This window comes from Lytechinus variegatus, chromosome 13, assembly GCF_018143015.1.
Source record: "Lytechinus variegatus isolate NC3 chromosome 13, Lvar_3.0, whole genome shotgun sequence".
Classification (NCBI taxonomy): domain Eukaryota; kingdom Metazoa; phylum Echinodermata; class Echinoidea; order Temnopleuroida; family Toxopneustidae; genus Lytechinus; species Lytechinus variegatus.
This window is the reverse complement of record NC_054752.1, coordinates 20,240,017-20,303,169: the sequence shown is the minus strand read 5'-3', so window position 1 is coordinate 20,303,169 and position 63,153 is coordinate 20,240,017. Positions and strand designations below refer to the sequence as shown.

General features: G+C 36.3%; 1 protein-coding gene across 1 annotated transcript; it reads right to left on the bottom strand.

Moving 5' to 3' along the window:
- Nucleotides 1-2,994: 2,994 nt before the first annotated feature.
- Nucleotides 2,995-44,599, bottom strand: LOC121425852 (rho GTPase-activating protein 21-like). Its single transcript, XM_041621932.1, is given in 19 exon segments — nucleotides 2,995-5,480; nucleotides 5,955-6,296; nucleotides 6,788-7,001; nucleotides 7,504-7,659; nucleotides 8,353-8,525; nucleotides 9,602-9,764; nucleotides 18,343-18,411; nucleotides 19,170-19,298; nucleotides 23,510-23,605; nucleotides 24,674-24,833; nucleotides 25,321-25,453; nucleotides 31,219-31,404; nucleotides 32,745-32,822; nucleotides 32,825-32,888; nucleotides 33,840-35,484; nucleotides 38,229-38,237; nucleotides 39,447-39,633; nucleotides 40,122-40,275; nucleotides 44,396-44,599. Coding segments are annotated over 19 exon segments (5,871 nt in total). The 5' UTR covers nucleotides 44,531-44,599; the 3' UTR covers nucleotides 2,995-3,702.
- Nucleotides 44,600-63,153: the final 18,554 nt, after the last annotated feature.

The following is a 63,153-nucleotide window of genomic DNA, read 5'->3' as shown; positions in this document are numbered from 1 at the left end:
TGACAGTGAAATAAACATTATTCTGTAACTGATTAAATAAAGAGGGTTAATCAACTGCCTTGAATATACTGATATGTGCACAAGATCATGTAGAATTTCAAAAGATTTAATTGTTCACTCCAGTTTGCATCAAATGTGATTATCATCCATCTAAAGAGAGCATAAACATCAAAACATCTTAAGTTTTGATCATAATCTAAAACAAGAATCAAACAACAAATGATTTTGCAGTCTTAACCAAAACAATGACTTAGCTTTAAGATATCATTCACCTTGTATATTCAAAGATTGTTTTATAAATTTTCTTGGTGAACAGATAAAAGAATGTTTACTAAACATCCATCAATTACTTCAAACCTAATTCGTAAAAACTATTGTCAACACCCCCATTGAATGATAATGCGTGCAAGAGAACAAAAATGTGACAATAAGATGTGTGAATTATTTCTCAATACATGGTCATTACCAAACACGAAACACCATTTAAAAATGTCAGAATCATGATAGAAAAAAGGTGATTTTATTTTGTCAAAATTTCATTTCTACTGACAGAAAAAGTGAATTGCAATTAGTCTCATATTGTCAGGGACCCGTTTCATGAAAGGACTTGCAACTGTTGTAACTTTGCCATAATGGCAACTACCATGGTAACGGGGCTCAGCAGCCAATCATAATCATGGTTACCATGGTAGTTGCCATAATGGCAAAGTTACAACAGTTGCAATTCCTTTATGAAACAGGCCCCAGATTTCCATGAAAAGATCCATGTGAGAAATATCCTGGTAATCCACTCTTTTTCTCGATAAATTTTATCAAAATAATCCAAATTACCACATGTCAATCATCACTTCTACTTTAAGCTACACGCATTCATGACATCGGAACCCTGTGTGCTGCGCAGTTCTTATACTAAATGTTGCATTAACAGAAATCACACGTTTGGTTCTACACATGAGTGGTTGTCTTATTTTACCCAAATTGATGTGCTTAATATTCTAGCTATCTCTGAACAAATTTCGTGAAAATAAAAGTCACATGTGATTGAAATTTTTAGTTTTAAATCAGCAAATGGAGTATTTCCATTCCAGCAGTATATGTAGTTTAATATCCAAAGTGTCAACCCTTTCCATTTCATGAACCCAATATTCAAATAACCTTTCTTTGCAGCATTATATGTATTTCTATATTTTTTATATGCACAATATATAATTCCATCAAAATATGTTTCTGGATTGTAAGTGTTGTCATATTAAAAGCCCTTTACCCCCTCCATACTGACTTGTTTGTTTTATGGAAAAATCAATGGGTCTGTTTGCTCCAGATAACTTTGTTTTCGTGAAAATATTTATCTCCATTTCCCTATTACAATGCTTTCATAAATTACAATCAACAAAATCATTCTGATAAGAAATCAACAAAATTTTAATGATTTAAGTTTAAGAGCTACATGAAACCTATAAAAAAACTGTAGAAATGTTTTTACATCAACAAATGGCAAGTTCCTAAAAAATTGTTGACAAGGTTCTTTTAAAATATTATTTCTCTTCTTTTTCTTTTAAATATAATGATCAAGAATGTATATTTTACTGCCAGGTTTCTTAAAAGTGACACATACAGATCAGGCAATGGACACTTTCGTATCAATGATGGTAAAGAATAACATTGATTCATATCCAGAATTCATGCCTTGGAATGTGTCAAATCTGGGCCCCGTCTTACAAAGAGTTATGATTGATTCAATCAATCGTAACTCTATGGAAATCCATCAGTATCGTAATATTTTCTACAGGAAATTTGCAAAATGTCCTTTGTAAACAAAGGAAAACATACCAAATTGTCAAGAAATCAATGACTTAAAGGGGAAGTTCACCCTGACAAAAAGTTTATTGTAAAAATAGCAGAAAAAATAAAACAAAAAATATTGCCGAAGGTTTGAGAAAAATTCATCAAATAATTGAAAAGTTATTAGAATTTCAAATATTTGATTTGTGACGTCATATGCGAGCGGCATTCCTACATAGCAAATGGTAAAAAATCAATGAAATGTCATTTTCTCAGAAATTTGAGAATACTTTTCAATGTACCTTTGGTATATCAATAGACAAATAATTTCACACCCAATCATGAATAGAAAACAAAATTAAGTCATAAGAAAACCATACAAAATTTGAAATTCTTGCATTTTATATTACATAACACATGGGGCAGCTGCTCTTTTATGACGTCACAAATCCAAAACTTTGAACTCTAATAACTTTCTTACTCTTTTCATCAGATTTTCCTCAAACCTTCACCAATATTTTTTACTATTTTTTCTGCTATTTTTACAGCAAAATTTTCTTCAGGGTGAACTTCCCCTTTAATTTAATGGATATACATTCATATCTAGAATTTTTTTAAAACAAACATGCATTTCATATGTTGACTTGGCTGGCTTTCCATAGTTGCGATTGATCAGATCAATCGCAACTCTTTGAAAAACGGGCCCCAAGTATTTTATGTCACCTGGATCATCAATGTACTTTGTCTCCACATCACTGCACTGTTTCTATCTTCATAAAGTCAAATAAAAGATTGAATCCTGTGAGACTAATTTCCTCATTATCATCACCCTTTTTGAACAAAAAGCAAAAAAAAAAATAACAAAAGTGCAATTTTCTGTAAAAGATCAAGATGTGTAATTTACATAAATGCCAATGCATTAGCATGAGGGTAGACCAGCCACGTTTCATATCCAGGATCAGTGTTTTTTCTATGCTATCTGGCCTTGAATAGGAAATCAGTTGTCAGGAGTGAACACAACAAATAATAAATTTTGGTTTATTTTTCACTTGCTTCCTTTTGTCAAAAGTAGGGCAGAACAGTCCAACACAGATTCCATCGTGACTGAAAGATAATAAAATTTCTCAACAAAAGTCATGAATTTGAAGTTTTACCAAGCATATAATACTAGTATATGTCTAGTAAAACTGCAAAATCATGATTTTCGTTAAGAAATTCTACATATTAGGTGATTAGGTGACATATTAGGTGACAATTTTACAATTAAATGTAACAGTAAGTGGATGGTAAACCCTGTAGAAAAATTAAAATCATACATATTAATTGTATTCTTTTGATGTTACACTGTTCGGGCCCTGTAACGTGGAAAATACAATAAATTGTAAAATATTGATCATATCTCCTTGTGTAACATTCCTTGATGTGATGAGCTGCATCCATTGAATGACACAGTCCTTACAATCATCAAATTGAAGCTAGAGTTTCAAGTATTTGCAACTTTCATTGTCTAATCCAGCTTCTTTTAAAAAAAAACCCTAGTCATTAAAACCGTACAGAAGTCTGTAAGAAAAAATACTGATATCCTGTACACTAACAGACAGATGAATTTACTGTTTATTGTGTAAAATTATGAAGCTTTAGTCAATAACTTAGACCCGTATAGCTACTTCGTAGCAATCTACATAAAAACATTCTGGACAAAAATGGACAAAACACACTAACATATAAATAGCTATGACTGGAAAATCTCTTGTGGTTAACAAGCAAGAATAACTTACCAAGGGAATATATTTTCATATATATCTATAAAACTTTTCTCTCACATTCTCTCCCTCAGCTAATAAACATATATGTATAAATTATGTCATGGTTACTGTAAAAAATTTCAGTAGCTGAATTTACAAAGACCCTTCGATCAGTCTATAAGTATGATTCAATTTCAAAGTATCTTGGCATCCTGGAGAGTTTGTGAGGTTCGTTGTTGAAATCGGTTGTACCTAGAACAGGAGTGCTTTTCCTGCGGAGCTCCTTTTCTTTCCTCTGTTTGTCTGTTTCTGGAGCATGCAACCTTGCGATGGATGCTTGAACCGTGCTTACGAGATTAGGGCTGCTGTTGGTGCTGCGATGTCGTTCTGACTCTAACCATGATTTGATGTCTTGAGGTTTGGAGGTGGATTTCAAGTTCTCTTTACCAAATGGTTTTAGTCTATCCACCGCACTGATCTTCTTAGATTCCTCATTAGCAAGGTGCTCGCTGACGGCTTTCTGCATGTCTTTACCACCACCGACAGTGTGTCTCCGATGCCTCTTCTCCCTGTTCTTCTCCTTGATGGACGCAGTGTCTTTGGCAGATCCTCTACGAGTCTTTGAGAACTCCTGGGCATTGTTGGTGATGTTGTCGCGGAGGGACGTTGGAGTCGCTTCTCTCTTCTCCATGGTGAGGATGACTTCAATTCGACTGCACTTCTTGGGAGAACGAGAAGGAGACTTGGTCACATTGGATTTGGCAGATTTGCTACTGTCCTTTGACCTTACAGGAGAATTGGTGTTCGAGCTTGATCCTGAGGACGCAGGAGATTCTAACCTACGTCGCAGGACTTCAGACCTATCTACAGAGTTACTCCTATAATGAATTCCTCTGGGTTCATCAGGGTGGTGATGAGTGTCTTTCTCACTGACGAGACTGGTAGGTCGCGAGGAATCGTCCTCACTCTCATGGTGTAAAACTCTCTGCAATCGTTCTTCAAATGTGGCTTTCATAGACTGAACAAAGTCACTTTCATCAATGTGCAAGGATGAAGTAAACGATTCATTTGGCTGTTTCTTGGTTGATTCCTCTTTAGGTGCAGTGTTGGCTACAAATGCGTTGTTATTATTGGAGGATTTAGACTGACCCCTACCTGAAGACTTCTCAAGCGAGTGCTTCCGACTTGAAGATGGACTTTCAACACCTTTACTTGTATAGTCCATGATCTTATTTGAAACAGCTGCTAATTCACTAAGATAGTCCCTAGACTTAAATAACTCTTCAATATTTGTATTATCTTCTTTTTCTAAGTCCTTTAACGCTTCAGCGTGCTGACGCTCTATCCGCTCACGCTCTTTGGAATAGTCTGACTGCACCCAGCTGTCTCGCTTTGTCTCTGTCTTTGTTGCATTAGTCAGGGATTTTAACTCCTGCTCTAGGTTCAACGACTGACTAGTTTCTGACGAGTCCGACAGTTTTCTACCTCGCGTAGAACCAAACTGGAAATTCTGATAGTAGGACCTTTGATAAGATCTATTGCTGGAACCAAAGAGAGAACCTTGAAACATAGCTTCCATCTCCTTTGGGTTTTCATCGTTTCCACTGCTTGACTTGGAATCTGTGGATCCATGCGAGTTCTGCCGTAGAATAACCTTGCTGCTGTTATCGTCCTTCCTAATTCCAGCTGCAAGTAAAGTCCTCTCATCCCCGACATCTATTGTAATTGGTTGTTGACCGACGGCAAGGCGCAATGACTCTTGTGCATGAAGTTTGATGGTATGCAGCTGAGGGGGCTCCGGGCTAGGTCTTCTGTACTTGACTTCACTTGTGTCCATCTTGTCTGGAGAGTAAGGCTTGTTGGGTGACTTCATTTTTCGCTGAGCAGCAGTATTCACAGAGAGAATGAGGTCTTTTGAAGTAAACAGGCTCCTAACGCCAAGATGGACATCTTCTGTAAAGAGGTAATGAGAATGGCATATACTAGTGAGCTACACTGTAAATATCACATCTGAAGAACACATATAACAGAAAATCATTTCCCACAAGAAGTTGCTGGGCAGTATAACAGACAAACCGAAAACACATATTTTGGTTTCAAAAGTCAAACTTTAGAATAATAACTTGAGGATTACCCTTCCTCTAGGCAGGAGCAGATATGCCAGATTGAACAAGATGGCCCACCATTCTGCAATTAAATGATGGCATGCAAAATTTTATTGTACATCTATCTAACCTGGGCTGATCCATCATTACCTCTACCTACTGTGACATTATGAAGAAGTGAATTTCTTAAAAAAAAATTAGAACATTTATTTCTCTTCTGACTATTGTTATATGAGTTTGTTTTGAAGCTTTAGGGTATGCTTTTCCAAACTATAGAAGTGGGCAAGATGACAACTATCTTCAGAGTTCAGTGGTGTCTTACCCATTGAAGATGTTTTCAGTGGACCGGTCTTATCCATCTCATTCTCTTCCTCCCTGTGACCCCCTCCATCCTCTTCATCCTCTCCCCTCCGTCTCGATCCCTTCTTCTTCTCCCAGCTGTTCAGCCTCATGGCGTCGCTGGGGACATCCTGCTGGCTCTCCACGTCATCGCTGAAGAACCAATCACAGTGGAGGATCAAGCTCTCCACTATCTTGCACTGGTCGGACATGTCGGTCACCATGGTTACCATGCTATCGTCTCCGGAGCGGACCAGGGTGGGGCCGAAGACGATGGCGAGGTTGCGGACTTCCATGCGATTCACGTCCGCATTGGCAGCAACACCTATGACAGACAGGGAAGAATTGCCTATTATTACACGTACATTTGAATAGGTCAAACTGAAGTATAATTTCAATTCATAAAAAATGTTCCTCCGACTGTCTAGGAATCTCATTCAACATTAGAGTCATACTCATATAGACACTTTTGAAAAGGTGAGGAAAATGCCATACAAATAAAAAGTAGTCTTTTAAGTTATATTAGTAAACCCTGTAAGATTTTATTGCCAAATTTTATTTTTATGCTAACTTTGTCAATTAAGAGGTGTTGGATCAACACCCTGAAACATTTTTATATGTCCATGACTTCATCTGCCATTTTGAATTTTTGTTTAAAACAGCAACTATAAAACATTGCATTCTAACCCATATCTCAGTCTCAGATTTGAGCATTTGGAAGGCTTGAATTTAGAGAAAAGGGTTTGATGACAATGTCTGACATTGTAAAACAACTTCAGTTGAATAGTGGATCATTTTGATATACCTCCAACTTACTTTTGAGGTGGTTAGCAAGGTATTTGAAGCTTTCGTAATGATGATCTGGAAGGTTATGGATCTGTCTGCGTAGAGCCCACATCCTCTCTGATGGCTCCTCTAGACGATTGGCTGCGATGAATTCCTTGTATTGGTTGTTGGGCACCAGGGGGTTGGGGAGCTTACGGAAGAACAGCTTCAGCAAGCTGCTGATTACGTTCACATCTTGCCACCGCTGTGATTGAGCAGAAAAATATTAGAAACAGATGTTAGAAGCTTAAACTTTTATTAATAAGTGGAGATGCTTCAAACAGAGAATTGCAATGCAAATTCATCATTATTATTCATTATCCATCATCTATAAAGAGAAAATGATTCAAATATAATGAATGAGGATTTTACAATGTACATTTAAGAAGAATGATTGGGAAATGTTTATCATATGAATTCAGGCATGTGGGCCTAATAAGATTCAATATTCCTTTTTTGTGTGTAAAATACATTTCATAAATTATGCATCTTCTATGTCCAAGAGGGCAAAGGTTAAAAGCAGTTGACATGATGAATTGTTTGATGAATTATATGTACACTTCAATAAAAGCAACAGGGATTAACATAATATATTGGCAATGTAATCGCCTGCCCATGCAAAAACCCGTCACTTCAAAGAAACTAGGCCCATGCTATTTATTTATCAAAGCAACCCATACTAATAAGAAAAGCTGAATCAATGGTACCTCGTCAGTAAGATCGATTTCATCCACTCCTTTCTTGAGCTCTTCTTTGAGATACGAGATACCGCCGCTGTTGCCTGGAACTCTGTAGATACCGACAATGTCCATACCCTTAGCCTCGACGATGGAACAACAGATCTCGATAACCATCGGTACAAGCTGAGGAAAAACACCAATACCAATGTATACAGTGCACATGATAATACATTTTCATGACAATAACCATGCTTCTTTTATCTACATGTTGCATATACATATGTGGATTTGCAATAAGGTCCTCCTACTCCCCCCATACTTCTCACCGGGTTTGTTGAGGTTATATGATAAATAATGAACTCTTGATAGAAGTTTGATAAGTTAGCCTATTTAAGACCTCAATATTTTCAGTTTTAATGTTTTTTTAATAGAATCTTAATATTGAGTCACAGTATGTATTCCAGTTTCAAACATGTTAAAGATAAATGAAAGTAGTTGCAGTAAACACCGATTTCATGAGAAAGTGTGTAAAACCAGGCTTAATTGTCACTATATCATCGAGGATCTAGATCTGGTACAGTTGAACTGAACTTTGTGAAATCTACGCTGAATAACGTTCACACTGAAGATCACCAACACAGATAAGCGCACGTGGGACAGTGGATTATTATTGCTTTGAATGTCAGCCCGGCACTTGACCCACTTATTTGCTAATTTCTCAGCAATTACACAATTTCTTCCAGAATCTTTTGGCACATATTTTTTATTCATACAAACAGACACTTTGGGGTCATTTCATTGGATTCTGTACGAACTCATTTTGAAATCGTTACCACAACTGGCATTTATCTTTAATCAATGAAAGGTCATTGTTACCTCATTGGACTGTGAGGGAGTGCATTCCTCCAGAGGAACTCCGAAGGTAGCATTGCCGATCATGGGATCATCCAAGGGGTACGGATAGCCACCTGTCCGACCACGCCCACGGATGTGCCTTTTCATCCGGTCTGCAAAGCTCTGGCTGGCTTTGGCCTTGGCGAGCATTTCCTCTGTACAAAATGAAACAATATCAAAGTATTCATACAAACATACAAAAAGCTGAAATATGATCTGCTTTCAATAGCTCTCTATACATTATATATCCAAAACTTTGTTTAACTAGATTACAAAATGATATAGGATATCAGGTTAATGTAATGCTGAAGCAAACACTCCAATTTGAAAATTGAATGCTTTAATATCTGAATAATTCAACGAATAACTTTACCAAGTGCATATCCCCTACAGAGTGAAACAAATAGAGCAATTTAGGGGTAATCTGCCTGCTCCTTCCCTGAAAAAAAAACAAAAAACTTCTGATCTTCTCTATTTTGCTCACCTTAGCGTAATATTGAAAGAGTGATAGTGAGCTTCAATAGACTTTGTAAAATTAAATCCTTCTTTTTCTCAAATTGAACAATTTATAGACTTGAATATTCTTCTTTTTGGTTAAGTAGGTTAGAATCATCCATTTGGTACTGAGCTGCAGGTCATTAGCTTTAAAGAGAAATGCCAGTAGTTGCAGTAAACACTGATTTCATGAGAAAGTCTGTAAAACCAGGCTTAATTGTCAGAATATCATCGAGGATCTAGATCTGGTACAGTTACATAAACTGAACTTTGTGAAATCTTGAAATCTACGCTGAAAAACGTTCACACTGAAGATCACCAACACAGATAGGCACGCGTGGGACAGTGTATTATTATTGCTGGAATAAAGACCCGGCGGAAGTGACCGAATCCGCGCTTATTGTGCTTATTTCTCAGCAATTACACAATTTCTTCCAGAATCCTTTGGCACATATTTTTTTTTCATGCAAACAGACACTTCGGTGGTCATTATATTGGATTGTGTAAAAAGTCATTTTGAGATCGTTACCAAAACTGGAATTTATCTTTAAAGGATCTGCTCTTTCAGAATGGATAACCAAAATTTCATAACTGAAGACCTTTTTTGTGGGGTTGGTAGTGGTAAGACATCCACTTACATGTAAATGAGTATACAGCAATTTAAATAGCTTACAACCTCATCTTTCAGAAGGGAGACTTTTTGTGGGTTCTGTGGTGGTTGGTCACATGTACTAACCTTTAGCTGTTGGTCTTGGCTTGGGCTGTGTGCCTGGTGAGGTTACAGACTTGAAGAATTTCTTCCTGTAAGAACTCGGTGAAGGCACCTTGCCTTGGTGAGTAGGTTGCGTCTCACCCTTGTTAGGTTTGTCTAATAGCTGCAGTAAGTTGTTCTCTTTCTCCTGTTCATGAAAAACGAAAGAAAAAGGAGCTCAAGAGATTAGACATGATCATGGTATTTTGAGAGAGAATCTCAGGAACTTACAACTTTTATATTGTTTCCTCTTGACACCCCAGGGGACAGTTTCATAAAACTTGTTATGATTACAAATTTGCAATAAAAGTTTAAAGCTACTTAAATTATTAAATGACTGGCTGACAGTAAACTTGTTATAGAAATTATGCATTTGTTATGAAACAAGGCTCAGATTGAAAACAAATTTAAATCATTGAAGTAATTCACCGTGACTATGGTATCTGTAAGGAAAATTTCAAGATTTTGTTATGCCCTGTTGTTTACAAAGAAAGTTATGTGCAGGAAAATGGGGACAATGTGTGGTAATTTTTCATGTTTCTAACACACACTGATTAACCACACAATTTAACATTCTATGAGTCAATAATACACATTGCTTCACTGCTGTAATTTTTTTCACTTCATTTTTTCATTCAAATCATCTCCAAAGGTGCAAGTACTGAAGGTGTAGAAAATGGAAAAAAGCATCAACAGATTAATACTTTAGACTTCAGAGACAACCATAATGCAATTTTTTTTAAATACAAACAACCAGATATACTTTGTCCATTCTTTTTATAGACTTTTCCTGTCACAGCAACAACAGTAGCAAAGACTCAAGAAACAAGGACCCTATACACAAAGTTTATACTCCTTCGTTCTTCTCATTTTGTCCCGATGGGAGAATCCCCATGATGATAGAAGATCTTTGCTTCTGAAGAGTCAGAGTGATGAACAAGCAGTTCAACTTGAAGTAACCGACTTCCTACGTAATAAAATCTCAAGGAACAGGGATTGAATAAACACTGTGTGAACTACCGCTTCCTTGTTCTGTTTTTCAACGTAATTTTGAGAAGTATATAAACTATGATGACGATGTTCCTTTGTAATGAATATTAACAATCAATCAAGCTATGTGGATTTAAATCAACCACTATCTCCAGTAGCTGAAGATTCAAGACCACAAGGACCAATCAATGAAGCAACAGAGTGCTCTCCTTAATTGTTATAGATCTCCAAATAAAACATTAATAGAGAGAAGACTCAAGCAACAGCGTGCACTCCAGGATCTTCTTCTAAACCCCCAAAGGATGCTGCTCAGTCGTGTACCCTGAAGGAGATGTTATGATGTAATGAGCACAAGTGAACAACAAGGCAAGGGGATGTATTATGTACTTAGCCTGGCCTACGGCCATGTCATGGATTGAATTGTTGACATAGTAATGGGATCAGGTCACACCGACTGGCCCCATCAGAGTCATTAGTAGCATGGTATGTGACATTCAGTGTGACATTCAACTCATAATGGGCTTACACCTACATGTACATGACACAAGGGACATATTATGTAAATGTCATGGCACTCGAGTTGCCATATCAAGGTTATAGCAAATAAAGCTAGAGGCCTACATGTTCTCACCTGTGAAACTCAGTCAAACTCAAATCTTAAAATGTAGGCCCACCAAAGTTTAATGTTGGTATAAATGTCCTATTGTCTATTAATTACATTCTACTACATGTAATACACATTTTAAGATACACCCCAGCCCTGATACACCCAAAAGCAAAAACAAGCATCTGTGACCTGAGGAGCATTTCATGAAAGGACTTGTCAGACGTTCCATCTGACAAGTCCTGTTTTATCCGACAGTTACCATAGGAACAGTGCTTCTCAGCCAATCAAAATCAAGGGAAGTTGTCAGATCTAACAACTTGTCGGACAAAAATGTTGATGAAATTCTCCCCAGGATACATGTAAATAAGGTTTCTCTCAAATTCAAAAAGAGGGGAGAAATAACTTCACTGAGCAGCCTGAATGAGAAAATTACTTTGTCAGCATAAAAAAAATCATGATTGGATGTGAAAATGGATTGTTGGCATTTTTATCTTTGCTCCATTTCACCATAGACCCTACTACCATAATGATTTCACAAAGCAATTGCTTGATACTCTGTGTGATACACAACAGCCAAATGATTCATACTTACTGACACAATTATTAACAAAATATACTTACATGTACATGCACAATTAAGATTAAAATAGACTTTTGTGCTTCTATTCCACGTACATGTAACATCCAAAATCTTTAAGGTCAACAGATATCGAACAGTCATTTCAAATTCAGAAGTGTTTACAATCACCGGGTACACTGCAGCAGTACTACACTGGACGATGTGGGTATGACTATTAAAAACAAACGTGTATGATGTTCCGACGAGTCTAAAGTGTAAGTGGTCACCCACGTACGTCACTATATATGACGTTCCACATAGAAATTCATTACTTCCTTCCCTCCTACACTGTACTATATCGTACCAACCAACAACCAAGAAACTTTTAGAGAGGGGGAAAACCTTGAAATGATTCTTGCAACATACAAGTCATTTTAATACACAAACATGGAAAGGGCTGTTAACATTTATTTAAGTTTCAGTGAAAACAGGTCACCAACATTAAACAGAGTTTACCAAGCACAAATGTTTCAAGTGCCAGATACACAGCTTGAAATTATCGGAACATACTATATGGGGGCTTTTATAGTAGGAAACTATATTTTTTGCCAGTCATCTGTGTACATTTCATATAATTCATAAGGTGTTTTTTTTGGGGGGGGCACTTTCTTTGACAAAAGATGCATACATGTAAAACAAACTCATGGCATTAATATTGATGCTGACTCCTCTCTCAATATTAAAGAAAAATCATGACAAGTGAATGAATATGCACAACATTTGGCAATGTTTTGATAACTGATACATGTCATGCACATTTGGTAACAAAACGGAGACCATGTTTTTCATTGAGTCTGAAAAAAAAAATGTTGCTTGCATGTAACTTTGTCAGATCATATCTTAACACATTGTTAATGATTTTTCATGTGTGGCAGGAACACAATTCAATTTTTTATCAACAAAACCTTCAACAATGTACTTTAACATTCAAATCTGAAAAAAAAGACTTCAATAAAACACCAAGGAGTAAATTCCACATGTATATTCCATATTTAAAGAACTCTTCAATGTATAGAAGCCACTGAAATTTACACATCATTGCCAAAGCTAATTGTAATTGAAACTATCAGTTTCAATATGGGAGGAAGTGCAATTAATTCAACAAGCTTTACTCATATCACGCACATCACAAAGAAAAGATTACGACTGTCTCCATATCAGAAAAAAAATGAGAAATAACACTTAAAAGGAAGTTTCTATAATGAGGTCAAATAGAGATAGAGATTCTATAGGGTTATCTGTATTAAGTGCTCAAACTACCTACTGTAAAAGTGTATCTACATAATTAACATACATTATTCCTTTGATAAAATGAATATCACTGATATCTCCCTGATGGGCTGGGAACGCCGAAGAAAGTTTTCTGATAAAACAAATACTCATGAAAGTCTACTGATATTAGAGTAGAATTTCGTGAATATTTGTTAATGCAGTGCTCATATACAGTACTTCTAAAAATGCATTTTATCTGACAATTTCTTTTTTGACATTATCAACACAAAATACTTGTAAGGTTGGGATTTTGTCTTGGTGTACTAGGAGAATTGCTAAGCTTTTGATTTATTGTAGGTACATGCATTTCCATTGGTACATGTATGTCTACATTTAATCATTAATTTTTACAAAATTCATGTTTCATAACAGGATGTCCTTACTTGATAAAATCAATATTTTTGTCTTCCTCTTCCTCTTTGACTGTGAAACAGATTTTATTTCAATAATCAACAAATATTAACCAACGGAGTTGACCACAATTAATAGCCTACATGTAATACCATTTCGAGCAGAGCATTAAAAACCACACCAAAGTAGAATACATGAATGATAAGAAAAAAAGTGCTATACTGTTCCCACTTTTTGCTGTAAAAAGTGAAGCAAAATGATCAGTTGATCACTGGAGTTTATAAATTGGCAACAAGTTGGAAAGATAACATTGCTATTTTTACCAAGCAAATTGCCAAGTTCGCAGTACTTCTGAAGATGATAAATCCATCTCTGTTTACATTCGATACATTTACTTGAATTTTAAAAAGCAACGTGCCAACATTTATTGAAAGAAAAGCAAGCATATTGTGAAATGAAAAAATAAAAGCCAATCATTCTACACCGTAAGGCTTCAAAAGAACATTGTCATAAATTGTCATAAATAAATCATCATACAAACAAATGAAGGTTACTCCCCCCAAAATGGGCAACAAAAATCAGATTGATCCGGCTATATAGGGCCGACAATACAGAAAGAAAATTTTTAAAGGAACATGTACTTGTTTTGGAAAAATTGAAGTATAAAGAAGGAAGTAAACAGTAATATCATATTAAATGGCTGTATGCCAAACAACTGTACACATCACTCAGTCCATGGAAGAAATGATGAATGTACATGTACATGTATACCAGAACCTGAAAATTGTTTAAAACCCCATACTTTCCTAAACCAATCTACATGTCTGCTACAACAATATGTAGTCCAAGGTTGAACTGTTAACTGTTATATGCTTTTCACACTGCATTTCCTTATTAAACCTCATACTATCCTTCCTTAACCCCATACTTTCCTTCCTTAACCCCATACTTTCTTATTTGTTAGTTTCACACTGTCTTTCTTAACCCCTTACTATTTGCTTACCCGGAGTTAATGCCTAACCCCGGACTATCCCACAGCTCATGAGTATTGATGATTTTGCCACCAAAGCATGATTAACGTGCAATTTTGACTTCTGTGATAAATGCTTAGCCCCACTTTTCCTTAGCCCGGTTTTGTTTCACACTGCATCTCTAATAGCACTACAATTGTGGCGCTAGCACCGTGATAAGCCGGCTAAACCTGCTTTTTGAGGACCAGATAGTACCATACTATTTACCATGCCAGCCCACTTTTCTAAAATTTAAGTAAAACATAGTGTAAATTTCTGTAAAAATGAATTGGGCTAAGCTTAACCATGGGAATTGGTGGGGATAAGGATCTAAAGGAAAATATGTGCAGTATAAAAAGCATATTAGTGGCCCAAAGCTTCATACCTTTTTATGTTCAGGGTTTAACTGTGATGATAAACCAGGCCATAAAGGAACAATCAACCAGACATACTTTTTTTTTAACCACAGGATGTATGGAACAGTACCTTTAACATGAACCTTTTTTAATGTTGTACAAACAATTAAACACACCGCCCAGCACTGAGAATATTCCCATGGCAGCATTGTTGTCGCTAATAACGAGTCTATGAAGAAAAACTAGAGTGAATCAGTGGAACTTTCCAAGAAACTGACCATGGTGAGGTTCCGAACTTTAGCAAAACATGTCTCGAGAAGTGCTACATTATTTGTACAGGAAAGACAATAACTACACCCCAGGAAGGGCAATACCACAACCACCTGAAGCGATGAGGACAAGATGTAGTAATCAACCGGTGGGCGTTTCTATGTTCAACACAGCAGTACTAGGAAGCACAAAATCATGGCAGATCTGACCTCGTTAGCCAAATGTAAGGAAACAACCGTTTTTCTGCCAAGTGACCAAACCCTCTGACATAGTCACCTGTTTGATGATTTGTAACCAATATCCATTTGCTATGAAACCACCATATGGGGAAATGAGGGACTGAGAAATACCATACTACATCATGTATCAACAGTCATCTAGTTACATTCAGCACGTTCAGGTAATACTGAAGAGAATATTGGTATTGGGAAGCTATCAGGTTTTTGCAAACTGTCCAACTACCCATGGCTTCCACGAGCTATGAACCACAGCACTGGGAAATAGGTTTTCAGATCACAGTATGACAAATTGTATGGTAAACATTTCCAAGTGAAATTTGAAAAGGAACAGAATATTGTGATTGGGAGTTTATTGTATATTGTCGCAATTTCATGAACTGTTTCAAGGGGATTTCAGCAAAAAGAAACAAGCTTTGTGGTAAATTCATTCACAGGGTAGATAAATTATGTGGTTGAATTTATTTTCTATGCCCTAATAGTACAATCTCTATGGAATTGAGTGAGACCATTAAAGGATCTGAAAGTTTGTCAGATCACTATAGACATCTGGGTTCTGTCTTACACAGAGTTGCGATTGATCCAATCAACCACAACTACGGAAAGCCAGCAATGTCAACATCTAAAAATGCATATTTGTTCAAAACATTTTCTAATACAGATAAATATTCATGCATCCATCATTATGACAATGCAGTGTGCTCCTCTTTATTTCCTAAGGGACATTTTGCAAACTTTCTTTCTGAAAAATTATGAAAACGATGATTTTCACATAGATCTGGTTGATCGGATCAATCACAACTCTTTGCAACATAGGACCCTGATGTGCTCATAAATATACACAAAGATCTACAGGTAATAAGTGTCCCAACCAGGGCCCCATCTTACAAAGAGTTCTGATTGATCCAATCAATCGTAACTCTATGGAAATCCATCAGTGTCGTAATTTTTTCTACATGAACCTTGCAAAATGTCCTTTGTAAACAAAGGCTAACACACAAAATTGTCAAGAAAACAATGATATATGTCAAAACATCATATCCAGAAAGTATTTTGAACAAACATGCATATTTCAGATGTTGATGTTGCTGGCTTTCCATAGTTACGATAGATTGGATCAATCGCAGCTCTTTGTAAGATGGGCCCCAGGTCAAAATAACAGATTATTATGAGCCCCTTCCCTGATTAGGAGCCCGTTGCAGAAAGAGTTGCAATCAAACGCAACTCTAAAAATTTTGGCGCAACTTGATTTTCAACCAATCAACAGCACGCATTTTGGACTTGTGATTGATTTTTTGGCTTGCGTTTTAATAAGTGCAACTCTTTCTGCAACGGGCCCCTGAACCTCAAATCAATCTTCCCTTCCCTTCCCTTCACTCTTCGCTCATTAAGCATTGACCCATTTCTATGCCCCCTTCCTCTCTTGATTCCCTTCTGCTTCAGTCACACCGATGAAACAGACTACAGAGTGACTATTGGTATGTCATTGGAAATAACTGAATAGATTTGGTCAGACTGGAGTTGGGATCGCTAGTGTGACTGGGGCCTTCCTCTCTTCTTGGCATGTAATATTCATTGTGGTTTCCCTTGAATTTCTCTATCACTTCCATCTTCCTGTCTGTCCTTTCTTACTCTCTCTTCCTCTCTCTCTCTTACACCTAAAACTCTATGGCCGGTATTCTGAACTCTGGTCTAAAGTTGTGGTTTAACTATGGAAAGCCAACTGTGACATAAATCTCCAACAGAACAGGTTTGGTTTATCAGGTCATCTGTATGATGCAGACCATTTCTAACTGTCTGCTAACAATAAGTAAATTAGTTTTCATCACAATAATTTTTTTTTATTTCCCTCATGACCAAGGATTTATTGATGAAACACAATAAAATTTAGCAACACAAAATATACAAATCAAGGCAGTATCCTCTATGGATCATAATGGCATATACAATATTATATCAGATTCTTCAAAACATACCATGTTAACAAAGGTTATACATTCGGCTTCCCATAATTTTAGCACAGAGTTAGACCATGCCATATTAAACCAGACTTCAATTCGTCTCCTTCTCAATATACCCTGTCCCTTGTGTCCCTCTTCACTATGGTTTATTCAATTGATCTACAACCAGTTGGTCTACTTAAATCAGTGGACATGGTATACATAAACCCCTCCCTCTCTTGTCATACTCTTACATACATCATGTATCTCCTCTCTTTTACTGCAAATATGTTAAAGCTAAATGAAAGTAGTTGCAGTAAAACACTGATTTCGTGAGAAAGTCTGTAAAACCAAGGTTAAGTATTACTATATCGTAGGATCTAGATCTGGTAAATTTACTTAAACTGAACTTTGTGAAATTATAAATTCTAAGCTGAAAAGCGAACACACTGAAGATCGCCAACAGATAGGCATACGTGGGACAGTGTATATTATTATTGCTGGTATAAAGACCCGACGGAAGTGATCGAATCCACGCTTATTTTGCTGATTTCTCAGCAATTACAGAATTTCTTCCAGAATTCTTTGGCACACATTTTTTATTTATACAAACAGACACTTGGGTGGTCATTATATTGGATTCTGTAAAAAGTCATTTTGAGATCCTTACCACAACTAGCATTTATCTTTAAAGTAATCTACTTTTCTTGAATGTTAGAAACGATATCAACAAAAAATATGAGAACATATAAAAACTCAAATATGCTCCAAATCACCATCAACATAATACAAATTATACAGAAGGTTTTTACACCTGACTGTGTAACAGGCAAAAAATATATGTTTGCTTTATTTACGGGGCCTACTTTCACAAAAAACTGCCCAAATCAGCGACATTGGATATGCTTCAACACTGCAGTGAAAGGGGATTTTCAAGAGCTCTTTTTTGTTGTTTTTAAGGGCTCTTTTTTAGCATTTTGGGGGAGAAATTGCCCCGAGCCCCCATGTAATTTTTTCCCCTGCTGTATGAGCCAACATTATATTCTATTAGGGACAGAATGATGAGATTACTTACCCCTTCCTGAGGATCATTGTTTTCCTGAATCACTTTAATCCAAGCAAGCATCGTCTCTGTGTCACTAACCTGTGTACAAAGGAAAAGGATATGAATTACATCATGAAAATTTAGATTTTATTCTGCATGGCTTTCTGTTCAAGTTATATTTAGCAAGTCTACTTTTGTTCAATCATTTCATAAGCATCTTTGAAAATATATTTGATTATTGAATAAATTTTGGACTGCAACAGATGTGTTAATACTTCATATTTTCACATCACAATCAGCCATTGTTACCATTTGTTTAGTTGCATTCTATCTCATTTTCATTTCAGCACTGACCATTAACACAAGATCGTAAACTCGCAAAAAAGATGGGTTTACAATCTCCATTTCTCCAAAAATATAGTTTTGATGGAGCCACAAATGCAACAAAAATTCCTAAGTCATAATATACATGTACATGTTTCCGGTTTAATCAAGGGTGCAAAATAACAAGGTAATAATCATTTCGAAAAAGTTCTTGCCCCAACTGGACATCTCCTCCCAGGTCGATATAGCACGCAACTTGAAAACAGAAGCAAGTAAAAGTGTGATTATGATCAGTGATAATGATTACAATCACACTTATTCTGCCTTTGCACAGGTAGCATAAACGCACCCTATAGCAATTAAATTTGATATTGAAGTTGGGCAACGGTCTGACTAAACTTTGATGACCAATAGTTCGTGATAAGAAGTCATGTGAATATTCAAGCATCAGACTCTACCCCAACTTATAAAAAAATTAGAATAATAACAATTAATACTTATCATTTTGAATTCAAAGACATAATCTTACTAACCTGGAGCAAGTAGGTGGTTCCGGAAACGCTTGTAAGACGGATGACATTCTTCTTCTTCTTGGTGTAATCATAGGCGATGTCAACATTGGATCCATTCAAACTGATGGGCTGATCAAGGAGGCCAAGGTGCTATACAAAGAACAAAGGTCAAACGTTAGAGGTCAAAGTTCAAAGTTATAGTATCTATAAAAGAGAAGTTACACTACACCATGGGTTTCTTTCACAAAAAGTTCCTCCTCTTTATCTTCAAAGTCCTTGATTCCTTACATAATTCATTGCCGCTGATGTGTTAAAACCGTGTATCTCAAAAAGTTAGAGAACAGCACCAAATAAGCTCCAATGTAGAGTTATGACACAAGAGGCAACTTTCTTTTGCGTTGAAAGACTTTTCTACACAAGTAAGTGACTGTTTTCAGACAATATGAGGTTGGCAGCATTGCCATAATTCTGATACAACAGATTTAAAAATGCATCAAGAGTACATGTATGGACAAAAGGATTATGCTATTAACTGATGACGTATGGAACTGTCAGCTGTCTTCACCTAAAAAATACTCTGTCCTCAGAACCTTGTTCAAGACAGAATCACTACTTCTGCCCGGTGATATTCAGGGTCTTCATGCATTCATATCTGAATGGCACGCATCTCTTAAACCATCATTAATCAATTAATGTTCATCTCGAAAACCATAATGAAGTTGCTGTCCATCTTGGAAACCAAATTAAAAACTACCGTTTCTCCAGAATTCATGGACAGCCTTCTTTGTCCGATCCCCATTAGCTGCATAGGCACTCGCACTGCATACCTATGACAGACCAATTAAAACTAGATCATGAGCACATCCACCCACAACGCAACGGTAGATCAATTGAGATCATGAGCAAATACATCGCAAGAAACATAAAACGTGACGATCTAATGTGAAGCAGCAGGAAATGGTTATAAAAGAAAAGGTTCTGCACAAGTTATTGGGTTCTATGATATAAAAATATGGTTTCATATCCTATCTCATCCGCACTGTTTTCCTGTCATCATTTCCTCTTTCCTTTCCACATGCTGTGAACTCTTGTTTCATGATGATTGCTTCTTCTTTTAAAAGAGAAGTTTGGTTCTTAAAGAGCTTTACAAGGATTTTAAGTCGGACAAAAAAAACCCCACATAATTAGGGCTGGTTAGTTTGTATTTTTCATTGATTTTGCTTTTGGTCTTTTTTAAAATACATATCTGTACGGTGTGACCTATGAAATCTTTTTTTTTCATTGTGCATGTAGTGGAGACTCCTCGTATAAGACATAGAGTCGTAGGCATGCATGACACAAGTTAACTGAAGATTGAGGGTTGTCCAGACCTCACTATTCAGCTTTTTTTTCTTTATTTTTGAAAAAAAAATTATATAAATATACATGTATCAATAGGCCCATAAATCTGAAATCAAAATTAGCATCTGTTCGCCATATTTTCTTCAAAATGGAATGAAAATATAAAAGTAGGTGAGATTCACAACTATCACAAGGGTTGACTGGATTTAATACAGTGATTAATGTTTTTTCTCTCAGCCTAATATCATGAAAAGAATTTGAAAATTAAAAAGAATTTCGGTCTTTTTCTTGTATGGACTTGTACACACTGTAGCATTGCAATATGAAGGTAAATTAAGCATGTATTTCATTGTCTCTATTACTTTCCCACCCTTCCCTCCCTTCCACGCTCCTATCCTCTCCACTCCACTCCACCCCCCCCCCCCCCACTTCCCCCAACACTTTCTTTATTAAAGGGGAAGTTCACCCTGACAAAAAGTTTATTGTAAAAATAGCAGAAAAAATGATAAAAAATATTGCCGAAGGTTTGAGAAAAATTCATCAAATAATTGAAAAGTTATTAGAATTTCAATTATTTGATTTGTGACGTCATATGCGAGCAGCATTCCTACACAGCCAATAGTAAAAAATCAATGAAATGTCATTTTCTCTAAAAATTGAAAATGGTTTTCACTGCAACTTTTGTATATCAATAGACAAATCATTTCACACCCGATCATGAAAAGAAAACAAAATTAAGTCATCAGGAACCATACAAAATTTGAAATTCATGCATTTTATATTACATAACACATGGGGCAGCTGCTCGTTTATGACGTCACAAATCCAAAATTTTGAACTCTAATAACTTTCTTACTATTTAACGGATTTTCCTCAAACCTTCACCAATATTTTTTACTATTTTTTCTGCTATTTTTACAACAAAGTTTTCTTCAGGGTGAACTTCCCCTTTAAAAAGCCTTGGGGAAGGGGCTGCTTCATGATGACATTCCATTCACAAACTATTCAAAGAAAAGAGGAAGAAGCTTCCCTCTGCATTATTAAATGTGTGTCATCCAATACAGGTTGCACGTGTGGAATTTCAGTGAATGTATGATGTGTAACAGATAAGGGTTGTTAAGTATCAAGTAATCTGGAAAAACCTCAAATACAGGAAATTGTTACTTTACAGGATCACGCATGCTGAATTCAAGCGAAACCTGGAGTTTACTGCAGTTTAAAAATAGCATAAACAGGGTTTAGAATTATTCCAATTTACTAATCACTTAAATTTTTTTTTTTTTTTTTTTTTTTCTCTCTAATATTTACCCCAACGTAGTCTGTTATTATTTCACATTTCATTTTTATTTAATATGCTGTATGTCTATGTTATGTACCTGTTTTATTGAAATTGTACATTGTTTTACACTATATTGCCCTGCATCGACAGTTATGTGTCATGACCTGGGCCTATCTTAATTTTATTATGTTTTGTATTGACTTTGTAAATTTCTTTCCTTTATTGTGATTTCAATAAAGTGATATCAAATCAAAATCTTTTACACGCAGTCAAAGATGGTGGATATCAATAGCATTTAAAGCGAATTTAGAATCATTCCAATTGAGCAATTAGTGATATTCATAAATTCCATTTTAATTCCAAATGCCAAATATTCATTTAAATTGTATAGCGATTTTCTCTTTTTTTCAATTGTTTTTAATTGTCTCAAATTCAATTATTCAAGTAATTAAATTAAATTAAATCCCTATCGTCAATCTATTCAATTCATATTGGTATCAAGAAAATCACTGATGTGCATGTATTCAGATTTAAGTGCAATCGTTTACTAACAACACATCTATTAGATTAATTATTCATACTCAACAAAATCATCTTACAAAGAAAGAAATTATCCACAATTTTTGAAATGTTACCTGAAGACATTTTAATCAAAAGATTCCTATTTCTAATTGTCATTTACTTTTGTCACTTATTTCTGTCCATGAGATTTAACGGTGCATAGGACTGGGTCCATTTTGTGACAGAACTAAAAAAAAACAACTCAAACTTGGCAAATATCTTCCAATGATTACTACAGCAAAAAAAAAAAAAAAAACGGTGTCCCATAAAGGTTTACTAATTAACATTATGATGTGTTGCAACTTCTGACCTGAAAAACTATTGCCAATTATTTATGAATGTGATTGTAGCATTGGTAATAACATTGATTTCTCCTACAACAGATCCAGAAAAGATATCAAGATTAAAGATGACGAAGGAGACCCTCATAAAATTTACACATCAAATCTGAGCCCCCATCTAAATTGATCTTTAGTGTGAAGCAAACTTAATTGATACCTACGTTACGTGGACTTCTTGTAATTTCTTTGACCCATCCCGATGGACTTACCCTTAGTTTCTTCCTCTTTCTCACATTACACCTTTAAGCACTCTACAGGTTCGATATGGTGAATTATCATCACCATCACCATCATCATCATCATCATCTTCATCACCATCACCATCATTATCATCATCATCACAATCATCATCATCTTCATCACCATCACCATCATCATCATTATCACTATAATTTTGACTCTCGCCTTTCAATCAGACCCACAAAACAATCGTGAATATTTATTTGTATATTATACATCCCTCTAATCTAAACCTAATGCACACTACAGAGTGGATTTGCTGAATCAATATCACCATCATCATCACCATCATCATCATCACCGTCATCAACATCATCATCAACATCATCAACATCATCAACATCATCTCATCAACATCATCTCATCAACATCATCATCACCATCACCATTACCATCACCATCAATATCACCATCACCATCATCACCATCACCATCATCACCATCATCACCATCATTATCATCATCACCATCATCAACATCGCTACCATCATCATCATCATCACCATCATCACCATCAACATTACCATCACTATAATTCCGACTCTCGCCTTTCAATCAGGCCCACAAAACAATTGTGAATATCTGTATACAATACACACCTGCGATGGGTCCCTCTGTTCCTTCATCAAGAAAAGTTTGTTGACCTGTCCCTTGAGGACAGCCCATACAGGTTTCCATGATCGGTTGGGAGCCAGCTGTAATCATCAACAACAATCGAAACTCATAACGATAAAGTATTCAGTCTCGAAACGATGCAATGTTAAAGGCTGAGGAAGTTTCATCATTAATGTCAAGGCATTTCTGACATGCATCATGTTATCAATATCATAATTTTCATTTTTTTAAATACATAAATAAAATAAAGATGTATGTTTGATCAGAAAAGAAACCCTACTCAAAATCAGAAAGACTTGAACCAAAGCAGTAACTTTACCACAATGCCAATACTGGTCAATTGCACATCCATAATTAACTAGAAAGAAATACCCTGGGCCCTCTTGATCTCATTCTGATTTGTTAACTTTCATCACTCTGTCATGGAAAACAGAATGGAATGTTCAAGGTCTAGACTTGGGAAATTTTTATTTATGTGAAGTCATTGCTGGCTTGCATCCAGTATTAAAGGAACAGATCAGTATTTTGTAACATCAAGCCTGCTGACGGTCCATGTACTCTCATATTACTCTGCCTGCATGAGATATGTGTGTAAAATTGTGTGACAGACCTTTTCCAATTTCAGGCAAATTACAGTGTATATGTTCTCGAAAAATGAAGCATATACAGTAATGGCCGAATTCAGCAAGAAGGAGGATATGAGCCAAAAAGGAAAATTAAGACATATCGATGCCATTGATCATCTGGATTTGTATCTTTTTAATAGTTCATATCAACTTGTTGGCAAGGTAGATTCTGCCTTTATCAGTAAATTTGTAAATGTTAGTGGCGACCTGTCTACAACAGTCATCTGCCTATAGTGACCACTAAAACTGATCCCCATAGAGGCAGATTGTGTGTATAAGAACCTGTCTATAGCAGCCACCTGCCTTTAGTGACTACTAAAACTGATCCCCATGGAGGCAGATTGTGTGGATAAGAACCTGTCTATAGCAGCCACCTGCATATAGTTACCAATAAAACCTGATTTCCAAGGAGGCAGATTATTGTGTGGAAGAACCCGTCTATAGCAGCCACCTGTCTATAAAGGCCATATTTCGATCTTCCCTTGGGTGGCCACTATAGAAAGGTTTCACTGTAGTACATACCTTGATGTTAAGAGGCCCTTCTTTAGCAACGGGTCCACTGCCAAGTAAATCAACCATAGACGGCCTTCGTGTCTGTTGCGCTTCCACTATCTTGGGTGTTCCTTCTCCAAAGAAGGACTTCAGCTTCCGAATGCTAGCATTTCGCTTCGGAGTTATCTTCCTGGTGGTGCAAAAAGAAAAACGAGATAAAAATTTAGGTCTTATAACTTTAATACTGCCTTAATAGTCTATCCCCTCCTTGGAATGACCTGACAGTCCTTCTTTCTTCCTCTTCTCTAACCAACTGACAGCACCCAACAAACATCTATAAATCGCTCAGTATCAATTTCTCTTCGATAATGGTCTTTCTTCTTCTTGAGAAGAAGTGCCACTCCCTGAGCCTATAGTGTTCTTCCTCTTCCCTTCCCCAACCAATTACATCTAAAACTAGCACCCAATAAACACCTAATAACACTGTACTTGACTATTTGAAACCGTTCAGTATCAACTTACTCTCTTGATGGTCTATCTCCTTCTTGAGATGACATGACACTCCCATTGTCTCTGCATTCTTCCTCTTCCCGAACCAATTACACCTATCACTAACACCCAACAAACACCTATTGACACTGTACTTGACTACTTGAAACCTCTCGGTGTTAACTTACTCTCTTGATGGTCTATCTCCTTCTTGAGATGAGGTGACACTCCCGGAGTCGCCGTGCTCTTCCTCTTCCCCGTCCGATCCCGTCGCTCTTAGATACGATGTCCTCCGTACAAGTCTCTGCCTTCCTGACACACCTACCGCAAAAATATCAATGAACAATTCAAACAACTTGTTAATTTTAAGAAGGTCCAAACAGAGAGAACAAGAAAAGGAGGCTCTTATACCCCTTAAAAATAAAACAAATAATGTACAGCTATGAATATACTTCCTCAATATTCCTCTAAAAATGTAATAATATGATATATAAACCTGTGACAGATATCGCTCTATGTGCTCAGCAACCCAAGTAATTTTCCAACTGTCAAGATTTCTAATGAAAGTACACTATCCAATCAAAGGAATCATTTTGGTAAGAACAGAATTAGGAAAAAATCAGGAATACTTGAACGTTGAAATTGGAGGCCATTTCACTCCGGCAGAGCAAAAACACTATCTGTTCCCTTATCGAATGATTGCTTGACTAAAAATCAGTCATGGAATTACAATTGTTGATACCATCACATGGCAGGAAATGGCATGGTGATGAGAAATTAAAGGAGACTAATTTGGGATTAATCTCAGCAGGAGGGCTTAAAACTGATAAACATTGCTGAATATGATATGCCCACAGCATGATAAATGTGGGCAGGATTTGGCCAGTGAAATAAAAATAAAACAAAAAGAATGAGTAGTGTGAACTATTCATGTAAGGGATCCATTTATACTGGGCCTATCCACGCCTTGCTATGCTATTCATTTCACTATGAATGATATATGACAGGAAGTCCTAGATTGAATGAAATCATCAAACGCAGAATACAAATTTACACAAAGACTATAAATTTTGATAATGTATGTACCCTTCTACCTCTCTATGTACATATTATTCTATTCTATCTTTCCCAACTATTTCCATTATTCTGGTATTGTTCTGGATAAAAAAAAATATTATATGCAGTTGTAACTGAACCCCTAGCACAAGCGTCTAAACCAGAGTACAAGTACAGGTATATAATCTATCTCTGCTTTTGATATCAATGTAATCAAACATCACCAAACTTCTTCAAGATATAATCAATCATGTTAACATCAAAAGTATCCCACCAATCTCATGTTCAAAACCAAAATAATACTTAATAAAAACAAAAAAAGTATATTACCAACAGAAAAATGTAGACTAGAAAACAATTTTAAAAAATCCTGTTAAAGGGGTACTCCAGGCTGAAAATATTCTATAATTCATATATCTAAATAAATAAAGTAAGCTCGTGAACTTGTAAGATAGTGAACACTTTTTGCGAGAGTGATCACGAATTTCCTAGAAAGCCAGTGAACACTCTTTGCGAGAGTGATCACGAATTTCCTTGTTGACCATAGTAGATTGCGAGACAAATGAATACCCTCTAGCGAAATCATAATTGTTTCTTCTTTTTTAATGTGTGAATGATATAGTCTCCTTTTAATGAAACAGGCTGCAGCCATGAACATCTAATGCATTAAATCAGTTATACAAAAGAAAAGGTGGGAATATGACATCATCAGTTTTCTCATTGAATATTCATAAAGACATGTCTTGCAGCCTAGAACTGTTTCACTGGAATAATGCAAATCTTTAAAATGCCATACAAATACATGTAGCTTCATCATTCCTTGTCCGATTTTGATCAAATTTTCAGTGCATTGATTGTCTGATTTTTCTTTATATGTTCAAATCATATTATTTTCAGCATAAAGTACCCCTATTAGATACACTGTATACTTTAAGAATGAAGAAACATACTGAAGAAAATAGAGCATAAAAATAAAATTCTGTTTGTCAGTATTGAAGCAAAACAAAAACATTTTCATTATAAAAAACAAGTGTTAATAAAACATCCTGCACCCCAATATGGCAAAATGAAAAAAAAAGTAAATACTGTACATAAAATGGAAAATAATTGAAAAAATGCATTTCCCAAATATCTGATGTATCTGTATTGTTACCTTTAATAAATCTTCAGTTTTCAACAATGAATGATACATAAATTCACATAGCTGAACATACAAAATAAAGTGAATCAAAATATAGAAATAATATTAACAAAATATATATGCTAAAGAGCTATTAAATGCAAATCGCACCAAAATGAAATAATAGTACAAAATATATGATATAAGCACTATTTAACATGAAAATGTTTTAAAATGTAACCAACTCATTGTGAAGCTTTTACAATGTACATGTATTGAGATAATTTTATACATTGACCAATCTACAATGTATCTACACCATGAACATGAAATTCCTATTGATCACCACTTAGCAATCCAGATGAAATGTTTTTTATACTTCCCTCTAAAAACAAACTGAAATGGCTAAAATCACTAGATGATACCAGGATCAATGGGATTTAACTGTTATTCTAGCCATATTTGAATATTTCCAGTCAAATCTGACAAGCACACAATAATTTCTGACTAGAAAATATTATTTTGAATATGGCTCCAAATAACACTGTACCCAGCTGACTCTATTCACTAAGGAAATACTGCCATCTGGAGTGTGATTACGGGCATGTTGCTTACTTGTAATCCATGGCTACAGCATGTACGTGTGTAATTCAATGAAAGAGGAGTATAAAGTGATGACAGAGAATTCAAATACTATATCACTGACACATACCAGATTTAACAGAAGAGGGGGAGGGGCAGGGCAAAAATTCTAACAAGCCCCTCCCATAAAAAAATGTTAAAATCACCAACACTTTTACATTGGATTCCCTTGAAAAAAAATGTTGGTCCTAAAAGGAGAGGGGTGGAAGCTGCTGATACATACATGCTATGCTATCATTATTAGAATAAGACTGAAAATTCAAAACCTTGATTTCTGATACTGACAGTACATTATCTGATACTTGATATATATACAATTCAAATTTTCACAAAAATCAATAAACTGAAATACCCACTGATTTCTATTTCCATTTGATTAGAATCAAATGTATAGAGAATGTATCTTTCATGTGGCACCCCCCCCCCCTCCCAGCCCAATAGCTTTTGCTGCGATAGGTCGTTGCACATTTCTGGTGTGACAATGAAATGATATAAAAAGGGATACAGTAAGTTCTTCAATAAAAAAAGGGGAAAGGGTAATTCTTGAGTACATTCATCACTCAACTTCTGGGTATATTTTCCCGCTATTATTCTGCATTTTCATGCAATCATTCCTTGGTATTAAAGGGTATGTCTGATAGGTTGTACCTAAAAGGGATAGAACATGAAAAAATATTCTAGGGTATGATTTGACAAACGAGGAAAATGCATTCAGGGGTGTTTTCGAAAACCTGCATTCATCAATGTGTAGAGCGATACAGTTTTAAGTGGCCTCCTGGGGAACGAGGGGGTCGTGTCAAGAAGCTCCTCTCAAGATTGCGAGACAAGTCTTGCAGAGGAAAGGGGCTCGCTCTTCTCCTTGACACATCCTTGGGAGGGGATGGGGGAAGGAGATAGAGGAATCTAGGAATAGCTACATTACTTTAAGCATAACAGGAAACACTTGATTTTGGGCCGGTTTCCTTGAGATTTATAACGAGGCCGAAGCTCATTAAAACCGTGATTGATAAGATGTGCCATGTACAGGTAATTGTATCATGTCTATTCCATGTAACACAGTGCTAATACATGACATTAGCTCCAATCTGCTGCATCATGTTCAAATGTAGACTGTACTGGATAATGAGGGGAGGATTTCGTGGAACAAATAGTCGGTGATTATCTATGACTTTTTGTTATAGGCTACTGAAATTGTTTCACCCGATGGGTTCAGTTCAGGTTTATGAGTAAATGTCACTGACATGTTTCATGGTACTGTACATTCCTCTGATTTAAAAAAAAAATCAACAATTCGAGACAAAACAAGCAAATGGAATTTCAAGATGAAATAAAAGTCTTAACTTGGCCCAAGTTCAGCAATCTATCATCGTCTAACAAATCCTTCAGGAACATCAGCTATTTTACTAAAAACAGCCTTTTCATTTAATAGGTCATTAAGTCTATTTGTAGAAGTTTGTAAATATTGCACGAAGATGATGATTAGTATGTATCACAATTATCATAATTATTCATCTTTTATCATTATCACAATTAGTGCTGACATTATTAAGATTACTATTCAGAAATCAGAATATAATGTACATGTATAATTAAAAAGCAACTAGACTTTATGACCATTAGAAAGATAAGCAATTATGAAATTTAAAGTTCAATAAACATATTTCTTGTTTGAAATGCAGTAATAAGCTATCAACTTTAAAGATGGACTTGACAGTAAGGTGGATTTGATCTATATTTATATACACTTTATGTCCCCACTATGCCTGATTTATATGAAGTCTAACGAGCAAGATTAACTCTGTTCCACAGGTGCAGTAATCACGCCATCTCTTTTCATTTCATTAGCATGCCGTCGGTTGAAGGAAGAGATGACAGGATATGGAGCTTAAAAGCGTAGGGTAATTAATTAACACCCTAAAGCCAGCCAGGATACGTGGAAGACGTAAGTTAACACAGGAACCGCATTTAACCGAATAAAACATTGTTTGACGAACATCAAGATTTGGGAAACTATAAATCAATCTCAACAACTGCGTATTTAGCACCTTCGACAAAGAAGATCTTTCTACAGACACGCTGGCTCTTGCTATTTTTATTTTAGATGGCATATCAACCAATAATGTAATATTAATACTGTGTTTGTTAAAACCAAATATTGTGTAGTATATGATATATGTGTAGATCAGGCATGCAGATTCCCACTAAATCTCAACCTCTTTAATAATCTCATTTCTCTTATTGTTAATCCCATCACCATTATAATCTACGGATAAAGATTTTAGAAGATACATTACAAATCCCCTCTCATATTATAAAGCAATCATAACTTTCACTTCAAATTATAATTATGAAGTACTTTAATATGGCATTTGATTTCTTTTGTCTGTTAAATGTACCACACAGCAATTTTCCCTTCTTATATACTCCTGTGCAACCTCTCGTTTGGGTGATTTATTTTTCTAAAAAAAAATTGCATGAGGTGACGTGTTAATTGGATGGGCAGCAAATAATATAGGGTTAGGCTGCGGCATGATTGCTATATTTTGTAAAAATAATACTGTGCATATTATAGCAAAAATATTGTGCTTCAGTTTTATAGCATAATATGATGACAATCAAGTCTTGAGGTCTGGCAATTTCATTCTATTTCACTTTAATGTCACTCAGATAAACAGACGTCTAAAAAAAATTATTTGTGAGAAGGCGATTATTACTACGAATTTGATGACATCCCTTTCAAATTGGGCTACGGTCAGGTACAGGTACCGGTAATTTACTTCATTATTCATGGATTTGCTGCAAAAAAAATCAATTATAAATTCAATTTTATTTCAATATTGAAAATGGCATTATATAAGGTGTGATCAAATTTCTATGACTCCAGTAATAATCCTTGAAGATTCCAATTATATTTCTTTCATTTATTTTTCACTTTTAATAAGAAATTCAAAGACAGGACAGAGTGAAATCTTTAATAGCGCCAAGAATAAACAAAAGGAAATGAAAGCAGGCTACTTCAGAAAACATAAGCCAGTGAAATCTTGAGTTTGTATTTTCATTGCTTACTATTTGTAGCAAATCATTCTGTATCTGCAGATTTCAACATGCTTCAGCTACATTAAATGCAAAGAAAGGTTCAGCATTGTTTTCATATTCTGACATCAATAGTGAACCTTTAAAATTCATTACCAGACTCCAAGACCTTGTTATGATAGCAAACTGTGATTAAATAAAACGTGTTTTAACAACGTGATAACCGTGGCCACACCTTCCTTCCATTGCATCAACCGACGGGTGGACCCGCCCGTAAACTTCTCACGGATCTTCCCTCCGCTTCCGCGTTTTGCCGACCAGGAGCCGTACCTGAAGATGCCCGAATCAGACGAGGTCCGCGGTCGATCCTGCGTGACGTCGAACGATCCTGACCGTGTTCGCCAAATTTTAAACTTGAATGCTGTTTTCAATGAGGAATGAAATTCTCTAGAGACCATACAAATACAGAGGACCCCGGGTTGACTAAACTTTTTTTCACATTACAGGTAGATAAATCCAATTATTGATGTAAATAAAAGAATCTTCCCCATCAGTATATTTTAGAAATCAAATCCTATCACTGTCATTAACTCAACTCTGAACAAAATACCGCAAATTATTTTCTAGTTCTACAAAGCAAATTGAAGTATTGAGGGGAAAATGTTGCATGTTGATAATCAACAACAATAAATCTTGAATATCACACAAACATGTATAACTTGGTGACAGATGAAAACATGTTTCAATTAAAACAAGATTTGAGGAAGAGCATACGGGGTGCGTATGTTTATTGCACAGCATTCGGGTAAAAGCTGAGGTAGCAGTCAAAGGCATTGAAACAAATTAATCGCTAAATGTCTGTGTTGTACGGGAAGCAAGAAGATAGGTTTGGGGGAAAATTAATACAAGTGTACACATATTTTAGATGAAAAGAAACAAACATAGCTCTTATTGAACAAATCAAAACAACGAATGGAAAGATTGCATTTATATACAGTGTAGAATGATTTATAACAACAAAAACGCTTTGGTCTTTTTTATGACTGTGGAATGACAGATGTGTACATACATGTATGTGGCGATGCTTCAAGTGATGGACATTAATGATGGGTGTCCCATATTCAATTATTACAAATAAATGCACACGATGATTTAAATCTTAAAAAAAAATGAATAGGATAAACATTTCCTTCTACAACACAAATAAAGGTATTTAAAATCATATTTTTTCATAACTGTCTAAAATACTGTAAGCCAATGTTTGTAAGTATCCTTGTATGCATGATAAAACAAAAATAATTCTGCCACACTCCACGCTGCAGCCGTCAGAGTCCTCAGAGGCTAGATAGAAAACGCTCAATGGATATTGGGGAAATAGAAAGGCTTAACAAATTCCATCACATGACAGATTTTTGTGAGGAGTTTTCAATGGCCGACATACCTCAAATTCCAGTAGATTTTCAGTTTTCACCTACACCCAAATGTTCAGACTTTTTCATCCAATATGTAACACCTGATGTTATAATGAACAAATGTTTATTGAATATGTTTGGAAAGGTGACTGGACAAAAACATTTTTCATCAATTTAATGTAATCATCACTTTTATTCATGTACTTTGATTCAAAAATTTTAAACTTAAATCTGATAAGAGCATTTTTAACTGAAAACATTAGAATTACAAGGTCACTTTTTGGAATGATTTTTTTTTCATACAACAAATCTAAAAGGTTATTTATTTTGAGACCATCTGGTGTATTACCTGGGAATATTTTTGTATCCTTTTCTCCTGCAGATCCTGCACTGTTACTGCTAGCGCTGGAATCCTTCCTTCCTGGGGTATCAAGGTTCCATCATCAAGCTGGATGCCCTCTGGGACAGCACCTGTTGCGTTCTTCCTGCATGCCTATCAACACCATTAAAAGAAGACCGGAAGCAATTAATGTAATTCAATTATCCCATTCAACGAGCAAACAACCCAGCATATTTAATTGAATTGCATTACTGTGTATATAGAATACAATCTAAACTAAATTGGACTCTTTAAGAACACTAAATGATTTTTCTGAACGTCAAATCAGGATTTTGTTCCATTTCCATTAATTTTGTGCCCTTCTGGATTGAAATTATGAATACAATATATGGTTTATAAGCAAGAAATTCTATGTTTGAATCAATCTGACCAGGAGGTGCACTTGGATGATTCACATGTTTACACACTTAATTGTATTCCATATCATTCTATAAAATTGAATAATTTGAAGGGACAAATAGATAAACACTGATAATTTATCAAATTTTGTGATTATCATTGGTTTTGACCAAAAATAGTCATTTCTTTCAAACTCTGTATGTGTTAAAAATAAAGATTGTTAATTGCGAATTTAAAGGAGAGGATGATTGTATGTTATTCAAGGACAGGAAGTAGAAAAGGATACACCTTAAAAGTGCTTCAAAGGTCTAGGTGTCAAGATTGAGAACATCTGATTTTTCAGCTTGGTAGAGCTATAATTATCAGATAAGATATCCTTGATAACCTATATATTTAATTTGTTTATAGTCAAGTGGGGACAAAATATTTCAAGCGATAGGAATAACAGCACACTTTGTATTTCATGGTGGAGTTCAATTTGGTTCATTAAAAGCAGAACAAAGGGAAAATATTAACAAAGGATTCCTGAGATCCATCAAAGGAACAAAGGTATTCATCTTTTAAACTTTTACTTTTAAACAGCTATCCCATAAGCTATGGAAAGATGGAAATGTTATTTCCATAATATTCTCTCATTGTTATGCTTTGATCAGAACACAGCAACAAGGTGAACTCTCTCCTTTTAAAAGAATGTTATTACCATACCTGAAACTGAGACCAGTTTGTTCTCTGGTGTGCACGATCATAGCTCCTACTTCGATGTCTCTCATGCATAGTCTTCTCCCTCTGTTTCTCCCTCTCAAGACTCCTCTCTCTAACCCTACCCCTGCTACTATCTCTCTTTGGTACAGGAGGCTTGGTCTTTCCCTGACTGTTCGTAGCAGCTTTTCCTCCGCTTCCGTCACTGTCACAAGAACCTCTCCTTGATCCGGTTCGCTTCCAAGAGAAGAAGGAGCCATCACTGACTGTTAAGTTCAATTCGTCCACCTGCTCTGTTGAGCTAGGTTTCTTGTCCCAGTAGACCTTACTGTCCTGGGGCTTATCTGGGAGTAGCTGATGCTGATTAGATAGATGGACTACTCTTCCAGATGCTAAGGTTTGGGATCGGGACATTGGCACAAGAGCATTGGAGGAAACACTGGGAATGTTCTTAGAGTCATGGTTCACGGTTGCCCGCCTCGGTTCACGTTTCGGAGACACATTGATATTCCTGGCATTCTGCGAGAGGTTATCTGCAGACACCGAAGCGGAGACAGTTACACGTGTTGCATGAGTAGAGTACTCCTCTCCTTTGAGAGATGCTTCATGAGAAACATCCGGCTCATCAACACGTAAGGATGTTTTCAGGAGTCCGGTACTTCTACTTACTTTAACACTCTCTTGTTCATTTTTCCATGTATGCATTGCTCCATCAGTTGAGTCTTCCTCAGTTCTCTGCACACTTTGTCCATTGATAATACTAACCTGTCGGTTCAGCCTCCCAACCTCTGAACGGGAGGCCGAGTTACATAGATCATCACAAGAGGAGGATCCGTTCATTCCTCTTTGGGGTTGAATCCTAAGCACTGCTTGTGTAGGGGAAAACCCTGAAGAAGAAAGTAAATTGTCCACGCTAGAACTGTGGCCCCGGCTTGTAGAAGTCTTTGAGGTTTCTGCAGGTTCATTTGACACGTGTGGGGAATTGGCAAGTTTGGCTGCTTCATAATAACTCTTGAGTGACGCTACATGTCTCTGAGGTTGGGGGTTGGGTTGTTCAGGAGTGTCTGAGACACCTTCCAATGCAGCAAGATTATTTGGCTGTTTACTTTGAGAATTGATAACATTTGTTAAGCGGAATGTCCTCTGCTCTTTTGACCCTTGTGATGACTCCCCACTGGATGGATTAACCAACGTCACCTTCATAGGTCCTGAAGATTCATGGTTGATCGTAGAAGCCGTCACACGTTGGACCTTGTACTGTTGCCTAGAGTCTACAACCTTCCGTTCATTCTTTTCATTACGATACACATCAGCATTTGGCGTTGACGTCAAAAATTTTGTCTGGCTCCTATGTTCCGATACATTGCATGCTGGTGAGTCCGTAAGGTAACTAATGTCACTCCTCTCTTTGACTGACTCGGTATCTTCACATTCCACACCCTTACCAACCACGACCACGTCATTATCATCGGACATCGATGAGAGATTACTGCTTGGGTTGGTGTCTTTCCTACCCTGATCTTGGGGCAAGGTGCTACTCTGGTCCATCTGTTTGGATGATGGATTGACAGCTTTGTATGCGGAAGATGGATAGGCAACTTGCAGGATGTCTTCTTCCCGCGGGACAACAAACAGAGTCAGGTTGGTGTCACTGTGAAAGACAAGATGATAGCCATTACTCAATACCAGTATGATACATCACAACGATCAAATACTTTTACGTCAACCTTTGTTTGAAACCATAAAAGTCGCTACAAGCACAGCTCAAACAGCAGGTATTTTCAAATAATCACAAAATTTCTGATCCAGCAAACCCCAATCACAACAATCAAAAGGTTATGCGTAATGAAGGTGCCATTTGCGGGCTACTTCATAAGTTTCACCTCGAGACTGCAATCCCAAGTCAGCGTTTGATTCAGAAAGAGCACAATTTGCCAAATTCGTTGAATCATCCAATTGTTTTGCAAATGGAGATAAATGATACCTAGCCACATGTGGCAAAGTATTCCATGGAACTCAAATTAAGCACATGAACAATAGCCAAAGTCGCATCACGTAGGGTAAAACATGAATCATGAACATGGATACCAAATGCAGATATTCAACTTGCATTTATAATAAGAGATTACCACTGTAGTACTGTACTGCATGTAACAGCAATTACATGTAGACGGGAGAAATTCACAATTGAATATCTACAGTAAATGATCAATGTTTACTTTTATGAAATCGAGTCCTATTCAGAATTCCATGCCTATGCTTGCATAACACCCCATCTCCTTTTACGGGTAATAAATTTCCAAAAGGAAGCTCTTTCCTCTACATGTATATCTTCACGGTTCAGTGTTTAGATGCTTTAATGGGAGAAAATAGGCTCCCCTTAATGGGTTTGTTATTTGCATCGACGGAAAATCAGCTTTGAAAAGGGGGAATAATCACATTTTATTTTAAAAAATTATAAAAAAAACATGTGTAGAACAATACCAGTCGCTATATTATGTCACTCCATCTTAAAATGATATGTACATGTACTGTCATGATAGTTTGGTCCAGACATACATGTAGAAGCATGACAAACTTTAAACTTGTATGCTAAAAAAGCCCCCCCCCCCCCCCCCGTCCTAACATACATGTAACTAATGGATAAATAAATGAATAATGATTAAAATATTAAGAGTGATAAAAATAATAAAAGTAAACATGAATAGTGAAATAAAAAACAAAATAACAAAAATATAGATGTAGAATTACAAAAATGAAAGTGGAAATTTCAATATTAAATCAAATCATCAGTGAAATTCAATATTGCTGCTGAGAATTAAGTAATCATTTTATGAACTTTTTGGGGGTAAAAAGGACCTACAACATACTGAAAAAAGAAGTCTGTACCTGTATGACTACACATATGATACATTGTACAATGTCACATTTCATATGAAAAAGGGTTATGACAAATTACATACATTGTAGGGGAACATGGAAGTGTGAAAAGAAAGAGAAGGCTGTAAATAAAGAGGCAGACAAAAAGACAATATACATACATGTACGGCACAGAAAAACAGACATACACATATACATGTACATGTACTATCATCAAAAAGGGGAGATACTATGAGAGCAGGGGTAGACAAAAAAGATTCTCTGACAGACCTAGACAGACGGGCAAAGAGATTACATCACTGTACATGTACATCAAAGACTGAAGTATGGGGGTGGAAATGGCACGAGTGTACATGTAGGGGCAGACAAAAAAAGATAATCAAGGATCTAGTATTGATCGGATGAACAGAAAAAGAGACTTCAATACAGAATATGAAAATACATCGCACATCACATACAGTTGAAGATTGAAGTGTGCGAATGAAAGGGAGAGGGGGACGAGTGAAGGAGCAAGACAAAAATACAACCAAACAGACAGACAGAACAGAATAGAGAGAATTATTTATACTGTCATGATAACATGTTTTATAATGATAATTCTATTAACATTCATTGATTATTACTGAGATGATTGTAAAGTGATTGAGAAGATGAAAATTATTTTACGATGAAAAGAATAAAGTACATTCATGGATTAATATTATGTACAATGTAATGATATACCTGCAGGACTATGATATGACATGACATGTTACATTTATATGATATGATAATCAGACTACCCAGAGCCTCCAACAACAAAAAAAATGTTAGAAATTGGAGAGTACATCTAATAAGTAGTACTCTACATCAGTAAATGTACATGTAGTTCAAGAGAAGAGAAAAATCAAGCACTATCTTTATCTCTCTCCCTAGCACCTACAAGCAAGCCTGTCAATTCCACAAAACCCAGGTCCCCAATTTAACGCTGTCCAGCCCTGGAGGTGTTTTGGCATTACCACTGCATTGATAATATAAGAAACATGTCCAATATTATTCCATTATGACACGGACCATTATACAAAATAATTGCGCTACATGTCATGTCAAGTCTGAGCACGATCTGACCTGATTTTCTCATTGTTCTTTCATGAAAATACACCACAAATAAATATTGCTATTCGCCAGTGTTTTGGCAAAACCACTAGGTGAAATATAAGATGAATTGATTACATTTTTTATTCAGTTCATCATTCAATTCAGAAGTATTTTTAGGGAGTGAGATTTCTTAAATTCCACATTCTCTTCTTATTTCCTTTCATTATTTTTACTTGTTTGTTTTGATCACTATGATTTTGATGTCATAGCAGTATTGATGGCATTTTACTTTTATGGGAATATTGAATATATGTGGGTATAATGTACGGTAAATACAAGGGTTTTAAATATACTGGATATTAGGACACCGTACATCACAGCACAGGATATATGTACCATATGACAGACAAGGGCCATCAAGGATGCTTTTATAATTACCTGTATTTACTGTTCGGCAAAAACAAGATAGGACAAGAAACAAAAAAATAAGCAGAAAATTAGACAACTAATACTACAGAATGGACTACATTGTACGTCCGACGAAGAGCAGCAAACATTGCACGCATTTTGAAACATTACATGTACACACAAACATGAATTCTGATAATTGGTACATTTGATGCAAAAGGTTTCAAAATGCTTATTTTGCTTTCAATAAGTGGGTATGATGCAGCACGAGTTAGATCAAGGCTAGCTTCAGCCTGCATTCTGAACCTTAGTTTAAAGGTCAAGTCCACCCCAGAAAAATATTGATTTGAAACAAATAAAGAAAAATCAAACTAGCAAAAGGCTGAAGATTTCATCAAAATCAGATGTAAACTAAGAAAGTTACGACATTTTAAAGTTTTGGTTATTTTTCACAAAACAGTGATATGCACAACTCAAATGAGACAGTCGATGATGTCCCTCACTCACTATTTCTTGTTTTTTTATTCTTTGAATTATACAATATTTCATTTTTTATAGATTTGACAATAAGGACCAACTTGACTAAATCATAAACAATACTCATTCCACATGTTCAGGGAGGAATTAATCATTGTTTCACTTGACAATGAGAAAAAAAAAAAATAAAATACAAAGTGAGTGGATGACATCAGTCTCCTCATTTGCATATCCACCAGGATGTGCATATAATTTTTTTTGCGAAATTAAGCAAAACTTTAAAATGTCACAAATTTGTTTTTATACATCCAATCTTGATGAAATTTTCATTGTTGTGCTTATTGGATTTTTTCTCTTTTTATTCACATCAATTTTTTGTTGGGGTGGACTTGTCTTAACCATGGTCTAAGTCCGGGATGAAATTATGGGATGCTAAAAAGTGTACAGAATTTGTTTACACTGTAAATCATTCTTTTGTTCATTGGGATTCTTCCCATGGTTTTATAATGGTGATAAAGACTATGGTACAGTACATGTATTTATCATTTAAAGACATTTTATTAATTGAAATGCCAAAAGTGATGATGAATCAATCACCTATAAATCACAGAGATTGATGTCAAATTTGACTCCCCATAGTTAAACCACATGTTTAGACCATGGTTGAAGATCAGTTGGAAATCAAAATACGGGCCTTCATATCAATAGTTTTCTGTTTCGGCTAAATTCTTCTTTTTGTTAGTATATTTTTAAAATGATTATATTGCTTACCATAGCTGTATAAGGTTGACCACTTGTTGATAAGTCTTGCCTGTGACACTCTCTCCATTGACAGACACTATACGATCTCCATTCGCTAGACCGGCTTGGTGGGCGGGGCCGTCCGATTTCACCTGCTTTACAAAGATCGTATCCATCGGCTCCAGGGCAGAGATGCGGCTCTTTGCCTTGGGTCCATCTATATCAATGGATAACAATTATCAATAGTCAAGGATTGACAGGTGATCGATTGCTGGAAACAGCAATTATTTAAGACTATTTGAAATATATTTATACTTCTTTGTATTAGCAACATACTTGATATAGTGTTTATCGCAGCAGTGGCTCTTAAGCACTTTTTACAAATTCATTATTACCCCAATCATGACATACTGGTTTGCCCACAAACACACTGTACAGTACTTTCTCCACTCCCTGTGGAGCATTCTAACAAGAGTTTCTGAACTCAATTGGTAGGTATACTACATAGGCTTCATCACACTATCAGGTAAACATTTAACACCTGGGTGGAGAGTGGCAAAGTGCGGATCAAAGCTTTTCCAAATGACTTGAGACCGCAGTATGTGATTCAAAGAGTCTGAACTGCTATGTACACAGCAATGCTTCCACAACTAGCGTGCAAAACACTTCTCTTCCTATAAACATAATCTGATGTAACGTGCTTACCTCCGCCGGTCTCCTGTAATCTGTTGAGTTCTGCCACAGCCGATTCAGGTGGGTAGACAATAAAGTGACGTAGAGTAAACCCGAAGCCATTAGACCGTCGTTGTAGAGTCACCTTCCGAGGACCCTTCCAGGTGGAATCTTGAGGTTCTGAGTCCTGCAAGAGAGAAACAAGACACTGGTTAGATATTGATGATGAAGAAGATTTATAATAACATTTTAAACATTGTTAGTAATGTTTTAATGTTAGTAGCACTGTATACTATAAACCCAACTTCACCCAAGTTGCCTTGACCAGGTGCTGGAGCATTCAAGGAATTCCTTTCTACCAAGTTCCCATCAATACTATACACCTGGGTGGAGAGTGGCAAATATGCAGATCACGCCTTGCTACAGGGCATGCAGGCTGTGGTGGGAAACTATAATACATAACTTTCATATTTGTGTAGATGTTTCCAAGGTTTTATGAATTTTTTTTTCTAAAGTTGGATTTGCATCTTTCTTTTGGTCTTGCTTGAAGCTTGATCACATTCATACATGTAGTGTGTAGATTTTTCAAAGGTTTTTCAAAATATAAATTTAAAAAGGGTTGGTCTTGCAATTTTCTTTGGGAATCTCACTTTAAGCATAATTGATTTCCTTGTTTACCAATTTAGCAACAACAAAAAAACAATGAGGAATACAGGAAAGTCACTGAAAACAGACACTGAGCAATATTCTTATCATTTGCAATCTTCAAGTACAGTGTTGACAAGGCAAAGAAAATGTGGGAATGATGTTCACTGTCAGAGTGAAAGACACAAAGTGTATTACTCTCAATATCTGCATTTCAAATGAGCTCCAGCCCCCACCCCCCCCCCCCCCAGCCATGAAACAATTTTGTAATTATTACTGATACATAAAAAATATAAGTATAAATGTCACGCCTTGTTTCAAACTACAATGCTGTCTTGTACCATTTGATATAAAAATAATGATAGCCTTTCTGTTATTATGGGTTTAAAAATGAGGAAAGGAAGAATGGCCATGTTGTCTGTCTCAGTTTCTTCAGCCGTAAATTTTGAATGTTTTACATTTTGGATCGCTTTTAACCTCAAATCTTTGCATTATATGGATTATGGAAGATAAACAGCCCTTTTGTTACCGATATTCCAGAAAGATTTATAATCCAAACTATGACTGAACAATGAGTTTTGAGTCACATAATTCCCAGAAAATAAACGAGGAAGCAACAAGCATTTGATTTGCATGATATAGAAAGCAGAACAGGATCAAAAGTTTTTATTTTTCTAAAAGAAATGAACATTTATTGTCCCAAATTACATGACATAAAGAGGAATAACACCACTTTGGTTTAATTCAGAAAGTGCTAATTTTCTGTTAAAATGTTCATACCAAACAATGAGTAGGCCTATTGAGTCACACAATTTACAGTACCACAAATGTACATACAAATGAATCAATGTGTCTCAAATTGTTCCGCACATACAGAAAGCAAAACCTTTTTTAATGATCAACTACTGTAAATAGTTTTAATTTCCTTGAAAGTGGGGGAAAATTAGACACAAATATCAACAAGGAAGAAGTTGTATTTCAAATTGTTTGCTGTACATCTAGGATTCAAAATAAAAAGAAATGCATTGAATTATGTGTAGAGATGCAAAATACATTGCCCTATTATACATCAACAAAGGCTTCTAGTATTTTTTTGTATTACTGGATTCAATAGACAATTCAAATTTTGGTTTTTCAATGAAAACTTCAAATTTATTTTTGAAATTCTATGATCTACATTGTATAATTCAAGGAAAGACACTGTAGATAATAAAAAATTATTGAAATTATTATTTACTTGAACTTTTTTCATTGTTAACCTAACTTTTAATCTGTGATTAAAGATGCATGTTGAGCTTATACTTTTGCCTAAAAATGTAGAAGTTGAGGGTAAAATGTTTTTTGACCTTGGAACAAAATAAGACAATTTGATGTACTGTTTGATCACACATCAAACTAACTTTTAATACACTGTTCATGGCAGAAAAGTTACATGAACAATCAATTACATTTAATGATCGTATCTCTTCACCATGTCCCAGGTTCCTGGAAGCAAATTTAAGAGGCTTCCTTCTCAAGATTCCGAAGGGGCTTTCACACCCATCCACTAAAAAAAAAACCCACCACAGTACGTTGCCCGAGTGAAAGCATAGTTCTTGTATTCGCCAAAAGAAGAAACCAACAAATGGGTATACATGTATATAGCTCTATGAATCAATAGGTGGTTTCAAACCGCCTCGATAACATTAAATTACAAGAACTTTTTCAAGCTCAAAAATACCTGCTAATTATTCTCATATTCACACTGCCCAAAAAACATACCCTTTGGGATAAGTTCCTGAAGTAAGATGTATGAGCATGTGCAGTATGGTCTGATAAGCAAGCAAGGCCCAAGATTCAAAATTGCTAGCTCAGCAGCCACCCATGGCACCCGCGCCCAACTACACACTGGGCTAAAAGTTTCCAAAATTAACTTTCACACTGCCAACAAACCTGCGACCTTGGAAAAATTCCTGTGAAAGTTCTCGTTATTTTGACAAGTACCTACTATTTGGTGGATATTTTCTTTCAGTGAGATTTACACGTACAATGTAATTTGCTTTCAAACTGCCAAAATACCTTCGAGGGTATTTTCATAGGGATTTTTCTATAAAACGTCACTGCCTCAATGGGATACAGTATATACAGTGTGAAAGCAATTTGCAGGAACTTCTGACATGGGCCAAGAAGAATGCGCATTAATTCTGTCTTATGCACAAGTATTGAACATTCCACACTTCTAAGAACTTTATCTTGTTCCGGCAGATACTGTATGAATGAATGGCAAAATATATTAGGTATTTTGAGACCTCAACAGTTTCTAAATATTCACATGTTCTCAATATTCACAATTGCAGATATTTTTGTGGTCAGGCAGATAAAAAAACAGTCTACAAAGGGGTTTGTTCAACTTGAGGGAATGTGCGTCACGGGTGATGAGGAAAGGTGATATGGTTGGTTTATCTTCATAGGATCAATGTAAGACCCATGGTTGTCATCAGTGCAGTACTTAATTGAATGGCGGGAGGAACAATTCAAATTGGCAACACGACAAAGGCAAAAATGTTTGATGAAAAAAAATCTGCTAATGAAATACATGAGAACATTAGTTAAAAGAGTTTGTAATACATGTAGCTACAGTAGGCAAAAAATAAAATCATTTTCGGGGGCAACCTTTAATAACCTACAAACTACTGCCAAATAACATCTGCAATATTGGATTTATATTTTTAAACAACATTGCAGTAAAATTGGGAATTTGGGGGCTTTTTGATATTCCAAGGATCTTGAGGCAAAATTTTCCACGAGCCCATGTGCAATTTTTACCCTGCATGTAAGCCTCCAAATATGTTAAACATGGAACACAGAAAAACCATTAAGTGCAATTTTCTTTTAAATTTGAAAAAAAATAATAATGTCATTCAAGTCAACATTTTGCATGGACTACCATACAATTTCGATCAAGGATGACCTCATAATTAGGACTCATCCTATAATGTATTTCACAGACTTATCTCTAGGTCACATGATGAACTATGTAGTCACCCATTAATAGAAAACAATGATCATGTGTCCTGGACTGGGCAGGATCTAAATACTGAATGCTAAAACCCTGAACCAAGGTTGATGCACAATAATCAAATTGATGAGGCGGCGTCAAGTCAACAAACTTTCATTCACACTGTAAATTGATAGGGCCTAATCAGCTTATATCGCTATACAGGGCATTCCAACCAGTAAATTGAAAACTGAATTATACTGGAAATTAAACATAAACACATCAAGGAAAGGTTGCCCAAATTCCATATTCTGTTTGTGTGACAAAGTTCTACATGTCTCCATTTGAAAACAAAAAAATGTGGGTCATTTTTCTCTTTAGATCAATAAACAATTAGATGTCTTTTTTCCTGCAAAAACTGCCCTAATAGTTTCAACAGCCTCCCCCACCCCATTTTACTCAAGCGATAAATCAGGACCCCCCCCCTGATCATACATGTAGATAACCACAACGTCAGCCCAAAGTGCCCTCCATCGTACACAAAAATGAATTACACAATGCATGTAGAACACAGCACTTGATTCCAAACTTGAAATATTATGGAACCATTGCATATATTAAATTGGGTTTCTCTTGATTTCAAATAAATAATACTACTAGAATAAAATAAAAGGAGAATATTTACCATAGTTATGCCAGGCAAAACAGGGTAAAGAGCAAGAATGAGTCCATGCCACACGTATTCAAGGCTTGCTATGACTGTTAGTAGTAATGCGACAACTATCGCACAACATTGGGGTATGTACTCTATCCACGACATTGGTACACAATGGAAAATTTAACCCAGTCAAAGCTAAATCTGTGATAAGCCGTCTCAGCGTATCATTCGCTGTCAAAGCCTTGTGATCAGAGGGTTAAACTGGGCGAATGATAGTTACACATCACGATGATGAAGTTCTAATAATCATCCAAATAATCAGTTCTGATTAAGTCATCAAGTGTTTCCTTAGTCACTAATGAAGTCACTCGGAACTTTTGTTTCGAGTTGTATTTAAATCAAAGATATTTCATCAAGACAAATTGCAAATCTTAAAATGCGCGATGACCTCATAGACTACAAGAAACTAGCAGACTTCGAGGTGGATTAACTTCATTTATCCACCAATAATAGCATACAAAGTGTGTCACACGTGGAATGCAAATCTGCCGATTTTCAACAAATCACAATTGACATCGATTTTAAAGCATCCTCTGGAACAAGCTCTGAATGGGCTGAATCAGTTCCTTATCCCTTCAGGCATAGTTAGGAATTGAGAGTTATGATGCACTCCACAAATATGCAGCAAAGATCACTGTTTGACAACAAAATCATGTCATCTTCGACAAAACAGTAGGGAAGATGTACTGTCTGAGCAGTGGTAGGCTGATGACAGAAGACAGCTGTATCAGAATCTCATGTGAATTATGACAACGATCATACCAAATTCGCAAGGTGTTTCCTCGGTTCACAACCTCCTGCAAACAATCAGGTTCAAACTCGAGACAAGTCCAGACACAGCTAAAAAACAACATCGGCTTCCTCCAGAAGCAGGTCTATTCTTGAACATGTTCCGAGAACAATACTGAAAGCGATAAGAGAGGTTACAACATGCACTTTACATTCTGAAAATATTAGCAGAGGGTATACTGTCCAAACACCACCACAGAACTTCAGTTTCCTGTTGTTCTCAACACGCACAGCTCTATGACATTGTGGATTGATGAGATACCGGAATGATGCAAATCAAGAGTGATGTAATCGGTCGTCCTACGTGTGGACGTGGTCACCTCCTGGGCCACTCTACACAGCAAACCTTGCAGGCCATAACCCAATGGTCACCGACGCAAGACTGATAGTACTCGCCAACCTCGCAGAACTGAAAGTATTACTCATAGTGACTTTGGTTTCAGGCTGAGCTGGTGACAATTGATCCGCTCAGATCACATTCATGTTAAACCGTCCTGTGCAACCCATGCATGCATGCAGGCAGCCCCCACACCACAATCGAGACTCTATCCAAGTTCAACCCTCACTGGGAGAGGTAAATGTGATAGAATACATACTTCCCTTTTCCTGTTATTGGAGATTTCTTCAGAGTGCTAAACCCATCATAAAGTTACTTGAGACAGGGTTTAATCAGTGTCTGGATATCTTGGGGAGGTGCTAAATCAGCCAAGCATATTACAGACACAGACCTCTCCTTATTTATAGAATGAAGAGGAACCATGCGAGGCATGGGTGTAAGGGGGTACATCTGGGGAAAGGGGGCGCATATTTGGGGAATACATGTAGTCTCAACACAAAGACTGAGACACAATGAGAAACCTCTTTGAAACAACCTACAGGTAACATAACATCAAGCAACACAAATGATTTTGCCTCCCACTTTTTACATCAAACCACTTCAAAACAGCATTAGAAAGATTAAACAGGAAATAATGAAATATGTATTTTAAAAAAAATATTGAACTTGCATGTTGTAGAATAATGCAAGATGAACTATTGTATCAATCTCTACAGAGAATTTTGAAGATCTACATGTACAAGATTCAAATGAAAAATAAAAACAATATTTTGTTTATCATGCCCACAAAGTACAAACCTGTTAACACTTGCAATGCTTGTAGACTGTATTTTTTCTTTAACACTTTTGCCAGGATTATGTCCTTTAAAAGTTCAGTTACTTTCAGAGTTTCTGTTTCGGTGAGCCAAACAAAAAAATTTATCAATGCCAAGACTATCAACAGGAAGAGTGCTATAACAAATGATAACAGGTAGAATCTAACTATATCAGGTGCGTTCAAGCAACACTTATTCAACCAAGAAACATCATTTTGAAACATAATGCTCAAAATTGTATTTTGCTTTTAATACTACCATCATGGCAAGGCATAGGATCATATTAAAGAGTTTGATTGAAAACTGTTGCGTAGTACCAATATTTTTTTTTTGGGGGGGGGGTTGATGGTATTATGTTGAAAATGCTAAATCTAAATGATGAAAATATGTATTTCAATAATTTCTACAAGAATTATAAATACCATTAACTACTTGAAGATAACAGAATTTATATGAAAACATGTCTCTTTCAAACACTTTGTTTTGTTGGGGTTTTAGTTGGTTGTACATGTAAACACAATCCTGAAAAAGGCTTTAAAATTTTGAGTTCACTAATCGCAAGAAGATCCTAATGGTGGATCTAAACACACCCACAGTTCCAGGATGTAATGAATGCTATTGAATTGATATCTACATCTGGCAATGTACAAATAACAGGCTTAAATGCTACATGTATACATGTACTGTAGCTTCTTCAAGGAAATAAATAATATACACTTTCCAGGATGTGAGAAGAAAAACAAGCTTTGTATACAATCCGATATCCTGTCCAGAAAAAAACAAATTGAAGATCAATAAACTTCCAAAATACACTCATTTCTAGAAGTACATATTTTAACCACAATCCCCATAGCAAGAAATAAAGTACATGTAGTGCTCCAATCGGAAACTATTAAAATACATGTTTATATGGCAAAAGGTCCCCCAAAGTCGACGCTGTCCCCCTTTTCTGCGCTAACGCGTCTTCGTGATTCTCATGTAGAAGATATGCCACAACCACAAAATTTATACATGCAATACATAGAAAGATATCTATTAAAAAATCTGACTAAAAATTGTGAAAAATAATGAATTTTCATTTCTGGCATTTCATGTCATCATGTGACAGCTTCAAAATAAAGTCTTTCTCATCAAAATCCCCAAATTGTGTGTTAAGTGAATGGGTGCACCATTTTTTTTTTTTAATCTGAAAATGACTGGCCGGAGTTTTTTCCCACGAAAATCATACCGGTATATTTCAAATTTGTATGAGATTTCTGGCACACTTATTCATAAGAATATTAGGAACATTATCAAGTGAATTTTTTGTGAAAGAAAAAGAAATTCCAGTTAAATATTAAGTTAAATTTTTAGGTGCACAGACAAGGGCCCCCCTACAGCCCCTGTATAAAAATATTAAAAGGCAATTTGTAGAGTGCATCCTCATAAATCAGCAAAAAAAAATTGAAATAAACAAACTCACCCTTCCAAAAACACAAAATATGAAAATATATTCATAGTGAGGTATATGTGCAATTAACATTTGGATGGTCTCCAAACGACTGGGTCTTACAATGTTCATCAATTAATGTCACAATGAATTTTTAAATTGTCCGCATCCTGTCAATTTTGAATAGAAGGAAATACTGGACTAATTAATGCACACCAAGCTTCAGCTGTGATGAGGGAACGCCTTGTTGCTTTCAAACAAAATGACAACTTAATCTAACTTTACACTCTCAAAACAGATCAGTCAAAAACAACTAGGTAGAGAAGAAAATAAGTTTGACTTTAAGTTCTAGATCTTCGATAAAAGTTCAATGAACCTAAATGTAGGTACTGGAGGTTGGACCATTGTTTTACATTCCAAGCTTTAAATGTGTAATGATCCTACAATCACTGTTTAATTATTAAGGAAAATTTGAATTGGACTGTTCAATAATGAGATTAAGCGCCCTCTGTAGGCCATGTTCTATTATTATTTTTTCCTTAAAAAAGGGTCCTTCAAAGCTACTTTCAGACTTGAATAAATTTAGCTATTGTTTTAATTTCGTAAAGCTTTTTTGAGCAAAGTTTGATGTATTGATCTAGAACAGTGACGGGCACTTTCAGGGTATCGAAGAGAAATATAGGGCTTTGAAGAAGTTTGAACTGATAGACAAGCTGGGAGGGCAATTGTATGGCGCAGCATCTTCGAGTTTAGATAGTAATTGAGGAAATCCTGACCAGGGCGATTTGAATTAAACCCTCTCCACATGTACCAAGATCAAGGACAAGGATGGGGAAAAACTACGTAATTGGATTTTTTTCTTCATAATATATAATGTCTGGTCACTTTAAAGTAATATACCAATAGTGGAAAAAAAGAAAATTCTTGTCACTTTTTATTATGATATTAAGCACCTTCGATCTGTACTGTACATAATTGGTAACTAAGAATTGGTATATTGTTTCTATATTATTAATTTTCCATTCTTTTCATTATTTGCATTAACAAGAATCATGCATGTAAGCCTTCGATTTATGTGGGTTTATCACTTCCTTGTTTACTCAGCAATTGTGTAAAAGTAGTAAACCATTTCATATTGTTGGAACTGGTATATTTCCAACTGTCCAATCACAAAAGATATGTATGTGGAGGAGCCGTGGTGTAGTGGTTCTGACTCTCGCCTTGTACACAGAGGGTCGTGTGTTCCAATCCCACCATGGTCTGGCATCTTTAGGCAAGGCGTTAATCCACACTTTGCCACTCTCGACCTAGGCGCTAAATGGGTAGGATGTGACAGTCATTGTACATGTAGCTTGTCCAGTACTGTGTGTGCCTTTCTGGCGACTGACTGGAATACTCCCCAGGGAGTAGAGAACGTGCACACATTGTGTGCGGGAATGACTGATTGAATCCGATGACCGGGGTAATAATATACCTGCAAAGCGCTTTGACACGTCGTTCTGATGTATTAAGCGCTATACAAAAGTGGATTATTATTATCAAAAGATATTTTATCTGTGTGTATTACAGCAAGGAATAAAAGGATGCTTTCCAAGGATCCTGAAATTCATGTGCAAGGGACCAAAGCAACCAAGGGGGAGTTTTAAATTTTGTTGTGTTTTTTCTTCAGTGTAAAATCATGGGTTCTTTTACAAACCTGAGAGGGTATTTTCTGGGGGCTCTGGGAGTTCTCCTCTGCTACGAGACCAGTGAAGGCAGATCAGAGGGGAAAAATCCTACTGCATCTGATTGGCCAAGGCAATATTAGTCATCGAAAACCAATGATGAACTTTTCATGAGATGCTCCCTTGGTCTTCTGTCTCATCTAAATCCATGTCCTATATTTCTGAAAACCTGGATCACCCTAATTCCCAACAGATTCCAGACATGGAATGACATTGATTACTACTGAATGTGCATTGTATTTATACTGTATAATGGGTGTGTTGCCTGGCTGGCTGTATTCCCTGGCTGACTGAATTATCAACAGGATATTAGTAATTATTATTGACCACTGATATCAACCATCATCAGAGCAAATAGTGCATCTACAGTCTAATATCACATGATTTCACAATGATTCATTTATATTTTTCACAAACATGGAATAAAGGTATTTTGTGTTACTGAAAATTTTGGAAGAAAATCGAACGGTGATATCACGTGATGATTCTGAAGGTCATGAGATGTAGACCTGCATTTCGATCATACTACTGCAAAGTTCACAATCAATTCAATGACCTTGACATGAACATGATGAAGTTGAAGTATTGGCTCCAAACTTGACCTTTTTTGGTGCTAATGTCATATGCCTGTGAATGTATTTGGCAACCAGCAATGAGCAGGACAGTAACCAAATTTTGCAGTCTTCCACAAAAATCATATTAAACCCATTGACCTTGGCAAATGGGTGAAGGGGAGCAATAAATTAATAGTCTTCAAGCCAAGACCTTACATTTCAATAAATGCAACATAATTACCCTGGCTTTTAGCAGAGCAGCTGTTATGCACACTGCATTTCAAGGGATCTCACCTGGGTTGAGTGCAGAACATTGAGGATCAATGTTTCACTGAAGGAAAATATGCACCATGGCTGGGATTTGAACCCATGACCCTCTGTTTCACAGTACATAGACTAATCCACTGGGCCACAACGCTTACAATGTACAACAAACAAACAATATTCTCAATGTCTTCCACTGCTATTTCATCAGGTTATTCAATGCATTAATGCATTTAGTTCAGTCACCTTCTTGAATGACAGACAGGATACTGGGTGTGGAAAAGATACAGTGACTGATTGATAAATCTAAACCATGTGTAACAGATCACTGCATTGGGCAAGGTTGCTCATTATCCAATCAACAGTTAAAATACATACTAAACAAAACTTGTCCAAAAAGAAAGCCCACGAGAAAATTGAAGTTTGCTCTCTTAAAGATAAAGTTCAAACCAAAGAAACAAGTTTATTGACTAAAATGGGAAATTTACTAAAAGTGAGTTGAAAAGAATTCGGCCTACATGCATAAAACTCTGAGTACTCCTGTTGAATTCAAGTGGCCTGCATGTACAGTACATGTATGCACAGTTTCCTACAAGAGTTGCCTACAAAAATCCAACTGTATGCACAATTGAAATGGAAATCATTTGTCAATCCCCCTTGGAGGGGATTTTAAACTGTTGGTCCCCTGGTTGCTTGCTTACAAGAATTCAAAACTGTCTTTAGCAATCAGACGAAAAATCACCACCACCATCATGTCACAAACATCAGTACAGTACTGTAGGCCTATACAAATTTTGAATTTAAAGCTGATAAACATAATCAATTACCTTTACTTTCCCACGAGCTGAAGGAGTCAAGCTGCCCAAATGAAACATGTAACGCTTGATGTTGTCCATCAATAACGATTCCTTGTTCCTCATAATGCCAATCACCAAACACAATCAAACATTACAAAATTAAAGAATCCAATATTAGAAACGAAGTCAAGCAGAAATTTCAATTTCAAATCCAAATACATGTGTTCTTCATAGACCCAATGGAGTGATCAAAATGCACTGCGGACATGACACTGTATAAACAGTATTAAATTCCAAAGTACACTTATCAATTAACAATTAATGAATCTTTACAATGTAAATTCTACAGGGTGTATAGGCCTACAAGTATTGCCTGAAACCTAGACAGTTTGGATGCACTTGAACGGAGCTACTGAATAGAACTGATGAACGATCAGGGTGACACCAAATTGCCTTTTGTTTGGAGAAAAACAGGATAATGGTTTTTAAGTGGCAGTAGGCAAGAATAATGGCAGTAATCCCTTAATTGTGCTCTCCAAGTCAAATGAGACCTATGGACTTGGCATGCCAATCAAAAAGCTGACATATTCCATTCAGAGTTGGCTCTCTCTGTCTCCGAACTAATCAAAATTAGCTCAAAACAGACAATGTACCGTAGTACAAGGGCAGGCCAGAGAAGCTCTCCCATACAAACAGGATCTGTGAAAGAACCAGGGAAGGGTTTGAAATGGATGTTGTTTTCCATTTTCATAATGCATCAAAACTCTTTCTTTTCAGCAATTAACTGTAAAGAGCAGGCATGTGTGTGTGCATCAGGTATTAAGAAACTAGGGGAGAGACAAAGATGATATTGAATCATTAGTAGGCCCGACTGCAAGCATGCAGAGCAACCGAGTTTAGGGGCACCTGGTACATGTATCTTCTGATTTGCAAATTTGCAAATAAGTTAATACAGGCATAAACTGTACACTCAGTCAGTTGAGTACAGTACATGTAGGTGCTCTCATATCCAACTTATCATTCAAATACCTGTAAAAGACAAGACCATTCACACTGCAATAATCTCCACGATCGGGGAGGAAAAGTTCTTACAATTTTAACAGAGAAGTGCCTATTTTCTTCTGGGCATTTTATTCCAGTGAAAGTAGGCCCTACTTGAAGTACATTGCTTTCACACTGGCAAAACTGGAGGCTTACCTGCATCGGGTATATCAGCTGATTTGGATTGAATCCCTCATTTATTACCGGGTACATGTACTTTCATGAATGGCTCGGTATGAAAGCACCTTCTGCATGTACACATGTACGTAAATGCAATATGATGGGGACTGTTTAGCTGTAGAAAGTCAAACTATAAAGGCAAACCATTTATCTTGCCCTTTTTACAATTTATTTAATCCCTTTAATACTCTATCAAAATACATGTCTTTCTACATGACTGTGTCTTCACTTTATCAGAGCTTGAGATCCTGTGTGGTTTATGAAGAGAAGGAAATAAGGAAGGGGCTAGGGTCAGTAAAGTAATGATAGGCTGATATGGTCAGAGAGAAAGCCTAGACGTCACCCTTCCTTTTGAAGAAAGAAATTTCAATCAGGCTATGAACATGCAGTACAAACAGTAATCCAACAAAATGTGGGGATTCTAATAAGCCCAGATGTTCCAGGTGGATACTGTAGTAGTATTTTCATCAACATTTAAGTTATAAATCTAACACTTTGGAAAAGTGGTTCAATACTAAAAAAAACTGCATACTTTTCTTATCTTGCGTTGACCTTTGTATCACTTTTTGACTTTATATTATTTGTGAATAATTGAATTTTCAAATATTTAGCGCCCTCATACAAATTTATTGATTGCATTACAAAATTCTACATGTTCATATATTCCAAAATCATCTCCCCAGTGTTGATAAAAGAAGAAAATATATTTTTTAAACATTTTTGTCACTCACCTAACTTTTTACATTAAAATGGTGGTGAATTTTTACCCGATTGCTAAGAAAGCATGAATGCCCGTATAAAGCAAGCAACCTGAGGACCAATGGCTTAAGGTACTCTCTGATTAAACATTAGAATTCCAAAATTACAAAGTTTTTTCCCTACAATGTGGGAATGAATATCACATGTTCTAGTACAATACATTTATTACATGTATTTTCCAATACTTTATGTCACCATGAAATCAAATTTAAAAGTCTATCATTTTTCACTAAAAGAGAAATTTCTCTTTTCCTTGATTAAAATCAGTGTTGAAGAAAACTACATTTGCTCTATTGCAGACACAATGGTTCAAATTTCAAAACACTATGTTTTGTATCATGATTCATGTTCCATAATTCACATGTTTCTGTGCTCCATTAATTGGCAAGAATGTATTGGACACACCCGACAAATTTTTCCGAGATGTGATGACTCTCGCTTTTAATATTCAAACCTACTTGTTCAGAGAAAATACCTGGTACTTGGCCAGTATATTAAAGGGAAACACTCATTGTGGTTAACATCCCCTATATTATCCATACAAGTACCATATTTTCAAAATCACAATTATTATTTGAACATTGTGCTCATAGTTTCAAAGGAGTTTTTATGAGTTAATAAGCACACATGTATCTGTAGTGTTACATGTAGGGGGCAAATTCCAAGAACCTTTAATATTCCAGTTTATCTATGGACATACCCCAACGAAAAGCATTTTTGAGGAGTAGATTTATTTGGGGAACTGAAATATGAACTTTTGTAAATAAGTTATTTTTCCTCATATGTGTAGGTGTGAAACCCTATTGTGTCCCATCCTGTTCAAATTCTATGCATGATGAAGCTGCGGTGAGCAAGGCTGCATCCTATAATATCATTATGTCCAGTCGCATCTGTATTTGGCATCACTTTCAATTTTCTATGAATACCATTCACCTCATAAAGTATGACATCATTGCCAAAATTTGATAAAGGAGTCTTTGGATTGAATTAGGGAAGGAAAAAGTGCTTAGCAGGGGCGGGAATGGGTGGTAGTTTTGGAGCGGGAATATGAGCTCCAGACCACTGGAGTTCAAAAACACAAATATAGGCTCGGACCTTTGATATTAAAAGTTATCCTTTGTGTGTGTGTGTGCTGTTCAAAATCAGATCATCTTGCATTATCTATCAGGATTATAATTTGGAGGAATGAAACCATTTTCCCATTCTACTTTAATTTTCTAAAATGCAAGGGGGGTAATTTTTAACTAAGTATAATGTTAGTGTTAATATATGGAACAAGCTTTTTTTCATAAAATGCCTTAATAGAGAGACTTGGAAGTAATGGTTCCTACATGTACATGTAATCAAATTTAATAGTATTATCATTATTATAAGCTTTAGTTTTTTTTCTCTTCTTTTTTCCTTGATCTCAAAATTGCACCAGCTATAAAAAGTACTGCAGTCTGCACACTGTGCAGAGGATTTGGCACACCACATCATAATTATTATAACTTTATTTTCTATGTTCAAGAAAATAAAGTTAAACCTGATATAAACTGATAACCAAGTGGTACATTTCATAATAAACCTCTGTTTCTGTTTCAAAATAAAGATCAAATTAAGATGGTCTCAATAATCCTTGATTCTGGTCGGTTTTTATCAATTTAATCAACATACGTCAAGGGAAACATCAATCTCAAGATATTTCTCTCTCACTTGGCACCAGACTCGACCAACTTCCCTCCTTCTGTGTTCACTATCTCAACAGGGTCATGTGAAATGAAGCTTTGCGATTGATCATGCAACTAATTTCTATGAATGATTGCATTAATTATTGCATAGGATCAATTATAAAAATCCACCCTGCGATCATATACTAAGCTTTATGTGACAGGGACCTGTAGGACAGTGTCGTCCCCCTGGTGTGTTCTCTATCTCAACAGAACAGTGCCTTCCCTCTATCAAACGTCCCTCACTCATGAAGATGTGTTCACATGCTGCAAAGGTGGCGGTATTGGTGTCCCCAACCCCTTACTTTTCTTATTAAGTACCGTATCGGTACTGTATCAATTTTTTTTTTAAAGAACGAAGAGGAAAAAAATTAGGAAAAACAAAGAAAGGCCTCAGCTCCCCGCCCCCTCCAAAATCAAATAAACGTAACTTCGAAAAAAAAAAATGCCACAACATCTGATTGTAATTTTTGCATGGTTCCGCCCCCCCCCCCCCCCCATCAAATTCAAAAGTGTTCTGTGGTCCCTGTCTTGCACTGTCCCTGTATTGAATAGAGAAGTAAAAGAACATCACAATAATGCACAAATTTGAAACACTTCAGGAACATTTTATTATTAAGCAGATTTCTAATTTCAATGTATGAACACAGTTGTCACTATTGGCGATGGATTTAGACTTATCATCAAGGAATCATCCTTATTCCTCATCCTCCTAGGCAGAGAAATTTTTGTCTGCGGAATAATCTGTTTGTAACGTTTTAATTGGCAGCAGATTTCCTTGAGACTATAAATAGTGCTCATCAAGACCTACATACAGTACATGTTCTATCATACACATCTAGACATGTACTATGGAGGAGCATGCTTGCTTGTACAAGATTTCTATGTAAAGCAGTCCGACCTCACTTTTATCCCGTTATCCAACCATCGTTATCTGAACTCCTCTATTAACTCACAGCATGCCAAGAAAATGGCAGCTCTATGGGATCTACATGAACATGTTCATGTACATGTATATAGTATATGATCAAATGATGCCAATTGCCAAATTATGGCCACTTGGCATGACTGAAGTTTGACCAGCAACGACTCTGACTCCTGGCCAGCTTCCAGATTTTAATATCATTTCATTATCAAATTATAATTGAAAGTTTACATTTTATTTCATTAAAAACAGGAAGAATACAATTTCCATTATCCGAAACAGCAAGAAAGAGGACTATTTTTACAAGAAAATTGACTGAAATTTTTTTCCTTGAAAGGGGGTCCCCCTACACTAACATTATTTTGGCCAAAATGCATTCCTTGTGTCATAAACACAATCAAAATGATCTTCCACCACAACCACACAGATTGTACATGTACCATATAAGCCAGTTCGTTTTTCCTTTCTGCGCATGATCAAAAGATTCTACGCATGATCAGAGGAAGGTCATTTGCACTAAAGTGACATGGTGGGTTAAAATCTAATGAGATAAGCACAAACTCTGATGTCTTGATTATTCATATATTCTTTTGAATTGTTGTTTTCATTTACATTCACAAAAAACAACAATGCGTCCACGAACGACTGGTATTTCACAGTTTGCCAAGTACATTGTGCAACATGCTATGATATGCATTCAAAGTAGAAATGCAACAAATACGGTACCTTCATAAAGTGTTCTTTGGTGTGCTATTCTAGTCACCTGGTCTGTTCGATTTCTTCATCCTGCTATGTAAGGCAAGCTTACGCAATATCTTGCTTTGAAATCTGCCTATCATGATAAAAGGTCATTTGACCAAAATTGTCCATGAAGTAAACTACGAACTGGTCTATTGTATTCAAACAGGACAGGTTCTGATGGCCTGTACAGTAGGGCCTACACTGTACATGTAGGCCTATAGGCCCTACACGTAGATGTACTCCAGAGTAGTAAGTCTACAAGACGAGGCATCATACTCCCTCATCATATCATCAGGGGATTTTTACTTGCTCAACCCTCAAATCCCCATCTCAGGTCTGTGTACTCTACATGTACACCAAGTGGAGAGGTGATATCTCCTTGGTCATATTACATGTACATGGTATACAGTATCAGAGATGCCAAGTTCAAAGACCAGCTATGCGTGAGATTTTATGTGAATCTGAGCAGAGCTACCAAGTCTCACGCATTGTGCGTGAGACTCACGCATTCAGGGTCCGTCTCACGATCTCACGCATGGCACCGATTTTTCTCACGCATTGGGACCCGACAGAAAAAATAGAGAAAAAGTAGCATTATTCGCTAGATTATACGACTGGCCGGCCGCCTTCGCGTCTAGCCCGGCACGCGAGACGAATCGAGAGTGCAGTCAGCATGGTCAGCGCACAGCTAGTACGTGATACGATGAATCGCGTGCGTGCATCGCATGGTTTTGTAGTATGGATCGATATCATGATGAAGCCCATATCTCATGCGCGCGCGTTGCGCGCGCGCCTTTTGGCAACGTACGAGTGTAAGTACTGGCCGCGCGCGCGCAGAGACGCCGAGTCATGAAAATCTCACGCATAACATTTTTTTTAACTTGGCATCTCTGTATCAGTGAGATCACAGACATGTGTACAATGAATATGGGGATAGGCTGCGATAGTTGCGTGAGACAGAGATTTGAGGGGATGAACAAGAGTCCAAAATGCTTGAGTCTCACGCATAATGCGTGAGACTTGGTAGCTCTGCAGTATGTACTTTTTGTGATCTCTCTTGACAATTCAGTTCCCTGCCTGTGAAAATTTCATGCATTGCTGGTCATAAACTTGACATATGATCTCTGTAACCATGGTATATTCATGCACATTGTATGCATGTTCACAAGTGGATCAGTAGATTTTTATACTGAATTGAATTCCCTCTACATCAGTCCATTTTTCAGCTTTTAACTGATCAGACACATGGCTGAGACAGTGAGAGCTCATATAAAAGGGGACAGGGTACACATTGTACAGATCAATTCAATCAATAAAAGCAATTGAGTAAAATCTAAAATAGCTGGTTTTTCTATGGCATTATAAACCGCACAGAGCACAATGTACCACAATAGAAGAGTCTGCATAGTGTAGAGTAATACAATGAAGCTACATGATGTAAGCCTACATGCCCGTATATACTGAAGCCAGTGTCCAAATCATGCTACATGTAGGCTTTGTCAAGTAGATCTATACTAGTACTACATAACTATGCTGATTGCTCAGTAATTTATAGTAAAAATAATAATACATGAGATTTGTATAACACACTTTCCATCTAGATTAGATGCTCAAGGGGCTTCAGAGGTTCAAAATACATGCAGGAAAAAATATATTAATGAACACATTACACGTACATGTAAATGTACATGTATGTCTACATTGTTTACCTGCACATTGTACATGACAGAGTGGTCCCTGGATTGACTTTACTACTACTAGCATTGTGTACACAAGTCAATGGACATGTGGTACACAATACCAAGCATACACACACTGTTGTACACACAATGCACATGATCCCCACACACACTCCCAATACACAAACAATGCACACATCACATGTTATGTCTGGGGGGTGGCTTGAAAACCACATAATCCAAAGAAAACAAATTGGGTAACAAGCAAGCTGTGTGTATGCATACATTGAGGGAATATGACCTTGACCTGAATTCTTGGGGACAAGGTCATCCAATCAAACATTCCAACCCTCAAAGCAAGACACATTTATGTACACAATGTGGTAGAGTACACTCAAGAACAAAGAATACCGGTACCATGGTAAACACTAGGAATTTGTATTGTACCGGTATTTGTACATGATTTGTACATGATTTCCCTTGATTTGTTACTTTGCATGATTGTACATGTACATACATCATACATGTACACATGGATATAGAACACATTAGAGTATTATCAGTGAAGTACAGAATAGCTCTGCTGTGTTCAGACAATTTTTTTATTGTGAAAAACCAAAATGTATTTTTATATCGAGCAAAAGTGAGAATATTGCTGAAAACAGATATTTCATGATTCTATTGTAGTGGTTAATTCTAATTCTAACACAGGCCCACCTCATACAGTTAAAATCGCTATAATACTGTACCAGTAAATCTAGTTTTCTAATCCTTTCTAATTTGTTATTCCACTTTTTTTTAATCTGACCTCGGGAAAATCCCTTGAATTCACCCATTTGCTATTAAACATCCTTCGCTGAAAAGAATATTCAAGGTGATGAAACAGAATATAGATCGAGACATTTAAATGTATCTATTCAAAGTACAATAATGGTGTAATCTAAACATTGTAGGGCTACTGGACATAAATATGTAGGTACAATGCACATGTAGGTATGTGGAGCATTGTGGCCCAGTGGATTATTAGTCTTCTGACTTTAAAACAGTGGGTCGTGGGTTCGAATCCAAGCCATGGCGTAATTTCCTTCAGCAAGAAATTTACCCACATTGTGCTGCACTCGACCCAGGTGAGGAGAACCGGTACCCGGCAGGATTAATTCCTTGAATGCATGAGCGCTGAAAGGCAGCTCGAGCTAAAGCCGGGGTAATAATAATAACGCGCCTCAGAATAGAATATTTCTAGATAGATGGCGCTATATAAATGCCTATTATTATTATTATTATTATTATTATTATTATTATTATGTAGGCATATTTTGTGTTTAATGCCCTGGGCTACATTACATTTATAAATAACAAATATATGTCCATTATCTACATGTAGTAACAGCTGATTATAAAGAGGATTTTTCAAGGTTAAACCTCTCAAGGTAATTTTCTTCTTGTTTGAAATTCTATTCAAATACAATACTGGTGTAACCATACATGTACATGTAGGCCTGCTGTTCATTGGCATGTATCTGTCATTTTAAACATCCCTCCGTTTTAATACTGGTATAGTATTCATATTTGTGTGTAACAATAATAACTCTTTTCCTCCAATACTTCTATGAAGAAGATTTTTCAAGGTAACAAATCTAGGGCAATTCTTGTCTTGTTTGGAAATCTATTAAAATAACAATACTTTTGTAATCTAAACATTGGAGGACTGAGCTATAATGTAGGCAAATTTTAAGTAACCCCTGTTTATTTGTCCCTGTATAACAATGATACAGTGTACTCCATAAACATCCCTTTATAAAGTGGACTGTTTCCAAGGTTACCGTACTTCTTGCTTGAAAATCTCTTCAAATATTACAATATATTGGTATAATTTTAGGCCTCCTGTATATTTATCTGTGTTATGTGTGGGCTGATTTGGGGGCACACCTTGGCTTTCATTGCATTTGTTTGTGTATGTTATATATCTACATGTAAACCAGGTATGTAATATTAAAAACATAATATGAAAAGAATATTTCAAGATACCAATCAAGGTATTTTTCTTTGTTTGGAAATCCATTGAAATTACAATACTGGTGTAATTGTAGGCCGACTGTATGTTTATCTGCAATTTGAGTCATCCCTCTGCTTCATACAGTATCAATTTGCAATTGGTGTGTAACAAAAAAATATTTTCTTCCAATTCTTCAATGAAGAGGATTCTCAAGGCAACACATCAAGTAAAGTTTCTTCTTGTTCAGAAATCTTTTCAAAGTAGAATACTAGTGCAACTGTAGGCATACTGTATACATTTACTTACAGTATGGACAGACATACACTTATAGTTTCATACCCCTCTACTTTTACATTGTATTTGTTTGTGTGAAACAATATTACATCTCTTTTCTTCCAATTCTTTTCCTAGGTGAAGAAGGACATAAAGTGCATCATGACAGAACTTCTTTTGTATGATTTTTTTTCTGACTGTCCTTTATAGAAGTTTCTGTGAACCTCATCTTCCCTATTAATAGCTTGGCCAGGCCTGTCTCGTACTCGGCTTAACAACAATCCCTATGTACTCTCTCACATACCGTGTTTACACAGTGACACGGCTCGGGGGTTCGACACGCGAGCCGTGCTCAACACGGCAATTTTATGCTGTGTAAACGCGATCAGTGTGATCCGCGAGCCGTGTCGAACACGGCTTTTTTGATCCGCCAAAATCGTAGGTTTCAACCCGCGAGCCGAGTCAGACTCGGCAATTTTTTCGTGTGTAAACAGAAAGCCGTGTCGAACTCTCTTGACCAGGTCACTGCGCGCGCTTTCACTTTTGGCATTGTTGTTGTTCGCACGGACAAGATTCGATTCCGGCGGTGAATTTCCCGCGTTTAATTTGCGACGTCATAATTCTTCTTCCGTTCGAGATCCGCGAGCCGTGTTGAACTCGCCTTTTTATATGTACGTATAAACACGATCTCTGATCCCTTCTTCGCAGTGTTCAACCCGGCTCGCGGATTCAACACCCGAGCCGAGTCAATGTGTAAACACGGTATCACAAGTACAGCATGTTTGCATCACCGAAATAACCCCAGACTGAAATGATATTAAAGAGTGTTCCCACTTAATTTTCCCATCATGCATTAAAGCAGTGGCAGATCCAGGCGGAGGTGCAAGGGGTGCATGTGCGCCTCCTCTGTATTTCGAGATTGTCATCCACAACCCCTCCATTTGAAATCCTGGGGCCACCACTGTTAAAGTCTGGTTTTACACATAAAAACAAACATACATGTACAAAGCCTGCAATTTTAATATTTCAAATACTGTGCCAGTCCCATACACCTCGCACTCAAGCATACCGGTAACCTTCCCTTTATAAATTCTGATGACTGGCCGATAGCTGTGTACATTACGTGAGCATGATCTCATTTTGGAAACATATTTGTTTTATTACTAATAACAGAAAATATGTAGGCATGTACTGATTTAAATCACATGATGTACATTAAGCACACATACAATGTAATGTACAACCTGCAACCTTCAGTCATAAAGTTGTGAAAAACTTTTGGTTCCCCAGAGTACTAGTAATTCTATAATCTTAACATACACAATAATGGTAATTGTATTATATTATTAAACAAAATCAAAGAGCATTTTTCTCTGATTTCTTTTTTTTCAAATCCTGCACACAAAAGAGGTGGTATCAAGACAATTGATTATCATCTACAGTACACTGTATTCATCAAAATGTGAATTGTGGAAACCAAAAGTGAATGCTGTCTGTACATTACAATAAATCAATGCAATGCATATATTACAAATACAAAGTGCTTTTAAAAACCACAAGTGATTTATAATAATTTTATAAACGAGACAGATGCATTAAGTACAATATCTTTCACTCATCTCTCGGTATTAACAGGCCTGTTTTATCATTATTCAAGGTGTACAAGAACATACCGGTACTGTATGCACAATGAAGTTGGTTAGTTTTGAATACCCGGTAATTACAAGGAAGTTCAAGTTTATGACTAGATGTACATACATGTAGAACGTACAGTGTATGTAGGTTTTTTTCTATATAATTTCAAACATGGGGAGAATTTTATCAACATTCTTATACGACAAGATGTTCAGGTAGCCTTTCATGAAAGGACCTGTCCGACGTTTTATCCGACAAGTCCCTTTTTATTTGAAAGTTACCACAGTAACGTTGCTTCCCAGCCAATCAAAATCTAGGAAAGAAGTCAGATCTGACAACTTGTCGGACAAAAATATTGATCAAACACTCCCCAGATCTGACAACTTTCCTTGATTTTGATTGGCTATAGAAGCACTGTTACTATGGAAACTGTCCGATAAAATATCTGACAAGTCCTTTCATGAAACGCTCCCCTGATTAAAGAAAATGATGATTTTAAAAAAAAGTACAGATATTTCAACACTGGAGATGTACATGTAATGTACACACTAGAATTGACAACAATCAATTTCCAGTGGGTAGGCCTACTTCATGAACCGAAATCAACATAAAATTATGAACACATTTCGATGTGAGGTTGATGAAACATCCACAAAGATCACCATTCATTTTATACATATATATGTACATGTATGTAGCTTTCATGTACATGACATGTACAAACTACAACATTTAATAAAGATACTGTGACAGGTACCGGTACATCGCGAATGATGTATATTTATCCAAGTTGACACTTCAATGCGGGTTTAAGCCATGACTCAGACAGGGAGAGGGCAATTTTAATCTTGAGTGTTTGCAGAAACCAATTAAATTACTCAATGTTTACGTGCAAGTCTGCTATTAAAGGTTCGCCTATGAACTTTGATCATCCTCTATACATGTACGTATATAAACCAAAGTCATGTTTTTTCAGTTATACGGATACTGTTCGTGTCTATGTAAACAATAGAGTAAGTACTACGCAATAGACCAGCAATTAAATTACGATTTGTATGCACTGCACAAATAGACACCA